This window comes from Chenopodium album, chromosome 26 (genome assembly GCF_948465745.1).
Source record: "Chenopodium album chromosome 26, dcCheAlbu1.1, whole genome shotgun sequence".
NCBI classification, from domain to species: domain Eukaryota; kingdom Viridiplantae; phylum Streptophyta; class Magnoliopsida; order Caryophyllales; family Amaranthaceae; genus Chenopodium; species Chenopodium album.
Window position 1 is genome coordinate 18,253,853 of NC_137859.1, and position 72,089 is coordinate 18,325,941.

A 72,089-nucleotide genomic window follows, 5' to 3' on the forward strand; every position below is an offset into this window, starting at 1 on the left:
TGAGAAAATAAATTAAAAGGTTCATGTACATATAGTGGGGGGCTTTTAATTATTTGTTAACCTTATATTGATTAAGGTTATATTTATTTGTAGGGTGTGTTCAATCAAGATTCTTGAGGTTCTTTTGGTGTGTATAGCTAAACAAGGATCAAGGTACGTTAGGTGGCTAGATACCTTTGAAAATGATTGGTTTGAATAACATGTTTTATATGATTTGATTGGTGATTGAATTAAATTGATTTGAATTGTGATTTTGAAATAAATTATGTTTGGAGGTATTGATAAAAGTATTTTGAATGATTGATTTTTAAATCATGTTTTGAATGGTTTGATCGAATTACTTATCATCTTTAAAGGAATTGATTTGAAAAGTTTATTGAATTACATAAAATGTTTCTTAAGGAAGAGTATTGATTTTGAAATTTATGAATATGAGATTTTATTCTCAAGTATTTATTTAAGAGGTTTTGATTTTGAAAGGATGTGGAATTATTAAAATGGAGTTTGAATTATATTGGATTTATTGAACCGTTGAAATATTATTATTAATGCTTTATAAGCATGTTGGTAATCCCACTATGCGGATTTGGTTTATTGATAAGACTATGGACTTTGTATGACCTAGTCTTTCCTCAAGAATAGCCTTGTAATATAAGGAGACTAGCTTGGGGGGTGTGCACACTTGAGTGAGGAATTGGATTTAAATAAATTGGTTCAAAAAGGAATTGGATTTTAAAGGAATTGGTTTATCAATTATTTTGAATATTGAATCATTGGAATTGGTTTTGAATCATGAGTTTTGGAATTATTGGATTATTTATTGGAAATTGGTTTTAAAGCATGTTTGCGAATAAATTAAGTTTACATTATCTTGCACTTATCGTACTTAGCATATTTTGCTAATCCGTATTTCCTATTTGTTTTGGTTAGCCCTGTTTACCGTAATGGTAAGCAGTGTTGACTAATTTCAGGTGGAGTCATGAATGAGCATATGTGAGTCCCGGGATTTGCTTCACCTAGTTTAGGAATGTTGGTCTTGTGTTTATTTTGAGTACTCATAACAATGTTACTATTTTTATAAGTATTAATAAAGAAGAGTATTGAAGTTTCCGCTGCAGAGTATTGTTATTTTTAGTAAGTTGAGTAGCCTTGCGTAATCACGCGGCGGTAATACGCCTAAGTCTATCTCTACGGTATAATTATACGTATAATACTAATATTTCCGTAGAGGGAGATTTGGGGGTGTTACATTGGGACTTAAGTACGAGGTTTTAAATATAATTTCAGCTTATTTTAATTAATTTATGAGGGGTTTTATAATAGTATATATTGCTGGAAATTTGTTTAGAGTGGATAAGCAATTTCTATTAGTCGTGGCGATTTTAAGATCGTACTCAAGGTACGTTCGCGTACTTAGCATATTTTGGTAATGTAGTATCATTCTATGCTTGATTTAAATCAATTACATGTAGTATCATGCTAAGGTTTATGTATGGAATTGTGAATTATTGGTGTTGGTAATTGAATTGTGAAGCAAGAATTATTTGTGATGGTTTATGGATTGGAAAATTATATTTAAAGCATGATTATATGGACTACATTTTTATTCATGGCATGTTAGAGTGCAAGTTTAATTAAACTACATGTTTAATTTGGTTTGGAATATTAAAAAGGAATTTTTATTATGGTTCATATAATTTTTATTGATGCTTTAAGCATGAGGGAGAAGCTATATAAGTGTCTATGTACACGGGGAATAAAATGTATGTTGGTGCCTTTGTGCACTTAAGGTGTTTTTAACACCGAGGGACATGATTTTTGGCGCTTTATGCGTTTAAGGTGTATTTGACACTGAGGTAGAATTAAAAAGGGTTCAACATTAATTATTAATTATGTGGTCACTAAATATTCAAGAATTAAATTGAGATGTTTGTTGATTGAATAATTGTTGTTGATTGAATTATTAAGCTTTGAGATGTTTTTTGGTGGCCTAGAATGAAAAACGAGGTGGCTGAATTTGTGGCAAGGTGCTTAACTTGTCAAAAAGTGAAAATAGAACACAAGAGACCTCAAGGGACTGTACAGTCATTGGAAATCCCAAGCTGGAAGTGGGACTGCATTTCAATGGACTTTGTGACCTGTCTTCCTAAATCCAAAAGCGGCAATGACACCATTTGGGTAGTGGTGGATAGACTAACAAAATCAGCAGTGTTTATACCAATGAAAGAAACTTGGAAAATGGAACAACTTGCAAAAGCTTACATCAAGCACGTTGTGAGGTTACATGGGGTTCCAAAAGATATCATATCTGATAGGGATTCCAGGTTTCTATCGAAATTTTGGAAAAGTGTTCAAGAAAACTTTGGTACAATCCTTAAAATGAGTACGGCCTTCCACCCTGCCACAGATGGGAAAACCGAAAGAACCATTCAAACCTTGGAAGATATGTTGAGAGCCTGCATTATAGATTTCCAGGGAGGATGGGAGGATAGCTTGGATTTAATTGAATTCTCTTATAACAATAGTTATCATGCGAGCATTGGTATGGCTCCATTCGAGGCCTTGTATGGGAGAAAGTGTCGTAGCCCAATCTGTTGGAACGACATTAGTGAAAATGTAGTTCTTGGGCCTCAACTGATTGAAGATACAATCAAAATAGTAAGGGAAATTCAAGCGAAAATCCAAGCAGCTCAAGATCGCCAAAAAAGTTATGCAGACTCAAAGCGAAGAGAAGAAGAATTTGAAATAGGCGATAAGGTGTTACTAAAGGTGTCACCAATGAAGGGAGTTATGAGATTTGGCAAGAAAGGAAAGCTCAGTCCAAAATACATCGGTCCATATGAAATACTGCAAAGAATAGGCAAGGTAGCTTATAGGTTAGCTCTACCTATGGAACTTAGCAAAGTACATGACGTATTCCACGTATCACAGTTGAGAAGGTATATCCCTGACAAGTCCCATGTGCTTCAACCAGAAACCATTGAGATAGATCAAAGTTTAACCTATGAAGAGAGACCTGTTAAAATTCTTGACAGCAAGGTGCGTAGTACACGCAATAAGAATGTTAAGATCGTAAAAGTTCTGTGGTCTAACCAAGAACATGAGGAAGCCACTTGGGAGGCCGAGGATGAAATGAAAAAGAAATACCCAGAGTTGTTTCAGGTATGTAGAGTTACGGGGGCGTAACTCGTTTTCTTTAAGGGGGGTAGAATGCGGTAAATTTCGCGCTTTTTACCCAAATTTCAGTCATTTTTGGTGCTCTTGGCACAAATTTCAACAAATATTTCTAGTATTTATGCCCTCAAGAGACATAAAGCAGTAAAAGAGTAACAAAAAGTACAGCAATACTATACATAATTAAGAAAGAGGTCCAATTTCGTTTCCCAAGTTTCGGGACGAAACTTTTTTTTAAGGGGGGTAGACTGTAATACCCCGTATTTTATACGTATTTTTATTTAAAGTATGTATTTAATGAAGTATTTAAGTAGATATAATAATTTTAATTAAAGCATTTCATTAATACATTTTTATAATAGGAAAGTTTATTTAATTATCTTTATTTTAAAAGATGGGGTTTTAATTTAAGAAAGTTTATTTTTTTAACAAGTTTTAATTGGAAAGGGATTAGGAGAATTAAAAGTGGAAAGTTTAGGGTAAAAAGGGGGTATAAATATCCCACTTATGAGGCAAATCAACTTTGCCCAGAGTGGAGAAAACCCAAGGTAAGTTTCTCCCCTTTTCTCCCTTCCTTTTCTTTCTTTTTTTTCTTCCTCTTCCCTTCCCCTTCTCACGGCCGGCCACCACGCACACCACCACACGCGTGACCGGACCACCACCGCGCACCACCACAGCGCCGGCGCACGGCCAGCAGCTGCAGCGGCAGGCGGCAGCAGCCCAGCCTTGCCACGGTGGCTGCTGCTGCCGTGGCTGCCTCTCGAAAAAAAAAAAAAAACTTAATCTTTTTTTTTTGTTCCTAATTAATCTATGCTTAGATCTAATTATAAACTTTGAGTTTTGGGATTAAAACTTGATGTTTGAATATTGTAATTATGTTAATTAATTTTCAGATTTGATTTTAATTAAAAAGCCCCAATTTTTGAAACCCTAGATTCTTGATTTATGAAATTATGAAAGTATATGATGTAATTATGTTTAGACCTTTAATTTAAGTACTTTAAGATCGATTTTCAGCAAGTTTTAATTATAAATATAGTGCAGGAATTTTAAGTAGAAACCTAAATTTTATGTTTTTAAAGGGAATTTAAATTACCCATAAAAGGGGACTTATTTATGGTGTTCTAAATATAATTTCAGCTTATTCTAATTAATTTATGAAGGGTTTTAAAATAGTATATATTGCTGGAAATTTGTTTAGAGTGGACTTTGATACACTATTATAATTTTAATGTGTAGGAGACTTTGAAGTAAGCGATTTTTACTAGTCGTGGCGAATTTAAGATCATATTCAAGGTACGTTCGCGTACTTAGCATATTTTGATGATGTAGAATCATGCTAGGCTTAAATTCAATCAATTATAAGTAGCATCATGCTAAGGATCAAGTATTGAATTGTGAATTATTGGTTTTGGTGATTGAATTGTGAAGCATGAATTATTCGAGATGATCTATGGATTGGAAAGTTATATTTTTGGCATGATTATATGGACTACATATTTATTTATGGCATGATAGAGAGCATGTTTAATCAAACTAATTGCTTAATTATGTTTGGATTATTAAAAAGGAATTTTATTATGGTTCATATAATTTTTATTGATGCTTTAAGCATGAAGAAGGAGCTAAGTAAGTGTCTATGTACACAAGAAATAAATTGTATGTTGGTGCTTTTGGGCACTTAGGGTGCTTTAAACACCAAAGGATAGGATTGTTGGCGCTTTATGCGTTTACAGTGTCCAAGACACTGAGGTAGTAATAAAAAGGGGTTCAACATTAAATATTATGTGGTCACTAAATATTCAAGAATTAAATTGGTATGTTTGAATGGTTGAATTATTATTGATGATTGAATTGTTATGCTTGAGAGTCATCACCAAGTCTAATAATATGTAAATAACGTAAAGTGAAAGAGATTACGCACCAAAACTCTTGGAACGTATATACCTTGAGTATGAACATATGGGGGGAGTTATGTGACTTTATATTTGATCATAACTTCTAATGGAGTACAAGACGCTGTACATTCCTTTTATTTTTATTATTATTGATATGCGTTGGAATTCCGCCACCCAAGGATGTGGCACAGGTGATGCTGGCACGGTTAGCTCCCGTGTCAGTGGTCCTCATTTCATTGAGGAAGGTTTAGTCAAGTTAGAAACCCGTTCGATGCGTAATCAACGCTAAATAAATTATTTAGTGTCCAGTTAAAGAGTCTTGTTGTTTGTTGTGTGTGCTTGTAAACAGGTGCAATGAGGTAAGTATGTGTGATACTAGGAGTTGCATGTTAGTGTGTTTAAATACGCTTATGTACTCAGTTTTGCTGATTGTGTGTGTTGTTTGTGTTTGGCTATGTCTTTATCTTGGCCCTACGATGATCCATTTTAATGGAGAGTAGTGGGGGCAAGTAGAGATTCTCTTTTCAGGTATTGAAGCATGTTCATGATGGGGCATGAGTGAAGAGAGAATTATGCTAGTTTTCATTAGGATGTGATATGCTTAAGTTTTGAATAATATGTCTTGTTATTTGTTGGACTAACATCATTTCGGTTTTGACGGTTTGAATAAGGGCCATGAAGGTTCCAAGTTGTAGTAGTTAATATTTAACTTGGTTTGTTAATTTCCAACTTTACTTTCGTTTGGTTCGGTTTTTAAGATTTGCGATATTTCTTAGTTTGACTTTTAAAACTTCCGCTGTGTGTCTTTGATAATTGCCTTAGCCGTTTTTACGGTGGCGGTAATGTCTTAGATATTCCTAAATAGTATTTTTAAGAGAGAAAAACGTATTTTGTTGGAAAGGAATTTCTAGGGTGTTACAGAACCCCACTCCACCAGCCACCACCTTGGTCGAAACCCAGAAACCCGACACCCCGAACCCAGAAACCCGACTTCGAACCCATAAACACCCACCTACAATCGAATTTATCGAAACCCCTACCCCACCACCGATTTTATTTTTAATTCTCTCTCCCCCCAAATCCCTATTCTTATTTCTTTCTCTCTCTGTTTCAATTTCCCTCCATTTGCAAGAAATTTTCGGTCTTCAAAACCCTAGAATTTACACCCCATTTATGTCGATGTTGTTGTAATTGGTGGCTGCTTGCGGTGGTTTAGCGATGGCAGTTATGGTGGTGGTGGGAAGTTATGGCTACCGTTGGTTGTGGCCAAAGTGGGCGGTGGTTGTGAGTTACTTGAACGACTGTTGTTCGAGGCTGCGCTGTTGAATTGGTGCTTTGGTTGAAGTGTGGGCAATGGTGCGGTGGCGATGAGGGTTGTGTGGTGGTTTCAGGAGAAAGAGAAGAGAGGTTGTATGGGGGTAGTCGGTTGGAGCAATAAGGGTGTGGCGTGGTGTTTGGTGGCTGGGGGTCGTTGAGTGGGCACCAACCCAGTGACGGTGGTGTTGCGGTGGTGGCAGCTATGGGGTAGGAGAAAAAGAGAGGTGGGTGGTGGGCCTGGTGGCCGTGGGGGGAAGTGGGAAAGGCTTGGGCAGGGGGAGAAATGAGGGTTTTTTTCTTTTATTTTTTTTGATTGAATTTCTTTTTTAAAAAAAAAAAAAACTATAAAGAGGTTTAAAAAAAGGAAAAAGGAAAAAAAAAAAACCGGTTCATCAGGTAAGTGGTCATATTGGCCTGATAAAATAGAATGGGATATAAAGCTTGGATTATTGTATAATAATCAAAAGGTTGGATTATTAAAAATAAATACGTCAAAGGTTGGATTAATTAAATCAAATTTTCCTAACTTTTAATGGATTACAGGACGCTGTACATTCCTTTTTATTTATTATTATGCGCAGGAATTCCGCCACCTATGTGTGGTTTTGTCTCTAGCACGGTTAGCTCCCGTGTCAGTTAACCTCAATTTATTTGGGGGGGGGGGGTAGAGTTGGAAACCCGTTCGATGCGTAATCAACGCTAAATAAATTATTTAGTGTTTAGTCAGTGAGTCTTATTGAATGTTGTGTACGTGTGTGCTTGCAAACAGGTGCATGGAGGTAAGTGTGTGTGATAGGCGAAAGCATGTTAGTGTGTTAGTTACGCTTATGTACTCAGCTTTGCTGATTGTGTGTATTTGTGTGTTTTGGCCATGTCTTTATCTTGGCCCTATGATGACCCATTTTTAATGGAGAGTAGTGGAAACAAGTAGAGTAAGCTTTTCAGGTATTGAAGCATATTCATGGCGGGGCATGAGTGAAGAGCGAATCATGCTACTTTCCGTTAAATTACAATGTGTTTTATGCATTGACTATTTGTGGTGTTATTTTATATGTGGACTAACGCAAAGGTTTGGATTTGGATTGGTTGAATAAGGGTCTTTTAATGGTTCCAAGTTGTAGTTTGATTTCATTTGTTTTGATTTTAAACTTTACTTTTGTTGGTTGACTTTTAAGTTGATTTGTTTTGACCGGTTTTGAATTTAAGTCTTCCGCTGTGTATCTTTGATAGTTGCCTTAACTGTTTTCATAGTGGTGGTAATGTCTTAGATATTCCTATTTCGTATTTTAAAAAGGGTAAAAGAGGTATTTTAAAAAAGGAATTTCTAGGGTGTTACAGAATTAATCTAAAGGTTACTTATTCTTGACAAATTTTCCTAATAAATATTGAAACCCAGGAAATCATTTAGGCCAAAAGCTAGTAATCAATTTAAATTTCAAGTCGCATAAACACAATACTTTAACATGACTCAAGCTTAAATTACAAGACCTCACTGAACCCGACCCAAATACCCAATGTCTCGAATTGACACCTCTAGATGTATGTGTCAATATCAGCCCTAGGTGTTAAGATTCTAGATGACATCATCAATTTCTAATTTTGTGGTTTTAAGACAAGACTTTATTATTTTTAAGCATTTATGAAGTTTGATCCTTAATAAAATCTAAAGTGGAGTCTTGAAAATTCAAGACTCAACTTCTAACTCAATTTACCTCAATTTTTTTTTTAATTTTTAAAAAACTTTAATAATTTAATCTAATATATATATATATATATATATATATATATATATATATATAATATATATATATATATATATATATATATATATATATATATATATATATATATGTATGTATGTATGTATATATATAAAGGGGAGTTTTTTTTTTCCGAGTTTTAAGAGAGCCACATAGGATCTAATTTTCTTAGTGTGCCAAATAGGAATATAAATTTTAGTAGTATCCAATTAAATAAGAAATTATTAATATCTTTTATAGTTAAATAATTCAAATGTCACGTAAGAAATATTGGCGAATGAAATTTTAAATTTTAATTAAATAATTCAAATGCCATGTAAGAAAAATTAACGAATAAGATTTTTAAATTTAAATTAATTAAATATAAAATATTATCTTTTCGTATTAGAAATTTTATCTAAATATATAACCAATTTTAGCACATTAATTAAAAAAATTTGTTTTAAAATATTCAAACAAACCGTGCATTGCACGGGCTTCAGCTACTTTATATATAACAAAGTGATTCTGAGCCATTGAAGAGATAAATTTTATCCAGTCTAAAGGATTGCTAACGTAATTATAAATTAGAAAAATTATTAAATTTAATCAAAAATACCGACGTGGCAATGGATTAAAGTCTTAAGATACTTTCTTGCTAATTGTACTAGATAGGTCATCCGTCCTTTCCTCTTTTAGTGGAAGTTACCGGGAAGCCAAGGTAGTGTGGTCCTTAACTTTGAAATTGGAGGGAAAAAAAGTTAACTAGGAAGAAGAAACATCGGACAAAATGCCGGTGGCAAAACCTGCATCATCAGAGGCAAGGGTCATTGCTCACCTCGACATGGACTGCTTCTATGTCCAAGGTCTGTATACTACTCTTCTACTTTACTCAATTCTATATTAATTTATTATTAATTAATTTATGGATTGGTAATTCTGAATCTGTTTAATTGTTTAAGCATTCATGCAGTTATTCTTGTATTTGTTCTTGTTGATTAACACCTCTTTTCCTCTGATTATGACCATTGTGTTTGTAAGATGTGTAATTAGAAACGATTGGGTGGTTAGGTTTAGGATTTGGGAAGGGGTTTTGATGGGGTTACATTAATTAGTTGGTTTTTGTGCTTAAATTGATTGATTTGCGGGGTTTCCCTGTGCATTTTGCGCGAGGAGAGTGGCATTCATACAATTATTCTTGTATTTGTATTTGTTGATTATCACCTTTTTTTTCCCTCTAATTTTGACCATTGTGTTTCTAAGATGCGTAGTTATAAACGATTGGGTGGTTAGGTTTAGGATTTGGGAGGGGGGCTTTGATGGGGTTACATTAATTACTTAATTTTTGTGCTTAAATTAATTGATTTGCGATGTTTTCGCGCTCGAGGTTAGTGGGCATCATAAGCCCTTGTTTGTTCATTCATGATCATAATAATACAGTGGATTAAGTGGAAGATAGGCTTTTCACTTTTGTATGTGTTGTGTCATAGTTAAATTTTAATTGATTGATTAAAAATGTAAACTTGTTTGTTCTTGACTCCTATTGCTGTTTTGCAGTGTCATTTAGCAATCTATGTGTTTTGTTGTCCTTGTGGTGGCATAGATTGCTCTCTGTTATTAGTTACTGTAGAATTTCCTTAAATATCTTTGTAATCTTGTGGATCCATTTATAGAGCTCTGTGTTCTTTACAGCGATAAAATGTGCGAAGTCTGTATATATTTTTGATGAATCAATGATGTACTTTAGGGTGTAACTAATAAAAAAATTATCTGTGATGCTTGCACTGTTACATAATATTGATTCTTTTTTTAAATTTTTTATTTTTTTAATAAGAATTGTACTGATTATTCTTAGCTCCAATCTCTGCATCCACTATGGCGTTTAATTGTATGCTTTCTTGTAAAACATTTCCTAAGCCTATATATATATATATCATGCCTTCTGCAGTAGAGCAGAGGAAACAACCACACCTGAGGGGTCTACCTACTGCTGTTGTTCAATACAATGAATGGAAAGGAGGTGGTTTGATTGCTGTTAGCTATGAGGCCAGAAAATATGGTGTTAAACGGTATTATAATAACTAAGTGCAGAATTTAGTACATTTATTTGTTATTATCTGTGGCCTGATTGTAATACTTGCATTTTAGTTCCATGCGTGGTGATGAAGCTAAAAGTGTTTGTCCACAAATTCAGCTGGTTCAAGTGCCAATTGCACGTGGTAAAGCTGATCTTAGTATTTACCGTGATGCAGGTTCAGAGGTGTAATTAAATTTTAAGAAGCTCTTTGTATTTACTTATACTTCTTTTTTAATACCAGTAAAATGTGCCTTATAAGTAAATATGATGTATAGGTGGTTTCAATCCTTGCTAAGATGGGTCGGTGTGAACGAGCATCAATTGATGAAGTGTATCTTGATCTTACTGATGCAGCAGAAACCATGTTAGCAGAGAGTCCTCCAGAGAGCTTGGATGACTTGGATGGCGAGGCTTTGAAGTCACATGTTCTTGGTCTTGATGATGTATGGTTAAATTTATTCTGGTGCTTAATGTGTTGTTCCTTTGTTTTAAATTAGTTGCAACATGACAAGCTAATAGGTCGTTAACTAAATCTTATATATCAAACAAGTTAGAAATGCTCAAGCAAGATACTAGTAAGTAGCAAGCATGAGGTTGAACCATGAGGAAAGGGGAAGCTAATTACAATGACCTAAGACTAAGCTATTGTGAAGTCAAGTAGTGAATGTTTGAGCTAAACTATAACCAAGCTAAGGATGCAAATTGAAAAGGTAATCAAATGATAAAGATACTAAGGAGTTGGGATCCTCATGATTTCAAGCAATTGAGATAGAAATAGGGAATCAATCAATCATTAAAAGAGCAATCAATACCAATCAAGAGCAACTCTCTAATTCGCAAGCCTAGACCCCTCTAAGACTCAATCCAAGGAGAAATAAGATCAAGAATGCTATCAATTATGGTGATCCAAGTTCACATTCCCATGCCAAACAAGGATCAACATGCAATGCTTATCATCAAGGATAGCTAATCTTAGCTCAATAATAACAAGTAAACCTCACCTAATCACTTTTAATCACAAGGTAACTTTGATTAATTTCCCAAATTCCAACTCAAATCACCATCAAAACACGATTCACCCTAATCCTTAGCTAAGATTCTACTTACTAAGCATGAATCTACCAAATTCAAAAACTAAATCAAACAAAGCCATCATCACCATTGAATTTAAGCAAGAGATCAACTATAGAATCAATTAAGCTATGAAATCAACTAAGATCAACTAATCTCAAAGAAATTCAAGCAAACATAAATGTACTACAAAATAAAGGGCCAAGGAATTGAAATCTTACTAGAAGAGATTGCTACTATTAAAGAAAGACCTTCATTCAAAGAGACAAAATTAGGCATTTATTTATAAACAAAGCGATAAAAAGAAGGAAAAAAAAGCTTAGCACTACCCTAAAAGTGCCATAAATGACACTCATGACATCATTTTTACCTTTCACACTTGCCGATGCGTAACTTTAATTGCTTAATCCATAGGCATCAACTAGTGAACATTATTAAAAAAAATAGTCTATATATATTTTAAACAATAAATTCCACGTTACTAATTTTTTTCTCAAAACTAAATCTCCAAATATATGTGAATCCTAACCATTGTATAGTCAAGTTTTAGAAATCAAACAATCTTGAAATAAACCTCCAACCTCTGATAGTTTCTTGTAGATAGATTCAATTGAACCAAAATATCTCCTCACAAGTTCACTCTTGAATTTTATGATTCGAATCCTCAAACTAACTAACGCTTCGACGCTATCTATATTGTGATTAAACCCTTAGTCTACTTCTAGTCACTAAGTGTTTGATGTTCTTAAACTCATTAAGATTTAGCAAGCAAACTCACACAAAATGTCGGGAAAGATGCACACACAATAGACAATCACAAGCGGAAGCACGACAATCTAATTTTCCCTAATTTGTTGTAGAATGGGAATATACTACCAAGAGCAAACACAATATGGAGTTATGGACAACAACAAGCGATTCTAAATAGCCTAAATGCAATAAAAATAAAGCACACCAAGATATACGTGGAAACCCAAAGCAGGGAAAAAAAAACGGGTATCATAAGTGTTACCAAGCCCTTCCACTAATCAACAATAATTAATGGGTAAATTAACCTTCTCTAAACAATGCTAGAGACTCTACAACATCAAACAATAAGTTTGGAACAAACCATTCTCCATATACATCACTAACAAGTTAATAAACTCAATTATTGAGAGATTAAGGCTGAATAAAGATTGCCAACATCCGGAGCACAAAATGATAATCCAACAATTGTATATGCAGTATGGGATGGTGGGAACGTTGTGTCAAAATTTGGAGTCGATCGGGCAATGTTTGACCATTCGATCAAGCAGAAAAGTGTGACAACTTCTACGGAGAATTCCCCTTTCTCCTTCTCTGTCTTCCTCTTGTTTTGTGCATGAGATTGGCTTGCTATGTAAGCTGATTTCCAGCAGCTCTCACACTATTTCAACCCCCCCTTCTTTGACTTGCTTACACTTCTTCATATGGGCCCCAAGACTAAATGCCCACATGATTATAAGATGTATAGCCCAACATATATATGGATTACATCCTCCAAGTAGGAGGGAATAACCCCAACACAAAGAAGTCAAGCAATTAAGCTAAACAATAAGCTTAATAGGACTAGGATAAGCCCCTAGCCTTAGCCTTCAAGTAACCGACTTAGAATAAATATTTTGATGATTTATTAACAATAGAAGGTAACACTGTTTTTGTTTTGGGTTTGTAATTTGCAATCTTCACTATGGTTAGTCTTGTATAGCAATGATTAGTCACCTTGATTTTCATTCAGGATGGCGCTGATGCCAAAGAATGTGTGAAATTTTGGCTTCAACGAAGTGAGGCTGACCATAATGATAAGTTGCTGTCTTGTGGGGCCCTTATCGTTGCAAAACTCAGGAACAATGTCCTGAAAGAAACTGAATTTACTTGCTCTGCGGGGATTGCTCATAACAAGGTAGGATCATATTTTTTTGTCTAATTGAAATTGTTGTCTTTGGTGTTGGACTTTGTTTTTGTTGTCATTTTATCTCCTGGGGTTTCATTAGCAATTTTTTTTTTCTTTTATCTTGTACAAGATGCTGGCCAAATTAGCTAGTGGCTTAAACAAACCTGCTCAGCAGACTATTGTACCATCTGCTTCTGTGAAAGAGTTTCTTGGGCCCTGGCCTATAAAGAAAATGTATGTAGTCTTTCCTTTGTTATGCTTCCATATCTAACTTGCATTTCACTATTCCACTCTTTGAAATCATCTGACCACTCGGTCGTTGGAATAATAACAGACGGCTGAATTTTTTTTGCTATTATCAATAAAGGCTATAGAATATATTTTCTAAGAATTGACTGAGTTATTAGCATCAGACCACTTATTATTTGAGCAAATGGAATAGTATCCCAGGCTTTGGCTATTTCTATTTGTATGTTTTCTTGGCTTTTTTCGTCGTTTTTATTGTATTTTTTAGTTTTATTTTTCTCCTTCAATTCTTCGTTTTTATAATCAGAAATTTGCAATACTGGATTTTTTCCCATACAATTTTTCAGTGCTAATTATTAGTTAAAGCCTAATCTTGTTCTGCAATTTAATTTATTACGTGCCATGTCTTTTGTATGCATGAAAAATTCATTTTCCATCCATGTGACTATTGGTCGTTTGTTTGTACTTGCTACAATATACGATGCCACAATTTTTATTTTAGGAAACAGCTTGGGGGAAAGCTCGGAGATTCCTTACAAAGTGACTTAGGGATCAACACAGTTGGAGACCTGTTGCAATTTTCAGAGCAGAAGCTTCAAGAGCGTTATGGCTTCAACACTGGGTTAGTATACTTTATACAGAACTTAATATTAAAACCAGTTAATCTGGGCTCCTTTATTTCAGATTATGTTGTTGAGATGATTCAGTGGTAAGAGTTGTCATGATTGATAGTCCCTGATGTCTATTAAAGTCTCAGATTAGTATAGGTAAGAGTGACTCTTGAGCTTAGAGAAGTTGATGTCTAGGAGTCGTGTTGCACTTTGTTGCCATTATGGTATGGATTGATTCATTTGGAAAAATATTCCCTTGTCAATTGTAATTAAAAAATTTGGAACATATCTTCTCATTCAATGGTTTGGTATATATTGCTTCTCGATAGTTTGAGGGCCTAGTAGACTCTCCTTATTGTTTATGGCTGACATTCCCTTGCTGTATACTAATTAAATTCTGTATTGCTTTTGCATAATAAAAATAATTTTTTTGCAAAATTACGAGTTTCTGAACATTTAGATTAATATATGAATGTCCGAATAATTTATAGAACTTTTCACCTGCTTTTAAGTAACCTTGTTAGGCTAACAATTTCACTTTGTTTCTCTTGACTTGTGCAAAAAAGTACTTGGTTGTGGAATATTGCGAGGGGTGTCAGTGGGGAAGAGGTCAAAGGTCGGATCTTACCCCAGAGTCATGGTTCAGGGAAGACATTTCCGGGTCCTCGAGCCTTGAGGTCGATTGACACAGTATGTTTATCCTTCCTTGTGGTAGATAATTGTTTGGAATTGCTTCAACTATGAACTATAGGATAATTTATTATTTCGTCCCAGTTGGAATTGGTAGTTATTCATGTATGACAATATGATCCTTAATGTATGACAGTCGCAAAGATTATTGTTCGAAAGTTGAACTGCTGTAAAGTATCCGAATGGGCATTTATTTGTTATAACTTCTGGACTGCTGTGAAGAATCCGAATTGGCATTATTATTTATAACTTCGTGACTGATATAAAGTATCTGAATGGGCTTTTATAACTTTTCGTTTATCCTAAATGTGATGATGTAGAAGTGAACCTGAAGGCCTTTATATTTAGTCACCTTGCTGTAATTAATTAACAATAACCTCTTATTCTGAGACATCGGCATTGCATAGTTCTGTCATTAATAATGTCCATTTTCAAACCCAAAAATTCGAACTGTTGACTTTGTGTATAGTCAGGACCGGTGTTGATTTTATAGTGCACCCTTGAATGGTTAGCAAAGATGGTCAATCGTGCTGGTTAGAGTAATGATATACGAAGTAATTTTTTATGCTTTGTGCTGTAGCTCAAACAACACATTCCATCATTTCCGTTCACAACTGTTCATATGGGATTGTCTTTTTCCCTTCACCTCACAAACACATACGAGTAGTTTAAAAAAGAGTTTTGTACTTGAGAGTGACCCTCAATTGGGAAACTCTTCTAAATTTTGAATGTACCTTTTAATCAGTTCGAAATTGATTCCATTAAGGATTGACATGCATTACATGTTTGAGTCTTTTGCCATATCTGATTTTTTGGTGTGGCCTTTAAATTATATTTCCAGGTTTCACACTGGCTCAAGAAATTGTGTGAAGAACTCAGTGAGCGTATTCTTGCAGACTTGGACCAGAATAAGAGGATAGCTCACACTCTTACTCTGCATGTGAGAGCAAATAAGGTAAATCTTTTACAACAGCTCATTGTTTGATCTACAGATGCGTGGTGCTGTAATTGTACTCCCTTTTTTCCTGCTTTTTCTGTGTTATTTTACTTAGTGTGAGTCATTGCACAGTCAAGTGACACAGATTCTCAAAAGAAGTTCCCCTCTAAGTCATGTCCATTGCGATATGGGATTACCAAAATTCAAGAGGATGCTCTGAGCCTATTTCATGCTGGTCTACGGGAATTTATGGGAACATATGGAGCCAGAAGTGAGAAAAATCAAAACAACGAATGGGGAATAACTGGTCTTTCTATCTCAGCTAGCAAAATAATTTCCGCACCACAAGTATGTACAAATTATATCATCAAAGGTCATTTTTACTGTTTAAGCACTAAATTTTAGCCATTGGCTCATTGGTCTCCCTTTTCTCAGATTTATTACCAACAACATCATGGAAGTGGTAATATTTCCCCAAAATTAAGAACTTGTGATAATGGTAAAAATGTTAGAAAAAGAGTTTGTAAATAGCAAATATTAATGCAATTTAGGTAGGCCGAATTCAATGTAAAAGGAAAACTGAAAGAAAGAAAGGTATGTGATGCATTATAATAGTGCGGGGAAGCATACAAGAAAACATCATGAAAACTAATATAAATGATTTGATGGTTGCTTACTGTTGTAAACCAAATAAATCTAGGAATTTTTTGATATTTGCTACCACTAAAAAATGCCTCTCTTCAGATTCGGTATCAATTTAAAATTTTTCTTTTTTTACTTTGCCTCCACCTAAATCAGAATTTGTTAAAAATAACTACCAGTTAACGGAATCCGTTAGGATTTCTGTTAAGTTTATTAAAAAAAAAAAGAAAAATTAAAAAAAAAAACCCAGCCACCCCACTGCCACCCACCCCTCCCCTTCCCTTCTGCCGGCGGCCGGCGCCAAAAGAGTTGGTCGGCGCCGGCGACCTCACCCCCCTCTCTATTCTTCACCCACGAGCCACCACGACACCACCCTAACCCCCAAACCCAGACCACCACCGACAACCCTATACCCAAAACCCACGAACCCAGACCTCACCACCACCACCACGATACCACCCTAACCCCCAAACCTAGACCACCACCACCGACAACCCTATACCCACGAACCCAGACCACGACTAACACCCACCGAAACCACTAAACCCAGACCGTGGGATCGGGTATCAAGGGGAAGGGGCTTGGATCGGGTTTTCAAGGGGAGGGGGCTGGGAACGAGGTTAGGATCGGGGCTGGAAAGGCGTTTTTAGGGGAGGGTCGCGATGCCGGCGCCGACACGGGGGGTTAGGTGGCCGGATTCGCGGACAGGGGATTGGGCTCCCAGGCGACGGTGGAGGTGGCTTGGGTAGTTGGTGGGTCCGTGGGTGAGGGCGGGCGGGCTGGTGGTTGGGTGGTGGTTGCGGTGGGTTTGATGTTGAATATTGGCGGTGGATTAGGCAGTGGGTGGGAAGGAGTGGTGGGTGGGAAGGAGTGGTGGCTGGACGGTGGTTGGGTGGTGATAATGGAAATACTAACGGTCAAAGACAAGTGGTAGTGATTTTTAACAAACTCTGTTTTGGCTGGTAGCAAAGAAAAAAATTTTAAAAAATTGGTACCGAATCTAAAGAGAGGCGTTTTTAGTGGTAGCAAATGTAAAAAAATCCTAAATCTAGGTTTCTAGAGAAAAAAGTTATGAATTTTTCCACTTTGGCACTAGTTAGGCCTTTAGAGGTGAGATGGTATTGCAGTACTTGACCCCTTTAGGTGTATTTTTATCACTTTAGAAATATTAGTTTTGTATGTACTTTCTGTCTAAGCTAGCTTACTTTCCCAACAAAAAAGTGTAAGCAATGCTAACAGACAACAAACTACCATTGTTGTAGTAATTCCAAGATAAGTGTTGTGCAAAGTGCCAAAGCGTCAACTGTGTGTAAATCTAGAGACACGTTTTTATAAAACAATCCATGAAAGCCATTATTAAGAGGCAACTTGCCATAGTAGAGTGACTAGAGTGTATTAGTTGAATAATAAACCCGTCTTAGAGGATTGAATATATGATGTATTCTTACAGATAATCGAGTAACTGGGTAACTATATGTTAATTTTTTTCTTTCCAAATGTAACTTTAAAATTTACCAAAGTATCCTCGTTTTACTCTTAGGCCTTGTTCTTTCGGACTTATTTTCAATTTATCTCTGTTTATTATTATTATTATTATCATTATTATTATTATCATTATCATTATCATTATCATTATCATTATCATTATTATTATTAGGATTTTGGGAATTATAACACCACATAATAGTAAAAAAAAAATTTGATTATATCACCACAATGCCTTAATTTTTATTATAACACCACAAAAAAGTCACAAAAAATGGATTTCACCGCCACTTTGCGGATTGTTGGATGTAATACGTTAATGGGACCTACTATATGCATTTGTTAATAGTGCATCGATTTAAAATAGAAGATAAATAACATAATAAATATTAAAAATTAAAGAAAAAACCCTAAACCCTAACCCATCCCCACCACCACTGGAAACTCTAACCCCTCCCGTTGGCAACCCTACCCAGCCGTCGGCATACAGTGCCCCACCTCCAACCACCACCCCCAAACCCAGTGACTCCACCCTTCCCCTTTTCTTCCTCCCCGAAAACCACTCCAACCCCTTCGTCCCACCACGCAAAACCACCCTCCTTTCCCCCACCCTTGAAGCGGCAAAATCGGCCATCGAAATCAAACATTCTAGGGCTTCACTGGTGTTGGGAGAAATGTTGGAAGAAGGCTGGGGGTGTTGGTGGTGGGAATGGGATGGGGAGGGGGCTGCCAGCGGTGAGTTTCCGATGTTGGGGTTGAGGTTGGGTTAGGGTTTGGGGTTTATTTATTTTTTTTTTAAAATTTTTTTTTTTTAAAATTTTTCGTTTTATTTTAATAATTTTTTTTTTCGACGAATAGGTTATTAACACGTGTATGTGGTGAGCCCCACTAACGAATTCCATCCATAAATCCGTTAAGTGGTGGTGAATTCCAATTTTTTGGTGTTATAATCATTTGGCATTATAAGTAAAAAAAAATTCTAATCTATATTAGTTCAACTCAACTCAATTCAATTCAGCTAAGCTTAAAAGAATAAAGCCTTAGCGATACATTTATCACTTTACTTGCTTTTTATGCCTTATCTACTAGTCTTAGTTGCTTTCTCTCTCTTCCCCCCTCCCTTCTCTTTTCTCTCTCTCTCTCTCTCTCTCTCTCTCTCTCTCTCCGTTATCATCTTTGTTTTCATGGCTCCACTAGTTCATCCTGACAAGTCCAGTAGTTTTAATATCTCTTCCTCTCAAATAATTACGCTTTGGGTTTTCAACATGGAGCATTGGAAGCTTGCAGGCTTCTAGATTCCTATAAAAAGAGGGAAGAGAAAGGTAAGGGGAGGTAGAGAGTGACATAGTGACATTTCATTTTTGTTCAATATCTCTCCAACAACGGGGAGATTTGGTTTATTAAAACGGGAAGGAAAATGGATCCCTCCATTTCCTTTTCCATTGTTTACCCTATGTCTTATCTAAATAAGGGAAATTATATCCCTCACTTTCCCTTAAATATTTCCATTCAAACATAGTGTTAGTTAATACCTCCTAATTCATGTTTATTAATGTCACAATCATTTTTAATGATGATATTTCTTAAGCTATAGTTTTTTTTGGATAGATATTGCTATAAGGGTTTTACTGATTAAAAAGCCAAAAAAAAACTTTTCATTTTGAAGATTCTTTTTAGCCACAATTGGGGTGTTTTCCTTCCCCTGTTCTAGTTGTACATTTCTAAAATTGTTTTCAGGGCTCCATCCATTTTTAACTCCTATCTGCTTTCATATATTATTATGTTTTTCTTACACTCCAAAAATAACTGTACTTTTTCTTTTATGCTTGGGTAGGGAACTTGTTCAATAAGGAAATTCTTTCCCAGTCAATGTCCTGCTTCTACCATTTCACCAGAAGATACAAATAATGAACCGAATCTTGAATGGAAAACAGGTAATATCAACTTCCCGTGTATTGTTTTCTGCATTTACCACTGGCTTTAAAAATAAATAGCACAGGCACAAACATAAGACAACTTGGAGCAACATATCTTGACCACCTGTTCAAATCCAGTTGCCTATCATTAGCTGTCTGTGAACTTGCCCTTCAGTCTGCTCAACATTTGAAGTTTGCTAGGACAAAGCCTATTGGTATTTGTTCAGATCATCTATGAAGGAAATAAATGGACTGGGGAAGCCAAAATTTCCAAAAATCTCAAATTAAGTAATTCTAGGAAACTAATCAACTACTTGCGTCTTAATTTCTACCTTATGTCTTATGTATCTATTGTATTTATTTCCACCTATGATCCTTTTATAATACTTCCCCTGTTTATTAATAAGTGCAACGTTTCCCTTTTTTGGAAGTTCCATAATAAGTGCAACATCACTAATGAAAATGGTTTATCTCTATCTCTCTCCTCATAGTATGGGACCAATTTTTTTATCTCTGTCCCCTCTCCAAAAAAACTGTACTTACCCTATGTGTTAAAAAAAAAAAAAAACAAATTGATGTATAACAATTGCTACATATATTATAACAATTGGTGCATTAATTTGTACCTTATGTCTATTATAAACTAATAAAGGGAGAATAAGATCAAGAAATAAATGTTTAGGTGCAAAAGTTTAGCTGGTTCATGCCTGTACAAATATGTTGACCTTACAGAAGATGATTTGGCTATAGATGAGCTCTTGTGATTTATTTCCTCCATTTCATATTAGGTGACATATTTCATTTAGGAATGTTTGCCAATGCATACTTTCTAATGCTTATATCCTTGATTACATATTAGCAATAATTTTAAAAATTTGATATTTAAAAAATAGATGTTGAGCAAATCTAACAAGACCCCACATGACTATTTTTTCTTAGCATGAAATCGCAAAGCAAAGTCAAAGAAATTTATGTGAATAGTGCACAAAGTCAAACTATGTCATCTAATTAATCTAGAACAGAGGAAGTATTAAATAGGCCAAGAATATATGAAATGACTAGCGAGGACCTTCTGTAAGTAAAATTAAGCAAGCATAACATGTCCTGCCATTGAAACCTATAGTAATTTCTATGCTAAATATACTGTATTAATTCCTATATAAATATGGTGGGCAGCTCACATGAGAACTATCTTCGTCCTGAGAAAGCTGATGTATCACGTTGTGATAACTTACACTAGCATTATAAGTTTCCTTCATATTTATGCTTACTGTTATCTTATTGTTGGTGATATCATGGTGTAGTAGTTGCTGTTATTATGTTGTATTCTGTTAGGCATCTCTAGTTTTGATGAAAGGGATTGTGTTGTTTCAGAGGACCACTGGAATTCAGAGTCTGGTGCTTTTGTTGAAACGGAAGACAACACAATTATGCATGACATATCTAGTTTGGATCAAAATGTGGATGAGAGAAAATCTCAGAAGAATCAGGTTATAATCTGGTACTTCATTGTTCTTGTTTAACTTGTTCCTTTTTGCAATCTGCTTCAAATTTGGTCAGATATGCAGTGTCTATACAGGTTTTTTTTGTTTTTTTTTTCCTTTGGCACTAGCTATGGTACCATGCCTGAATGTTGGTTATGAATACAGATCCAAATTTTAAAATTATAGGCCACAAATATTCCATCCTAAATCTGGAAATGAGGATGTAAACACAACATCTATAATGTAATATATCCTTATTTTTCCATACATGCACATAGACACAATTAGATGTGCTTTTGTCTAATTTACTGGCTAAGGAACAAAATAACTATTTGAGTAACTCTTAGGGGGCGCTTGGAATGGGGGTAATAAATTAAGGGGGTAATAAAAGTCAAACTAGATAGATTATAGTTGATTAGAGGTATTATTGTAAGGAGACAAGGTGTTTATGAATGAATTAAGGTTATAGTGACATAAGGAAAAGAGAGAGGTGGAAGAATCATTACCCTTAAAATAAGGGTAATAGGTTACCCACCCTCCCCCTAGTGTAACCTATTACCCCCAAAATAAGGGTAATAGTTCCCTTTCTTCACCTATCACCATACCAACACTATATAAATCTTCTTACAATCACATCATCACTAACTCATCCTATCCTATGTTTACTTTAATTTTGCTTGGTTTGACTTTTATTACCCCTTAATTTATTACTCCCTCTTGCGAATCAGAAATGAGGTTATTCGCAAGAAAGTAGGTGTGGCGGGCATTGTAGATAAATTAAGGGAAAATCGTCTGCGTTGGTTTGGACATGTAAGACGGAGACCCGAGGGTGCACCGGTGCGAAGAGTGGAAGAGTGGGACCATGGAGGGATTAAACGAGGAAGAGGGAGACCAAAGATGACTTGGTTGGAAGGAGTGAGGAAGGATATGAAGTGCATGGATTTACGTGAGGATGAAGTTTTGGATCGTAAGGGATGGAGGAGAAAGATTTATGTTGATGACTACACGGAATAATCAAATTTGGTTCATGTTAGCCGACCCCACTTTTGGGATTAAGGCTTTGATTGATTGATTGATTGATTGATTGATTAATTTAATACTCTCAATCCAAGCGCCCCCTTAACCTTAAAATATTGCACTATAGCAGAAAACTAACTAGAGTAGAAGTATTGACTATGTAAAAAAAAATGATTACAATCATCAGAGTAGAATATAGAGCCCTAACCAATGTGTTAGTATTTCAGACTTGGGCGTTGCCCATTTAAAAAAATGGCCTAGTAGCAATTTCAATTTCCATAGGCTCACTGGGGATTATCCTATTAAACACCATGTTTAAACACTCCCTTAATTGCTAATTTTTTTAATTACATTTTTTAAGTTTTATGGATATTAATGTATGGAATATTAATAGATTTCATGATCAAGTGAGAACTTGTGCGGACGCCTACACTTGGTCCCTTATCTTGCATGGACTAGTGATATAAATATAGTCTATGTATTCAAGTGGGTCTAACTTACATAATTATGGACTTATATATATCATTAAGATGGACTAGAGATACGGGAATCGCTTTAAATTCCTAGATATTAACTATAATTTCTACATACTAAGTGGGCCTAAGCAAAGACCCAAGTCTTAACTTACCTTACATTGTGGTATGTGAAATATCGAGTTTGAGTGGCTACTCAATCAAATGTATGCTTGAACAATAAGTAAGCACGCATATTATTTGTACATGATTTGCTTATTTTCTGCGCATTTTACTGTACATAAGACAGCAAATGGGTATGAAATAATCTGCAATATTTTGTTTGAAACACTTGCTTGTTTTTAAAACCTACTTGCATTGAACTTGCTTTTTTCAATATGACCAAATTTCTTGCAATAGTTGCATTGTGGTTTTCCCTTATGCCTTAGATGCGCTTCGTGCGCTTTTGGTGCGCCTAATTGAAAACACCTCCCCCATGCCCAAAAAAGCTCTTACCCCCTATCCCCTATTTACAGATGTGTAAATGTTGGTGAAGATATTTTGGTCATATGATTTGTGCATCCACTATCTATGAGCTAATAATCTCTTTTATTGTTATTATATTGATTAGCATAGAAAAGGTATCCCTCTTCATCATCAATTTTCTCTAAAACACTTGCTTGTTTATAAAACCTACTTGCTTGGTTTTTGAACTTGCTTTTTTCAATATGACCAAATTTCTTGCAATAGTTGCATTGTGGTTTTCCCTTATGCCTACAATTCTTTTCTTCATGTTTTGTATTTTTGCAAATTTTGCGAGGAAGTTTATCTTTTCGATCCCTCTCCTTATTGTTATGAATTATTTGCTTGTAACTTCCTCTTGAATTTTGAGGTTTTGAGTAGCATTCATTATTTGAGGAAATATTGAGTGTGTGGTAGTAAGATGAATTTTGACTAATGCTTCTACATCTTTCTTTTGCCAATTAATTTCTCTTGAAGTTGGTTGTCCTTTTATTGAGTTGCCGGTATGCCGGTCTAAACAATTTCCCAAATGCCAAAGGCACGTAAAACAACATTCATCCAAATGCTCTAATATTCGTAATTATCACCATTGAATAGAGGAACAACTTGTTGATTTGTGCTTCAAAATGCCATCTTTTTTTTCTTTTATTTTTTTGTTTTTGTTTTGAATTTTTTTCTTAGATGAAATTTTTGTAACTTTGCAGAAATCATGTTAGAGCCTTTTTGTTCATAGTAGAAATAGTGCTAATTGTGCAAAAAATAATATAAAATATATATTTATAATTACGTATTAAATATTATTCTTATTAATGTTGTTATTTCTCTAATGCTTATAAAGTAGTGTGATTACAACAATAGTATTAATTATATCCTAACTAATTGACAAGGGAATAATCGTGTCGTTGAACGACTACACCTAAATCAAATGAATTTATAACGTACTACCAACCTAATACGAGTATAGGGTAAAATGAGGGGTCGAACCACAGGGAGGCATGCATAAACACCGCATTCATTACTTAAGGCTTACGCTATCTCGGAACAAAGGGTGTGAATAACTAAGAGGTCAAACTAAGAGTGAAAAGGACTAAAGATCAATATAACTAAACACGAAGGGGAGTGGGTAGGCGAAGATGCTATTTGAACATGCAATTACACGAAAGTAAATTGAAAATGAACTAAGCATGCATGAATATCGAAACTAAATCCAATCTAATCTCCTTCCGGAGTTAATTGGCTTCTCCTAACATAGCCTCTATGCTTCCACACTAGAACCATATATTAGGAGGTGCAATCAAAGAATTATTGATAGAAATAAATCTCAACTAAGTCAACTTCCGTTTCTTGTTAGCAAAGAATCATCTTTAATCAACTAGCAATGTGCACTCGCAAGGAGATCAAAGAACATCAAGCATGCAAAGGTTTAATCACAAACAACTCAATCCCAATATTACAAGCATGAACAAATAGCAACTACACCATCCCCACACCCTTGGCTAGGTGACTACTCACAAATCATATTGAAATCAATATCAATCATCAAATAAATAAGCTTCAACATGATCAATAAGCAAAGAAGAAAAATCAAAGTAAGCAAGCAAAACTAGATGCAAAAGTAAAGAAAGAGAGTAAAAGATTGCTCATTAATTGAAGATGAAGATTTACAAAGATTCAAACAAGCTCCTTCTTCAATATCCAAGTTCATCAATGAAGAAATCCACACTTTCTCTCTCTACAAAATGAAAACTAATGGTGTTTCTCTTTTTAGATTAGGGCTAAAATTTACATAATCATCTCATTATAATCCTAGGGGTATTTGTATGCCCCTCACATTACCCTAAAGAAAGATTAGAAATGCACAGAAATACCCACGAGAGCGCCCGCTCCATCGAAGGGGAGCGGACGCTCTAGAGGGTGTTAATCAAAATAGCCGCCTTAGTTGAGCGGGTGCTCTCCCAGAGACGCTCCTCTCTGGGTGGAGCGGACGCTCCATAAGTTTGGAAAACAGGCATTAAAAGAGTAAATGGAGCGGGCGCTCCTCTCTGGAGAGCGGCCGCTCCTCACAAATGTTCCGGGCTCTTTTCCAAATCCATGCTCCTTTCTTCCGCTATTCCAATGCACTCCAAAGGGTGGACTAACCCTCGAGCATGATCACACGAGCACTCCATTCAACCTACTCAAACACTCATACACAAACATAAGTATAGTAGAGAGGGAAAGCGACAAAGTAAAGCAAAATAAAGGAAAAGAAGGGGAAAACACAAAAAGGAACAAAGCATAGCAAACTAAGACAAAGTGCTTGAAAAAGGCTCAAACAAGTGCCAATTGAGGGGAAAAATCCTTAAAGAAAAGGATAAGAGAGTGGCATAAATGCCACTCATCAAAATCCCCCACACTTGCCTCTTGCTTGTCCTCAAGCAAGAAGAACTAAAACAAGGAACAAGGACAACAAACATAACATGACAAGGTTTAAGAAAATCAATCAAGTGTCACGGTGGGAAGTGCTCCATTTGGACTCAAACGTAGGGACCTCCATCAAAGAATACTTACCTTTCTCAATTCAAGAGGGAAAACACGTTCTAAGATGCTCATGGTTGAAGGAGACAAACCTAAGCTAAGCATAGAGAACTAATGATTTCATCCTCCGCCCTAGCCTCATCCAAGACGGTCCACGTTCTCTCCACTAGTTTCAATTCATCCCCTAGTTAGCTCCTCATGATTCCTCGAGGGAATCGGAAAAAAAAAGATATTTTTATGTGGAACAATGAGGTTATCCCAACATCTTAACTATGCATACTCTCTCCATAGGGTTGAAATCTATCTCCCTCCACCGTTCTTTGACCACGCCCCTCTAGAGTCCAAGGGTCTTAACTAGGGTTGTAATGTCATGGCTAGAGGTTAAGGTTAGGGATCAATTTGAAAAATTTGGTGGAAACTCCTAAGTGAAGCATAAGAGTGGCCATCTCTGAAGAACAACATAGGAATTGAACCTAATCTCAAATTACAACCTTCAATACAAAATACACAACAATACTACACCTCTTTTCATATTTTTCATTCATCTCATTTTTGCTAATGTGGAAAATGTCAATGCTATGAATTTTGCTCCTAGAATGGGGAATGTAGGGAACTTGAGGCCAAACTTCAATCAAATGGGGAATTAAAATCAAGGTGGAAACTGTAGTTGGAACCAAAGTGGTGGTGGTTATGATAACCAATGCCATGGTGGGGGAGGCCCTTCCAATTTCAATGGAAGAGGATACTCTAACTAAAGGGGGTATGGTTATCAAAACCAACAACCCAATTCCCGATACCATGACCATCAAAATCAAAATTTTGGTGACCAAGGTAACATGGGAAACAATCAACAAAGCAATGTTCCCAGCCAAGGCACCGGAGGCAATAGGGGCCAATATGTTTCTAACTATGCCCAAAACAATAGGCTTCCAGGTTTCCATCAACCCGAACTTCCTCCACCTCAACAACCTCTTCAAATTGAAGCCCCTCCAAATGATCCCGTGATGGCTAAGCTAGATGCCATCATGAAAAGACATGAGGAGGAAAAGAAGAGAAATGAAGAGGATAAAACGCGAGCCGATTCTCATATGAAAATGCTTGAAATCTTCTTCTTCTTCTGCTACTATCCCAAGTCAAGGGGTCAACCCAAAACCTTTGTATGCCGTGACAACAAGGAGTGGGAAGGTAGTAGGGAGTGACCCTTTGGTTGAGGAGGAACCCCAAGATGAGGTAGAGCTCGAAAGGGAAAGGGGGGGGGGGGTGAAAGAACCAATGAGCCTTTGAGTGTTGAGAAGGAGAAGAGTGTTGAGAAGGAGAAGGATGTTGAGGTGCCGAAGGAGAAAGAAACCACCCCCTTGCCCCTAAATCTCCAACCTAGAAAGGAGAGACTACGCTTGATGCTCAATTTGGGAAGTTTTTGGATGTGATTAAGAATTTGCATGTTTCCCTTCCTTTTGTTGATGCCATGAAACAAATGCCCTCTTCCTCCTCTAGTGTTATATGGTCACGATCTCGGGAGCTAGATACCAACACAAGGATTAAGACCCGTATAGCTAAGGATCCAAAATGCCGCTCACAAAAATGATGAAGGCTTGAACAAATGACGCTCACACTTGATAAAAATAAGCAAATACCAACCAAGGGAATCCTATTCACTACGAAGAGCAACACCATCTTACCACTTTTCCGTGAACTAAGGGTTCAAACGTCCTCAAAAGTTCTAAACCGGGCTACCTTAGCTTACAATGTGTCTAATTCAACCCTAAGCACTCTCAAACCGTGTAGACCCTCATCAACTAGGATGGTAAGCATTCAAAGATATATTGTCAAATAGGCATACAAATCCACAAGTCCAAATGAATGAGCAAATCCATATCAAAACTATTTCCACTTGTCATAGTCATGATTGTCACACAAAAGAATAAAGAAAAGCAACACAAAAGAAAGAGGAAGAAATCAAAAAGGTTTATAAAAGAGGCATGTAAATCAAATAAATCCCAATCGTCATACAAGTGATCATTGATATCAACATCAACGATCCCAGGTTCCTTAGAACCAAAATCAATCAACCTCGAACCATTCAACTTCTTCCTAGTCTATCCTAAACTATGCAACCAATCAAAATATTTAAAGAGTTGAGAAGGAGTTTTCGTCACCCAATAGTGCTTAAAATTGCAAGACCACAATCATGAAGCTCCATTGCTCGGAAAAACTTGGGAAATGCGCCAATAAGCCCTACAAAAATGTCAAAATCCAAAACAACTCAGAAAATATTTGGTTAGTAGCTAAGGGAAATATATACACAGAAATAACAAGCAAACAAAACAAAACGAAAAAGACTACTAAAGAAAAGAAATAAAGAAAAGAAAAATGGTTTGGATTAAGAGGGAGTATGGATTTTTGAAATTGGGAGCTAAAACAACACAAGGTTATCATCAAAAACATCTTTTTAAGAGAACAGAGGAGGTGAGCATCAGCCAACATCGAAAGAAAGCTTGCAAAAGACACCTATTGGCCATGAATATGCCCCATAAAACAAAGCCCTTTGAATAAAACAATGAATAAGCACCCCCCACACTTGAACGGAAAACCGTCCTCGGTTTGAACAAAATGGAAAATAGGTGGGAGGAAGGGCTAAATTACGGCCCGAGGGCCCTAGTCTTTCATGTGGGAACTAGAGCCCTCTCCATAGGGACGCCATTCATAGTCGACGTCGATAGGAGGGCCATGGGGGTCCCATCCACCGGTGTAGCCCGGTGGAAAACCACGGTTCCGGTACAAATCTTGTTGATAGTCCGGAAGAGGGTCAAAGGGAGGGGGCATCTCAAGTGGCTCCAATGTGTACATGGGGTAGTTAGGATCCCCACGGTAATCACATCCCCCCGGTGCCTTGTAATCATACCCCTCAGAGGTGGGGTAGTTCACACGGGGGTTGCCTTGAGATGACGGCCCGACCAATAAGGCCAAACCGGTTGATGGGGAGTCAACATGCGGTTCCTCGTGACAAGGAACCGGCCCCTGTGAGGGTGGAAAGTACGGATAGTTCACCGGAGGGTCAAAATGCCCTTGGTTTACATGTCAATCGTAGATGTTGGCATTGTAAACCGAGTGACCATCGGCGACTTCTGCCAACCGGTTTACTTGCATACTTAGAATTTGAAAAGCAGATTCGATGTTAAATGAGGAAGAAAAAGCAGCCACACCTCCCCCCACTAAAGGGAGGGGGGGACGTGCACCGGTTGAGAACCTTCCCCATAATGGAAGGATTGATGCTTGAATTGTTGTTGAAAACCTTGTTGTTGTTGTTGTTGAAATTGTTGTTGTTGTTGAAATTGTTGTTGTTGTTCTTGTTACCGCCTTTGCCTAGGGGCTGGGGAGCTCACTCCCTCAATGACAAGCTACCCTCCTCAAGGTTAGCTCGGGGAACACGCCATTGATTTCCATCTTCTGGCGGGTTGGTGACGTAGTCATTTGGGAGGAGGCACCGAGAAGAGTCGCGGACCATCCAAACCCGCTCATCTACCCCCACGCGAGTAGGCACCTTGTGAATCATCCCGACCGTCTCGAGGGCCCCTAAGTTCAAGTAGGGCTGCTCATCAACCGGGGTAAGTTTGGCTAACTCCGCTCCATAGCCTAACTTGTAGGCCATCCATGTAATTATCCCCCTCAATTGAATGTCGCTAGTGAGGGAGGTACCAAGTTGTGTCTCATGGAAGCGCTCTGTGAGGAGGCCCCCGAAATTCATGCCGTGATCATAATTGATGTACCCGTCGTTGGCCAACCATTAGCCTATGCCGTGATCATAATTGATTTTCCCGAGCTCTTGACGGAAAAATAAGGCATACACCATTAGCCTATGAAAGTATCAAAAGGCCGGATGGATGATTTCCGACGCCTTCGCTGATCTCGATTTGAACTTGGTGTTGCCTTGGGTGATGGTACTCCACCAATCCTGCTCATCATAGCCCTGCCACATCCTCTCATTATCGAAGGCTCCGTGCACGGGGCTCTCGGGATCCCACCCGAACATTCGGTTAAGCTCACTCAATGTCACCTTCCGTTGGTTGTTGAACATACGGAAGTTGAGTTCGAGCTCTTTCACTCCTCGCCTCTCGGTGGATGGTGGATTGAAGGTTGAAAGAAGAGAGGAATTCGAGGGTGAGCTCCCGGTAGGTGAATGGTGCCTTAGGTTCATCCGATTTGTAAGTATAATCACCATTCACCTTATACTCTACTACGACAAAGAATGTTGTCAAGCCTTGGCATCCCGGTAGGTCAACTACAAACTAATTTCAACCTTCAACTTTGCAAGTATTGTTCAATTTCAACCTAAGAGGAGTGAGCTAGTATTGTTCAAGCTAATTCAACCTAAGGCTTAAACTATCTCGGAACAAAGGGTGTGAATAACTAAGAGGTCAAACTAAGAGTGAAAAGGACTAAAGATCAATATAACTAAACACCAAGGGGAGTGAGTAGGCGAAGATGCTATTTGAACATGCAATAACACGAAAGCAAATTGAAAATGAACTAAGCATGCATGAATATCGAAACTAAATCCAAACTAATCTCCTTCCGGAGTTAATTGGCTTCTCCTAACATAGCCTCTATGCTTCCACACTAGAACCATATATTAGGAGGTGCAATCAAAGAATTATCAATAGAAATGAATCTTAACTAAGTCAACTTCCGTTTCTTGTTAGCAAAGAATCACCTTTAATCAACTAGCAATGTGCTCTTGCAAGGAGATCAAAGAACATCAAGCATGCAAAGGTTTAATCACAAACAACTCAATCCCAATATTACAAGCATGAACAAATAGCAACTACACCATCCCCACACCCTTGGCTAGGTGACTACTCACAAATCATATTGAAATCAATATCAATCATCAAATAAATAAGCTTCAACATGATCAATAAGCAAAGAAGAAAAATCAAAGTAAGCAAGAAAAACTAGATGCAAAAGTAAAGAAAGAGAGTAAGAGATTGCTCATTAATTGAAGATGAAGATTTACAAAGATTCAAACAAGCTCCTTCTTCAATATACAAATTCATCAATGAAGAAATCCACACTTTCTCTCTCTACAAAATAAAAACTAATGGTGTTTCTCTCTCTAAACTAGGGCTAAAATGTACATAATCATCTCATAATCTTAGGGGTATTTATATGCCCCTCAGATTATTCTAAAGAAAGATTAGAAATGCACGGAAATACCCAGGAGAGCGGCCTCTCCGTCGAGGGGGAGCGAACACTCTAGAGGGTGTTAATCAAAATAGCCGCCTTAGTTGAGCGGGCGCTCTCCCAGACAGGAGCGGGCGCTCCAGGTGTGGAGCGGACGCTCCATAAGTCTGGAAAACAGGGCATCAAAAGAGTAAATGGAGTGGGCTCTCCTCTATGGTGAGCGGCCGCTCCTCACAAATGCTCCGAGCTCTTTTCCAAATCCATGCTCCTTTCTTCCGCTATTCCAATGCACTCCAAAGGGTGGACTAAGCCTCGAGCAAGATCACACGAGCACTCCATTCAACCTACTCAAACACTCGTACACAAACATAAGTATAGTAGAGAGGGAAAGCGATAAAGCAAAGCAAAAACAAAGGAAAAAAAGGGGAAAACACAAAAGGGAACAAAGCATAGCAAACTAAGACAAAGTGCTTGAAAAAGGCTCAAACAAGTGCCAAATGAGGGGAAAAATCCTTAAAGGAAAGGATAAGAGAGTGGCATAAATGCCACTCATCACTAATTGAAGGTTGGTATATATTAATATAGTAATTAATAGTTATCAAATGCTAAAGATATAGGAAATAAAGGAAGGCCTTCAGTATTTTAACACGAACAATATTTTCGGCATGCAAATTGAGACGATTCGTTTCCATGGAAATCGAGGGATTTGTTAAGGTATTGTTTGGCCAATTTTGGCTTTAAATTTGATTCTTAATTTCTAAAATGATCCCCAAAGCTTAACCAACCTTTTTAACCAACCTTTTTTCAAGGTTTGTGTGTCAATGTGTCATGGGTTAAAAGGGTTAATCAAGGGTTATTAGGTTAGTTGATTTTTTTTTTTTTTTTTAAGAAAAATTAATGAATAAAATTGTAAAAAAAATAAATGAATTTTGAATTGTTAATTCTCGTCACACTTAACTTGTTAACTAGGTTACCCTAAAGTCACAACCTATTTAAAGTGGATATCGGAATGCTTGTATTATCTAAGTATGTTTAAAAGGTCATTTTTTTTTATTGAGACCTGTCAAAGGTCATTAGTTTTTTATTATTTTTTTCTAATAAAACTATGACAAACAAAATTACAAATGTTTGTATCTCTTAACATGTTGTAAATTTTTTTACTAAAATGATAAAAATACACTTAAACTAACACACACAACCCACACACCCTAATTTGGGATAGTATCACAAACATTGGATTTTACGTTTATATGATTTCTAAATGACTAAAAATGGCTAGTTAAAATAAGAAAACCATTCACCCCCCCCCCCCCCCCCCGGAATTCCATAACCATACATTGCATTATAAAAGAATTTTATTGTTTTTGTTATTTCTATTGTTAATTATGGTTGCCTTTTCTTTAACAATAGTTATTTATGGATGGTGGTTGTGATGGTATAGGGAAATATCATCGTTTAGTGGTGGTTTCATGAGGTGATAGGAGATGATAGTTGTGATAGTGGTGGTTTAAATGTGTAAAGGTGGTTTAAGGAGCTGATAGTAGTGGTTGGTGGTTTTGGCAGTTTAGGGTTTTGGATGTGGTTTTTGTGACTTAGGGTGGCTATAAAATGAAAAATAACAAAGCCTTTAACATCTAGATAAAAAGGTACCATATGATTACTAATTGGACCTGGGCCACCATTTAGAATTCCAAACTTGAAGGGTAAAACCCATAGGAAAGCCAATACCTTAAGGGTATTTCCTTAAGGATCATTTTGTGTAGCCACAACCATTAGTTGACATCTAATTTTATCAAACATGTTCGTAAACTAGCAATAGTCAAACGATTAACAAAAGTAATCAATTATTCTCTTGGTAAAACCTAATCAAGCAAACAATCGATAACCAATTGCCAAACAAGGCCATTATAAAAAACGATCAATAGGAAAGTTGATGTGATAGAAGGTAGTGTGTAGTGAGACTTTTTATTCAATATTAATGAAAGTTGGCCCTTAACTTTTTTTTGTTGAAAGAAAAGTGGGCCTCTAATTTTTAATTTAAGCAAAAGTGGGCCCCTAACTTTTAGTAGTGAAAGACATATGTGATAAAATATTATTTTCTCTCCAGTCTACCAGTTTGTGGTAATAGGTAGTTGTTGACTTATCCATTATATCTCAATATAATAGTAAATGTGATGGGAAATAGTGGTTTTTTTTTTTTTTTTTAGTTGAATGAGAGAGGGAGTTAGACCCTTACTTTTGGTATTGGGAGGAGAGCTAATAATCTTTCAGTAGATCCATGCCATAAAAGGAATTGTGATAATTAAATTGGGATGGAGGGAGTAGAGGGGTATTTCCCAAGTAGGAAGTTTTAGCCTAAATCAGGACAGGTAGATAAAGGAAGTATTTGAACTATTTTAGTATGAAAGGAGTTAAAAAATAACAACGGGGAAAAAAATTATACTCTTAAACTAGCATTGCCGAAATTAAATTCCGATGAAGCCTAATAACTTTATTTGGAATGATCCCTTTGATCAAATTAATAAGATTACTTCTTCATTGAACAATTTGGAATGACTCTTTTAATGCCCAAAATCCAACTTTGTGTTGAAGCCCTAGTAACTTTATATAGAATGACCCTTGATGCGGGAGCATCCATGATTTATGTGTTCCACAGTTAATGCTTCCTTTCATGACTCATAATTGGAACTTTTTTGAAAATTGTCAAAAGATTCTAGAAGGTTCACCAAATTTTGTGATAGTTCTTTAATTTTTTTATCTTAGTATGATATGGGATGATAGTTTAAGGATTTAATTAGCTATTTTGGGCGGGAATTTTAGTTGTATTAGCTGAATTTCGCTAATTAGAGTTAGTTGGTAGTGGATGATGACGTGTTATTCCACTAACAATAAAAGTCATGTCATATGTGTGAGTTAGTTGAGCAATTAATAACAAACTTTTTTCTTCCCCAATTTCTCTTTGTTCTTTCTCTCTCTAAGTCATGTTCGAGCTTCCTCCCTTATCCAGTGCTTACAGTTCTTCTTTAACGAGTGATTCCAGCGCCTCCGCGGAGCAGCGAATTGCTAATCAGAATTCTCGATTCGATCAAAAATTTGATGAAATGCTGAAGATGTTTTCGATTGCTTCTTTAACTCCTTCTGAACCATCTTCTCCTACTTCATCTTCATCCAACAGTTTAAATAGGTCCTAGGTCCAATTCCACCAGGACCTTAGGTATGAACCCTAAATTGGAGTTTCCTAAATTTAATGGTAATAATCCACGAATTTGGGTAAAGAAATTTTGTAAGTATTTCAGCTGATGAACAAAAAAAGGTTGATTAAGCTTCTTTTCATAAAGCTGAGAGTTGGATGTTCGATTAAGGATAGTTCTGCAATAGATGTTGTTGAACAATTTTATAGACTTCATCAGCTTGGTTCAATTGAGGATTATATTGATGCCTTTGGAACTTGAGGTCTGTTATGTTAATGGATAATCATATTCTACCGATGCATACATATTAGAAAGCTTTGTAAGGGGATTGACACCAGTTGTTAAGCCTTTTGTTAGAGCTTTTAAACCTTCTACTATTGCTCAGGCACTAGAATATGCTAGATTACAGGGAGAGTCATTGTCTTCTATTAATCTAAACTTTAAGCCAACCAAATTCACTGCAAAATCTTTACCTTCTAGTACTTTGCCGCCTTTGCTGCCTACACCACAACTTAAGCCATCTTCTTTACCTCGGTCATCACAAACTTTTAAGAATTACAGACACATCCCTTTTGATGCTGAGAAGATAGTTAAAGGCCTTTGTTACTATTGTGACCAGCCTATAGATAACATAGGTGCCAATTCAAGAAACCACAACTTTTTATAGTTGAAATCCCCGGTGAGTATGAGATAAAATTGGAGGAATTGGAGTCAGACCTTGAGGAGTCATTTCAGAATATGAGAGTGAAAGGGGTGGTGAATGGTAAGGATTTTCATTTCCTTATTGACTCTGGAAGTACTCACAATTTTGTTGATGTGAATTTAGCAACAAAATTAGGGTGTAAATTGGATCAGATTCCCTCATATTCCTTCTCAGTCTATGGGTAAAGGGTTTTCTTGGGAGATGCAGTGTCATATGTTTGATGCAGATGTTTTGTTGATTTCTATAGGGAGTTGTGATATGGTGGGTCTTATCTATTTGGATTTTCAACAATTGAGAATGGAGTTTATTTGAAAAATGTGAAGTTTGTGCTGAAAGGAATTCCTTCTAAGAAGGGGTAATTTGGAAAACTTTTTGAATCAGCAGCACAGTTGTTTCTTATGCAAATGTTTAGGGTTAATCATGATAGGGAGCAAGGCAGGTCTGACTTATCTTATTTTCCAGAATTGTCTAATCTTAAGTAGCAGTTTAGTATGGTGTTTGAAGACCCTACTGCTTTACCACATGAGAGGGGAGTGTTTGATCACTCTATACCTTTGGTTACAGGGTTCCTCTTAGACAAAGGGATATTATTGAACAGCTGGTGCAATAAATACTAGATAAAGGGATTATACAAAACAGTTCTAGCCCTTTTGCCTCACCTGTAGTCTTAGTAGGAAAGAAGGATGGAACTTGAAGAGCTGAATAATATAATTGTCAAGAATAAATTCCCAATTCCAATTATAGATGAGTTAATTGATGAATTAGCTGGTGCTAAGCTCTTTACTAAGTTAGATTTAAGAGTTCGATATCATCAAATGAGGGTGTCTCCTGGTGATGTGTTTAAAATAGCCTTTAAGACTCATACAAGCCATTATGAGTTTTTTTCATGCCTTTTGGTTTGACTAATGCTCCTGCATCCTTTCAAGATTGGATGAATCATGTGTTTAGGCCACTTTTGAGAAGATGTGTGTTGGTATTTTTGGTGATATCCTTGTTTATAGCAAGTCTTTGAGTGATCACTGGCAACATCTAGGTGAGGTGTTTGCTTTGATGAAAGACAATTGCATGTTTGTTAAGGAAAGAAAATGTATCTTTGCTACTAATAGGGTGGAACCAATGTTACCCGGAACGCGGGATGATAATGCGCTCCCCGTACCGGAACGTCCGTACCCAAACGCGGTATTGACGCGTTCCAGTTCGCGGTCGTTCGCGATCTGGTTCGTTGACGACGGAGAACACAAATGTAGTACGATCGAAATCGCAGTCTAAGAGTTTCAATTGGGTTGTCATTTGTTTATAATTTCGGGTATAATTGAAAGTTTTAAAGACTTTGAAGGTTTTATCAATGGAGGAAGTAGATGAAGAATCGTGGAATGGAAGAGTGACAAGACTGATAACTGATAAAGTGATAAGAAAACAAGTCAATAAAGATTGTGGATCCCTATGTCCCAATGTCCCCTTCGCTTCCTATCTATTTTTTCTTTTTTAATTGTCTACACAGTAACTTTTTTTGTACTGTGATACAGGGCCTACAGCTGTATGCATGGGAATTAGCAATACATTACATGCAAATTCCAGCTTTATCTTTTTTTTTTTAATGTATAATTAATTTATGGTAAATAGTGGAGTATCAATCTTAAAATTATAATTACAAAGCTCTATTAAAACAAATAACCATACGTTCCGGGAACTCTAAAGGCTACGTTCCACGTTCCCGTACCCGTGCCAAGTTCCGGAACGTCCCGCGTTCCATGTAACATTGGGTGGAATACTTGGGCCACTATATTACCGAGAATGGTGTGGAGACAAATCTTAAGAAAGTTGCTGCAGTCAGTAGTTGGCGTGTTCCATCTAATGTCAAGGAACTTAGGCCAGAAGTTTGTAAAGGGGTATGCTGTGTCGAGTAAGCCCTTGCCTAATCAATTGAAGAAAAATGGGTATAATTGGAATGCTGAAGCTCAAAATGCATTTGAATTGCTCAAGCTAAGTCCAGATTTTAATCAGCAATTTATCTTGGAAACAAATGCTTCCAAGAGTGGCATTGGAGGAGTGTTAATGTAGGAAGGGCATCCATTAGCTTATATTAGCAAGGTTTTGGGTCCTAAGTGGCAAAAGCTTTCTGTTTATGATAAAGAGTTGCTTGCCATTGTTTTTGCAGTTTAGAAATGGGAGCAATATATGGTAGGAATTCACTTTGTCATTAAGACAAATCAGAAAAGTCTTAAATGGTTGCTGCAGCAGAAAATCTCTACTCCATTCCAATAATTTTGGTTATCAAAATTGATGGGTTTTGATTATGAAATACAGTGTAAGTGTATGAAGAAGAATGTTGCAGCAGATGCTTAAGCTACAAGGTTCACAGTGACAGTTTTGGATTCTAATTTGGGGTCCTTAATTGCCTCAAGTTAAGTTGGATGACAATTATGCTGCTATCATTCAGACTGCAGAATGGTAGTTTGGTTGCAGGATTTCAATGGGTTGTACTCTTCTAAGAAGGAAGGGAAAGATAGTAGTGGGTTCTGATGATCAATTGAGACATAAGATTTTGTCTTGTATCCGTCGGTCGGTTAGCAGATTTGCAGATAGAAGGCTAGCCAGCCTAAGCCGATCCCGGGCACCACAAATCTCCTGAGAGTGGACATTGTGGGAGGGAATTGACTCTGAGAAGGGTCAAAAGTTTGTTTTTGGAGAGGTTTGACCAGAGATGTGAGCTCTTTTGTGAGAAAGTGCACTATGTGTCAAGCTGCAAAATATGATACATCTGCAGCCTTTTTCCTTTACCAACTCCTGAGGAAGTCTGGCTGGATATATCTATGGACTTCATTACATGACTTCCTAAGTCTGCTGGAAAGGAAGTCATATTACCTTGACAATGTTTTGAGTTGGATGGGTGGCCTAGATCCATTGTTAGTGATAGGGACTTAATGTTTTTGAGTCAATTCTGAAAAAGTTTGTTTACCTTACCTGGTACAGAACTGTTAACTGTTATACTGTGGTAGTTAACAGATGCTTGGAAGCTTATCTAAGGTGTATGCCTCAAGAGTGGCATAAGTGGTTATCTTTAGCTGAATGGTGGTATAACACCCATTTTTATACTTCCATTTAGTTAACTCCGTATGAGGTGGTATATAATCAACCCCCACCCTTACATTTACCTTACTTGGCTGGTGAAGTAAGAAATGATGAGCTAGACAAAAGCTTACAAAGGAGAGAAAATGTGATTGCAGACTTGAAATTACATTTGGAAAAGGCTAAGAACAGGATGAAAGCTCAAAGCTGAGAGATCTTTCTTAGTTGGTGACTGGGATTGGTTGAAGTTGCAAGCATCAGAAGCTATCCTATCAGTTTTATGGTCCATTGGTCCCTTCCAGGTGGCTGTTGTGATAGGGAAAGTGGCATACAAGCTTAAGCTTCCTGCAGATGCTAAGATTCATGATGTGTTTCATGTTTCTCAACTTAAGCTGTTTCGAGGAACATTGCCCTTGATTTCTCATATTCCTCCTGTGTTCCAAGGTTTTGAAGTTGGTTCTGACACAATTAAGCTAGCTGCTATATTGGACAGAAAAATGGTAAAGTTCCAGAATAGATTTCATGTTCATTATTTGGTACAATGGGAGGGTTTTCCAGCTTTTGAAGCATAATTTTCATGATGTTGTTTCATATTCCTCATGTTCAACTTGGTAGCTAGCTGAACAGTTTGAGCATAATTTTCCAGATTTTGTTATTCCTTAGACTTGAGGTCAAGTCTTTTTGAGGGAGAAAGCTATGATATGAGATGATAATTTAAGGATTTAATTAGCTGTTTTGCGCGGGAATTTTAGTTGTATTAGCTGAATTTAGCTAATTAGAGTTAGTTGGTAGTGGATGATGACGTGTAATTCCACTAACAATATAAGTCATGTAATAAGTGTGAGTTAGTTGAGCAATTAATAACAAACTCTTTTCTTCCCTAATTTCTCTCTCTTCTTTCTCTCTCTAAACCCATTTCCGCCATTAGAGGAGCTTCGAGCTTCCTCCCTTATCATAGTATTTTAGCTTGCATAATTTTATTATTCTACTTGGAATGGGTTTTTTGTGTTCAAGCGTATTAGAACTCTCTAATTTTGAGATTTGTTTTTAGGATAAAATTTGTGTACTTTAGTAATTTTAGTTGTTGTTTTAGGAATCTTATTTGTTTTCTTATCATCTTAGAATTTCTGTTATTTACTTATCTTCAAGTTTGTAATTCCTATTCAAGGCCACATATGTCTTTAATATTTTAGAGATTGTGTTGTTATGGAAATGAGTTCTTTGAGAGTTGCTTGTTTGATTGTTAATAAACAAGTTACTTGTTTCGACTAGGAAGACACCCTCTATTCTTGCTAGAATTAGAGTTCTATCCTTTAAATTTCAGTAACAAAGTTTCTTAAATTTGTCATTATTTCACAAAGCTTCATTTTGAACCTCTTGCTAATTTGGATTGAAATCCGCATCAAATCTCAAGAGGGCCCACTTGCTCTCAGGAAATGTTGACTGTCTTGTCTGAAAGCCGATGTGTCCTTACCAGTAACGGCCTCTTCAAATATGTTTCTGCCTCTTTTACCACATGCTACTGCAGTGCATGTTGGCTTGTTAATTGTTCATTACCTATTTTTGGAAAAAGCATGTATTGAGGTGCTTTCTTGCTCACGAGTCAGAGTTGGTTAAGTTTTTGGATTTGTTTACTAGCCTTTTATGGGTCATAATTTGTTTTTTGAATACGTTGGTTGGCGTTCTTATGATGCAAGGGTTTCCAATTGAAAAGGTTTGGCTCAAGATTAAAATATGTCCCCACCAATAAACCGTCCAATGCGATTTAATCTCATCTCCACTTTGCTCAGATGAACCTGGCCAGCTCTTATTTCTTCGAGTTTCTCCCTTGGCATGTCAAAGCAGCATTGTTTGCCCAAAAGCACATACGTACAAGCAAAACTAAAGGAGGCTGAAATAATGAAATGTACAAAGTAATACAAAGGGCAAAATTCACAGGAATTACTAGATTAATCTTATTAAAGCCAAATTAAAAAAAAAAATAATAATAGAATTATACATTATATAAGATTTAAGATTTATTACCAAAAACTGTGGAAGTTACTAATTATACCATAAATTATCTGCTTGACTTGTGTGTATTCATCTATCTTATTTCTTTTCTAATGTTCATCAAAATGCTAAAATAGTTATAGAATCTTCCAGGGACAAGCTACTTCCTTCTCATTGTTAGAAAAAGCCACGACATCCTGCACATTGCTGGACCCGGCAACTCAGCCCTACTCTTTAGACCAAGTAACTGCTGACAGATCATTGCAATCAGACAGGAAAGGTTGTCTCAGCTCTCTAGATTGGTGCTTGTACTTACTTCATTGATAACAGTTGCTTCTCTCCCTCTTATTTAATATAATATGCTGGGTTGCTACACAGGAAGCAGTAATTGCAGTGACATTGTTCAAGATGGGCCACATTACAAGTTTCATGATAAAGATCCTACTTTCTTGGCTATTCCTGGTCCAAAACTATGGGATCAAGAAGTGAAAAAATCAAAAGCCAAGGTACAACTGAGTTGCTTTAATTATTTATGTAAGTTTTGATTATTTGATAGTGCTTAATAGTGGCTCATTTATTATTATTTTATCTGAGCTTCTGACGAAGATGCTATGTTTGATGAAGTGAAAATAACTTTGTCATTTCTGCAGCTGATCATCTCTGATTACCACCTTTATATCATTTGAAATATACCATGGTCAGGGGGGGAAGACTTCTTTTTAAAGCTCTGTTTGGCTGCTCATAATTTATTGTGATTTTCTTCCCTCAGTCAAGATTCCCCTAATTTTCCTATATTACATGGCTGTCTTCCTTTACTTTTATACTTCGTATATGATATGGCAGAAGTCTACATGTTGGAGTACTTTCTGATCTGCTATGCCATTTTCAAGAGGATTAGGGTGTATGCCTACCTTTTTTTTTATTATTATTTTTATTTTTTTTATATATCTTTCTGGTTGGTAAGAAATCATAATGTTAAAAGGATATCAGTTCATTTCCTGGGTGCTGGGAATGGTAAAAATTAGCCTAGCTGTTTACTTGTGCCGTTGAGGGATAGAGCTGTGTTATAAGACGTAATTTAAGTCGTGTGCTCTTGGGACTTTTAAGTTGACTGAATCTGAGTGTATTTGCTGTGATTTTAATTCATAATAATTTTTTAGGACCCCTAGTACTTTTTTCATGTACTCGTATCCTGTTTTTCATTAGTGTAACATTGTTAACTGATTGTTTATCTCTTTAATCCTCGCTGTTATCTCAAGGCTCTGAAGCTTTGTTTTTGCTCTTTGAACCAGGGGACACCTTCAATCTTGAAATTTCTGAAGAGACCTGAACATTCTTGCTCTCAGTTGAAGCATGAACCGAATGGGACACTCCAGACAATCCATATGCCAACGTGTTCAGGTATTTTCATACATAACATGTGAGTCATTACTTGATTCACCAAATTTTGTTAATGTATTCATCTCTATGGGGGTCTTTTAGAGTGTGCGTGTCCTAGTATTGTACTCTGTTGATATTTCAGCAGCTCATATTGTTAGGTTAAAAAAGGCTATAGATTTTTTGAGAGTTACCAACTAATGAATTCTGTCCATGACAATACATATCTGTAGATTTCAATCTAATGAAGGCTGTAGATTTCTTGAGAGTTACTAAGTAATGAAAAGGCATTATGTTAATCACCTTAACACCTATCTAGATATTCTGTCCTTCACCTGAACAGTTTGGTTATGTTCTTTTGTGTCACGCTCTGGTCTCTGAAAGAGGGATTGAAAATCCAGTTTTGTAGTATGAACTTTGTATTAGCTTGCTCTAATCAACAGTGAAAGTAATGCTATACTCAATTAATTTTAGGTGGCAATATGCTTCAAAATACTGAGAATGCTGTAGAAAGAAAAAATTGGAGCTATGGCGTAGATGAAATTGATCCAACCATTGTAGAGGAGTTGCCTGCAGATATCCAGGAAGAACTTCGGGGCTGGATGCGACCTTTGAAGCAGCGCCATTCTGCCAAGCGTAGTAATATTACTTCTTACTTTTTACCGTCCAAAGACTCAAGCCAGTAAGATGCATTTTTTATCGACTCTTGGTAGGTTTGAGTGAGAGATACTGTATCTTGTTTCGGTAAACAAAAATGGCTTGTTGATGTTGTTAAATAATTTTACTGCAGGTATTGTAGCCCTAATCGTACTTGGCTAATTTGAGACTCTCACTGTGTAAATAAATCAAAACATATAGGCGACCAAGGAGATATTTTACACTTTCTCTAGTCACTGAAGTGGCACATATAAGCATATAGCTTAAGAGTTTTGATCAATGATCTAAACATTTGAATTTGAAATTGTAAATTATTGATAGAAAGGTTACTCTTGCTCTGAATTCATATCAGGGAAAGGTATATACTTCATAGCCTTGCAGCACACACTTTGAAGTCAAAATTATGCAATTGAAATGGGCTTATTAATCAAAATGGTTTTACACTTGGTAACTAATCCTTCCCTTTTTCTGGTGTTGTATCACTCACCTAAAATTGTTTCTAAAGGATGTGTTGTAAGTAAATTAAAAAAAAAATAAAAAAAAAATAAAAAAATAAAATAAAGAGAGAGTATATATACACTCATAAGATTATACAGTATATACATGTGCAGACGTGCAGTTAAATACACTTCTTACTACGTACATAATAGATATAAGCCAATATAATAGGCTAACTAATTACAACATTAATATAAACTACTCAAGTTTGAGAATGCAAATTTACAAATGCCCAAATCACGATGGAGATATTGAAATTGTTTCTTTCCAATGCTTTATTATTTGTCACCTATAAATTGTGTTTATAGGAACATGAGAAGGATTAGTTCATCTATAGTAGCATCCCTTGAAAATTGGCAAACAACCTCAAAAAAAATTCTGCTTTTATGAAAAATAAGATTTTGTCTGAGAGTAATTTGATTATCAGAATACCATGGGATGAGGATGTGGTATGCCAAGACTAAGCAACAAACCTTAAATGTGACAAGTTTCTTGAGGTGCTCCATTATACGAGTTTATCTTGTGATGGTGGGATTTTAAGTTTTTCATCATCATCAGATTTATCTAGATTACCATGTGTAATGCTTTGGTTAGCTAATTTGGGTTGTGGTGGATGCCACGTGTTAACTATTGGTTGGACTATTTGTTGGCCTCTAATTTGGTATTTTTATCTAATAACCTGCTCGAGGTGTAGGAGCTGGTGGTAGGTTTTTTGAGGCACAGAAAATTATCACATTCATCTAGTATTCTTTGCTCGAAGGATTATCAATCACATTCAGTATACTACTCATGTCGCATGATCATAGTCTATGATAGTTTCCCAAGTCACAGAAAGTTGTCACTTTTTCATTTCATAGAATTTCTTGAGGCACATAACTTATGGTGAATTTCTCAAGGCACGAAAAGCTACCAAACATATATAGTATCGGTGCACATGCGTAAACTATGAATCTCTATCTTATTACTTTAATACGCTTCCTCTATTTTTTATTGCACCATGAGTGATTTCACGCTTGTTAATGCATTAGTTTGGCTATTAATATCTTTAATTATTTTTTTCTTGAAAATTATAAAAGGATGATATTTGAAAAGTAAATTCCACGACGTATCTAACTATATCGCACATGAGTATGTTTTTCCTTACGGATATATCACAAAATATGGTCAAAGAAGTTATGTGAATTAAATAGTGTAAAGTCCTTATGGTGCAATAAAAGAAAAATGGAGGAAGAATGTAAGATTAACGCTAATTTACAAATATTAACGTATATAAGGTGGTTTAAAATTACATAGCATTTTAAATCATTCTCCATCCCTAGTAAAATTAAAATCATGTCTCTACGAATTTAGTTAAAGTGGGGCTTCTGTAAACACTTAAATGTGTCTCCCCAAATAAAACCCAATGATGAATTGATGTGGATGAAAGCCCTTTAACCTATTAGAAGATCTAAAATCACACAGGTTTAATAAAGCTTCGTTCTTGATAAGAAATTCGAACCAAAAACGAATGAAAGTAACCGGATATGAATCTGAAAACGACCACTCCTGGAACAAATTCAATGCCTAATCAAACTATTGAGACTAATCCTAGAACTAGATACTTTGATGAACAAAACTTTAGAATACTCCTAGCCTAAAGAATTGCACGTTCTAACAATCAAGACAACTCCTTGAATTGACAATTAGCAAGAAAATGTATAACCAAAGCTAAACAAGTTTATTGAATTAATCTGATTTTCTATGACTCTAAGGGCCACAAAAATCCTTTATTTATAGACTATAAATAAACTAATTTCATCCTTACAAGGATTAGGACAAATCGCCAATTTCCAGTTTATCTCTTTGATTGACAAATTTTGTCAATCTAAGGGTGTTTACGGGATTTCAGTCATTAAAAACGGGGACAACATTGTCCATTTACCTCACAAATGTGTACATGTTGGCATACAGCTGCTGACTGCATAATACACGTCAAACACCCTCGACTGATGACATGGCATCACAGAGTTAGCGCCGTCGCACTCCGTCAGCTAACAGCCGTTTGTGCCACTGTCCTTTGTTGGGCGGGCTTTGTCGGTGACAATTAAAATGCCAAATAGCCCATTGTAATTTGGTATTAAAATTCCTAAAATAGCCAAAACAACCCATCGTAATTTGGGATAACAAGGCCTTAAAGCCCTTTGTAAACATGTGTATATAAGGTTTGTTCATAAATTTGCAAATACTAACCGCTAGTTACCCGGGCTTGATGGCCTTTAATAATGTGTATTAGCTTTCTTTCTTATATTTAACTAAACTTATGCTAATTTAGATATAATTCAGTATAAAGTAAAATAAAGTAAATAAGAGTAACATCAACCCGTCAACAACGTATGTTTAGTCTATTTTTTTATTAAACTCTTTTAAATATAAACAAATAGCTAATATAGGGGTCGTTGGATTACCTACTTTATAATTTGGAATCTATAACACCCTATAACACATAACAAATATAGATTCTTTCAGGGTAATCAATGAATAAAGGCTCAGACTTGAATAGTGTTACTTTATGAAAATCACTTATATTCTGCTCGTAACTTTATTGTGGGACATTTAAAGACTAGAGTAGATAAATAATTAAAACCTTAAATGTGTTTTTAAAAGATCAAGTAATACCTACAACGGGCTAAAAGGCTATTACTGTTTACTAAAGACGTTTGCTAATACACATATAGCGCTAATAATAAAGGGGATGTTGGAATCACTAAGGTTTCATGGATTGATATAGAATCCAATTCCAAAGTTAGATTCATTAAGGTTTAATCATTGAGTAGAGCGAGGGTCAAACTTGAAAGGCATTACCTAAATAACTACATTTACATTATGCTCCGTACTTTAATACATACGTGACTTTATTTGTGATTAAATTAGAATAAAATTAAAACATATAAACTTAAATGAAATTATAGAAGAGTAAAACCAAAGACGCGTGTTTTATCTACTTTTGTTTACCAAAGTCGTCTAAGTATATACAGATACAGCTAATAATAGTTGGAATCACTAAACTTTCATGCACTGATGTAGAATCTCATAGTGGTGTAATCTGGAATCTAAATCCTAATAGGAAAAAAATTCCTTAAGGTGTGTAATCATTGAATAAAGGCTCACACTTGAAAGGTATTACCTAAATAACTACATTTACATTATGTTCCGGACTTTGATATATATGTGAGTCACGTGACATTATTTTGACAAAATAAGAATGAAAAAATATAAACTTAAATGAAATGCAAGAAGAGGACAGACCAAAGACGCGTGTTTTGTCTATTATTGTTTACCAAAGTCGATTGGGTATATAGAAATAGTGCTAATATTATAGGGGTCGTTGGATTCACTTAAATTTCATGCATTGATATGGAATCTCATAGTGGTGTAATGTGCGTGAAATCTATATCCAATAACAAATATCGATTCATTAAGTTCTATTCATTCGAATTGAGGCTCAAATTCGAAAGGTGTATCACCTAAATAACTACAATTACATTATGATCCGTACTTTAATTTATACGTGACATTATTTTGATTTTTGACTAAACTAGAATAAATTAATAAAACTTAAATAAAATTATTAGGAAGAGAAATTAAAAACCAGTGACGTTTGGTTTGTCTATTATTTTTTACCAAAGTCGTGTATGTAAATACAAATAGCGCCAATAATATAGCCACATAGTGGTCATTTGATTCACTAAGCATTCATGCATTGATATAGAATCCCATAGTTGTATAATGTGGAATCTATATCCAATAAGAAATATAGATTCCTTAAGTTTATTGATTAGAAAGAGGCACAAACTTGAAAGATATTTTTTATACTTACTTGAAACAGTCAGTTTATCACGCTTACCGTTGTGAAGATAATACTAGGTAAAATAATAAATTCAGGTTTGAACTTTAAACTGACCCAACTTATAGGGAGTTATTCGTTTAACTTGTCTTATATTTTCCTTACAAAATACCAACAGGTTGTGTTGTAATTAAATAAAAACGGAGGAATGATGTATTATAATATTGACTCAATTAGATTAAGAAATATAAAAAGAAATTAACTCTAATTTGTATTTTATTTCGTGTATTTTTTTAGCTTATCCAACCTTCTACAAGTTCATTATTTCTTTACCATATTTGCCAAATTTCACTGAAGCCCACAAGTGCTCAAATTTGTAAATGATCCTAAAAATTATTCTTCAAGCCCATTGTTTTCATGTGTTTGAGCTTATTGAGATAAAGCCCATTGTTTTAATGTGTTTGAGCTTATTGAGAAAAAGCCCATTGTTTTTATTGTGAGTAAGCTTTCTTTCGTATAATTGCACATTATTTTGGGTCAAATAAATAAAATTGCACATCATTTAAACTAATATATTAATATAATAATGTGGTATCTATAACACATAGCACATATACATTCCTTAAGGCCGGTTTGATCAATCGGCACAACTCAAACTCGAAAGGTATACGCTTATATTATGCGTCGTACTTTAATTAGTGACATTATGCATGCTGACTAAATAAGATTAATAAATATTAACATCTCCACATCGATAAACGTGATAAACGGTGTGCTGCAATTATGTAATAAGCGCCTTATATTAGAGGAATTTCAACGGTTGTAGTTAGAGACTTGCTTGCAATTTAGCTTAAGTAAGCTATTTTGCTTGACAAAGCTAAGTTAATTTTGTAGATCCAACGTTTAAGCTAATAGCTAGGGAATTTTATAATTTGCAAGCAAAATTATAATGTCTTGTTAGGCCTACTCAATCCTATCTAAACTACAACCTACGAAGATTTACAAAATGCGCACAACCAATATTCTAATGTTTTGTTAGGCCTACTACCAAGATTATTATATATGTAAGAAAACTAAAAATTATCTATTTTTTAAGAACTAAAAAATATCTTTATAAATTATGATTAAATAATTTTTAAAAAAGTGAGATTTAGTAAAAATATCTGTTGATATAATAAAATTTGATAGGATTTTCCTTCAAAATAGTTTTTTTGACAGGATTTATGATAAGAGTTAAAATTGTTTCATAATAATAAATTAAATAAATGTTGTGCTTTCACAAAATTAAAAAATAAACAAAAATAAGTTTTTTTTTTTTTTTTAAAAAAAAAAAAAAACAAACAAACCAATAAAAAAAAACTAAAAAAAAAAAACTGAAAAATTGTGATACCTACCATTATTGCAAGGAGCTAAGAACATATGGCTGTACATAGGATTTTAATTTTTTTATTTAAATAATAGTATTTTATTATTTAAATACAAATAGCAATGTTTACCAAAGTCTCTGAGTATATACAAATAACGCTAATAGGGTTCGTTGGATTTAGTAATCTTTCATGCATTGATATAGAATCTCATAGTGGTGTTATCTGGAATCTATGTCCCAATAACAAATATAGATTCCTTAAGTTGTAATCATTTAATAGAGGCTCACACTTGCAAGTTGTCACCTAAATAACTACATTTACATTATACTCCGTACAATTTATACGTGGCATTATTTTGACTAATTAAATAAGATTAAAAAAAATATAAACTTTAACATGAAATTAAAGAAGAGTAAAACCAAAGTCGCGTGTTTTGTCTATTATTGTTTACCAAAGTCAATTGAGTATATACAAATAAAGCCAATAATATAAGGGTCGTTGACCTTCATGCATTGATATAGACTCTATTTGGTAGTAAGTTTAGCTTATTGGGGGTATATTAGCTTATTTGACTAACTTTAGCTGATTGACAAAATTAACAAGCTAATACAAGTGTTTGGTAGTAAGCTTATTGAAAGAACTTATTCCACTAAATGAGCTCTTTTTGAAAAAGCTCATTTTAGTAGCATTTTCAATTAGTTTATTCAATAATTATTTCGAAATACCGCTTAAACATCATTTAATTTAAAATCCTATCTAAACTACCTACCCCACAATTAGCTTATTAGTCATTTCACATACCAATTACCTTTAAGCTATTAGCTATTTATCAAACACTTGTATATAATCAGTTAATACAAGAAGTTAATCAAATCAGTTAGTAAAATCAGCAAGTCAAAATTAACTAACTCAATCAGCTTCATCTTTCAGCTTTCAGCTTTCTCCCAAATAGGGCCATAGAATCTCATAGTGGTGTAATGTGCGTGGAATCTATATCCAATAACAAATATCAATTCCTTAAGGTCTACGCATTCGAATTGAGGCTCAAATTCGAAAGGTGTATTACCTATAATATAACTACATTTACATTATGATTCGTACTTTAATTTATACGTGACATTATTTTGACTTAATTAGATAAATTAATAAAACTTAAATGAAATAAAGAAAGAGCAAAACCAGCGAGGTTTGGTTTGTCTATTATTGTTTACCAAAGTCGTGTATGTATATACAAATAGCGCTAATAATATAGCCACATAGGGGTCATTTGATTCACTAAGCTTTCATGCATTGATATAGAATCTCATAGTTGTATAATGTGGAATCTATATCCAATAAGAAATATAGATTCCTTAAGTTTATTGATTTGATAGAGGCACAAACTTGAAAGATATTTTTTATACTTACTTGAAACACTCAGTTTATCACGCTGACCGTTGTGAAGATAATACAAGGTAAAATAATAAATTCAGGTTTGAACTTTAAATCGTACCAACTTATAGGGAGTTATTCGTTTAACTTGTCTTATATCTTCCTTACAAAATACCAACAGGTTGTGTTGCAAGTAAATAAAAACAGAGGAATGATGTATTATAATATTGAATCAATTAGATTAAGAAATATAAAAAGAAATTAACTCTAATTTATATTTTATTTCGTGCATTTCTTTAGCTTATCCAACCATCTACAAGGTCATTGTTTCTTTACAATATTTTCCTTAGCCGATCAAAATAATTTATTTAAAAAAATATACAATATAATCTACAATTTTTTTAATATATGCAACATAATACAAATTCTCTGTCTAGAAGTCAAAAGAGCTTCCACAAAACAGTACAAAGTATAAACCCTCATCAAAACCCTCGTTTCCACCCTCACTACAACAACTACGGCGAGTCAGCGACACCACGATTAACTCCGGCGAGATCAACATTGAGATGACCTATATTTTCTTGTAATTGCCGTCTTCGATTTGACAGTGGTCGTATAAAGAGGATTTCGCCCAGGAAGGTAACTTTACATGCACATACCGAATTTTTATATTATTGCTTTTAAATTCCATAGATCTATTTACCATGGAACGTGGTACTTGAATCACTTTTGATTAATACTCGGGATTATTAGAATTTGTGAAATTGTATTTTGGGATGCTTGAAATTTGGTGTTGCATGTAATCGGTTTTGCAATTATTCTCTTTATGTATGTAGATTTGATATTTGGTGTGGTGAATAACAAGTTGATTATTTAATTTAACTGCGTATCTCTTGATTTGTGATTTTGTGATGATTTTTATCTCTAGTTTGCATATGCGATATTTGTATGTTTGTGTGGGTGGTTCATGTCAATATTAAGTGAAATGGTTAAAATATAATGTGTTTTTTTTAAATACGCTGATAAATTATGTAAATTAGTCCGGAGGATTTGATTTAGTACTGACATTATAATGTTATTGATTAAACATTTATTAACTTTATTAGTATCCTTAGTATATTTGTAGTCTTTGTTAATTAGTCTTTAAAGTCTAACAATTTTTCGATCGGGTCAATTAATTTTTTTACATATATTTATTTAAATTGAATTTTATTTACTATAACTGTAAGTCTGTAATACTTCGTATTGATGAATATTATTGTAAATATGATAACATACTAATTGAATAGTATAAACGTGTTTTTTTTTTTATTTTTACAAAGTTTGATTTATTGTTTTTAAGTTTCACTAGTAATTTTGATATTTATGACATCACATATTCATATTGAACACTTCCTATATTTATTTTGTTCAAATCGTAACATTTGTTGCTGAATGGTCACATCGTGGTTTGTCTATTGATAGTACTCGTATAATTATAACGACAAGTTTCATGTTTCATGTTAATTGAAACAACTATTCTAATTAGTTTTCTTGGCATAATTATAATTGATAGAGTTATGCTTGATCATGGCCATACATGGTTTTGCGTGAGGATTGATGAGGAGAAGAAGGTTGTTTTGGTGAGCAATTTTATTTTATTAACTGTTTTTCTTATATATTCTTTATTTATTTTAGTAAAAGTTATGTATTAAATATATTCTAATCAAATCATATTCAAGCAAAAAATTTCTCATCTACTTTATAAAATTCATACCAGTTTGTTCCAAATCAAATAAGTAAACTTTTTCGTAAAAGTAATGAAGTTGTTAAAGTACAAAGAGGCAGTGGTACAAGGATTTACAAAGTGGTGTGGATGAAGGTTAGAGATAAATCACGTTCAGACATATACTTTGAGAAGGGATGGGATGATTTCGTCAGGGACAATGGAATAGAGATTGGTGATACACTGGACTTGTTGTATTTGGGTGACAGGTTATTCAAGGTACTCATTTACCGTGAAGGCATTGATATCACTCGTAATTGTATTGTGATATCATCTGATTCTTCCGATGAGAGTGACTTAAGTGACGATGATAAACAAAAGAAGGTTCTTAGCCAACGAACATCTACAATAAAACTTCCAAATGCCCAGAGTATTAAGACGCCCGAATTCAATGCCACTTTGACAAAGGCGTATAGTGCTGTTGGTAGGATGGTATGATTTACTTATGTGTATTTCCAATCACACATTGTGTAACAACACTGTGTTGTTTATCTTCACTTCACCATGTAACTATTCTTATGTCTGTCTTGCAGAATGTTCCTCTTTAATTTGCTAGGCGCCACTTTAATCGATTTTGTGCCACCAAACCTGCTACACTATGGGTGAACAACAATAAAAAATGGAAGGCAAATCTTTTTATAAAACGAGGCTCCAAAAACCAAATAATCTTATGCAACATCAAACGAGGGGTCAAAGAAATGATTCTTGGTGAAAAAATCAATGTTGGGCAGAAAGTCATTGTCCAGTTGATTCGTAAGGATCCCTTAGCCTTTAAGGTGTCTACCAAGGCGAATTAAGAGGTCTTTGTATATTTAGTTGTCCACCTAGCTATGATGAATGTTAACTATGTTTATTTTTGGCATGCTAAACTATGGCTACTTGATGTTTTAGTGTATTACTAACTTTCTTTGTTAGTGTATTACTTTATTTTGGAAGCGGTTAGCATTTCTTTAATGCTAATTGATGTTTTAGGTAATGTTAACTTCAACTATGACTTACTTTTGGGATCTCTAGTAGTTGTATACTTTGTGTGTTTTGATGGTGTGATGTACAGAAATTTGGGGAGGTAATGGTGTGTATCATGTTAGTATTTAAACAGAACAAATATGTCAATCCTCTATTCTTCCACGCATGACAAAGTGTGTAATTTTTATGTATCATGGTTTGCCCTCTAACGAATAATCGATTTTACACTATTTACATAATTAAATATGACACGTCGCAAGTCTTGAATATAATTAACATGAAATGTATATAATTGAGTCTGGAAAATTTTAAACCTGCATATGGTTAAGTGGATGAGGTTGAAATATTTTTACTCTTGAGTCTGGGTTCGAATTCCCTCTTGTGTACGATTAAAGCGATAAAATCCTCCCTTATTGATTAAAGCGAAGGATTTATGTACGATTTAAGGGAGTAGGCTTCCTCCTATGTCCTCCCAGTTTATATTCTGGACTGTTCTTGTGTTCTGAAAAAAAGGGGGGGGGGGGGGAGGGTGGTGACGTGGGGAAAAATATGTCGTTGAACTAATCCTTCCTACGGTCAAACAAATTTATAATCACTCAACTACCTAAATACAAGTATAGAGGTAAGTCAAGGGTCGAACCACTAGGAACGGTTATGTTCAAGTGTTTCTAATTAACGCCTAAGCTAGGTCGAAGTCCAAGGTGAAAGTTAACGCTATTCTACTTTCTAAAACAAGAACCAAACAAATGAAACACTAGGGAATGGGGATCAACATGCATTCATGATAACCAAGGTAATTAAGGAGTCAAGCAATCCAAGCTATGCAAAGACAAATAGTAGGAGCAATTAGGGGCATTCAACTAATCATCCTCACACTCTCTAACATAGATTTCTCTAGTGCTAAACAATATGAAGAAACATAATCAAATACTCAACTAATTATGATCAAATCGATATCAAGTGGTCATGTCAATCAATTCAATCATGCAATCAATGCTAGCAATCATGGTTAGCTACTCCAATCAAACTTATGCAACATGCAAACCTCTATGAATCAATTTAATCACAACACAAGAACTACTCTAATTCCCAAATCAATCTCAATCCATCAATCACACATGTTTACCCAAACCCTAGCAAGTAAACTACTCAAGAAACATGATCAAATCTACTATCAACTATAGAGAACAAAATACCAAGAACAATTACTCTAATCAAACATCAAATAACAAAATCAAACCAAACAAACATCAAATTAAACAAAGGAATTAAATGAGATAAAGTTTAGAAATGCTCATTGATAATAGAGAAAATCTCAAACACAATTGTCACACTTGCATCTTCAATCTCTCAATCACCATTGAAATCTCTCACTTTCTCTCTCTAAAACTACTCCTAATTTAGCCTAATCTAGAGAGAGAAGCTCTCAACCTAAGAGAGAGAAAACTAAGCTAAGCTAAAAAAATAGAATAAAAGTTGGTCCCTAATTATCCCCAAAAATGGGTATTTAAACTAAGCTAAGAAAAAATAATAAAAGAAGGGAAATAAAATAAATAAACTAGGAAAAGGAAAATAGAAATTAAGAAAGGAAAAATAAGTTCAGAAAAGAAATAAGAAAAAGAGAAATAAAATAAATGGAAAAGGAATTAAAATAAATAAAAGAACGAAATCCCCAAAAACAAGTCAGACCCTCAACTCCCCTCCTTCTCCTTTCGTGGCTGCTCTGAAATTCATCACACCACCATCATCTCTCGCAAATCTTCATCATCAAATCAGCACCATTAGCAATTTTTAGCAAATAATCTTGACCGCTCGATCTTATTAATGCTCACGTGAGAAGCTCGTGATACGGGTTTAAATTGAACCCAGAAAGCCGCGCCCTCTCCAGAGCCATCGCGTCCGCGGGAAGACCTCGGGACAACCGCGGCTGCTTACTGCCTGATTTGAGGCATCGAACCCGCGTCCGCTCCTCTCACACCCGCGTCCTCGGGGAAATCCAATTGAATTAGGACTTGATTGAGTTTGATTGGGGTTGCTCAGTATGGGAGTTGATGAAGGTTGATGCTTAATTGAATCGGGGCTGAATTAATGCGGTGGAGAAGGGTGGTTTAGTTCGATTTAATTGGCGAGGGAGGCAGCAAGTGGTGGCGGTTTGGGCTGGTTGTTTCGGTGGTTATTGGAGGTGAAAGGTGCGTACGTGGCTGCGGTTATTGGTGGTTGATTTTGGGTGTTTTGCGGCTGGTGGTTGCTGCGGAATGTGGGTGGTTGTTTGCGGAGGTGGCTGTTGGCAGCTGGGTGAAATTGCAGGAACAGGGGAAGTTGGTGCGGAGGTGGTAATTGGTGGCTGATGTGGGATTGTGGTGGTGAGGAGATTAAGGGCTGCGCGAATTGGTGAGTGATGGTGGTTTTGGCAGGTGGCGGTTGTGTTGTGAGCAGGGGAGCGTTGCTGTTATTGGTGTTATTGGCTGTTGTGAATTGGTGAAGCAAAGGGAGAGCAGGGGAGATAAATGGTGTAGTGTAGGATAGGATATGGTGGGGTGTAGGATAAGATGGCAGCAAGGGGATAAGACATGTTGGCTTGTGATCGTTGCAACACTTAATTGACTTTGAACTTAAGACCTCGAAACATCAAGCTTGAATATCGGAATTCCGAATATGACAATGTAACTCGTGTCTTGTCCCGAGCAATCACCTACACAAATAACTGAACATGAGGGAGAAATAGAAGACAAATAAAATAAATAAAATGAAAATAAATAAAAGAAATAAAACTACAACTACGAATTAAGGGCTAAAATAAAGAAAAACACATAAAAACTATACAAAACTCAAAATGAGTTATTAAAATGGAAAACCAAATAAAACTAAGAAAAATATAGGAAAATAATAAAAGAAAATAGAGAAAAAAACCTAAATCTTATTCTTTTGAGCGCCATAAATGACGCTCATCAGTTGGACAATGTTGTTGCTAGGTATGGAACCCAGGACCTATGAGAGCTTAACTGCGCTGAGTATGTAGGAGATGCAAGTAACCATTGGGACGGTCATCGACTGTGGTTATTGCTGCAAAAGAAATTTATATATACGGTAGGTAGGTAAGACAATACACATTAATAATGTGTCGTTTTAAAAACCTGTAAAACTTTATTACAAATGGTATTGTTAAAGTAATTTCTAATATAGATGGAAATATTTCCTAAAAAACACATTAGTCGGGGAATTACAATAAAATGTATGGCTATTTAGAATGAAGGGGTGGATGGGGAAATCGGTGTCGCTTAATTTGAATCCGATAATGACATTTGACTGGATAAAAAAATATATATATTTTTAAAACATCATAACATTCCTATAATCTAAAAACTATTTAGACAAAAGGATTTTTTAAAGTATTAGTATTATTAATTCTTATTTTGTCCTTTTTTTTGTTTTTTTTTTTAGGAAGCAATCAGGGTGAGGCACGTAAGAAAATATTATCAATATTTCTTCTTAAGGGTAGTTAAATCACACAACACAAAGGAACAATGTTACAAAAAAAAGGGGGGGGGGGACAATGTAGTTGCTAGGAATCGAACCCAAGACCTTTGAGAGCTGTAATGCAATAGCAATGTAGAGATGCAAGCTAAGAAAGAATTGGGACAGTCATCGACTGTGCTAATTCATTTCAAAAGAAATGTATATATACGGTTTCACTATATGAGTAATGAGTGGTCAAAAAAAGAGTTCATTTATCAAGTTTTTTAAGTTACATTAACAACCCTTGTCATCAACTATTTTTCGTGTACATACAACAAGTCTATAGGTTCCATGTAATGCATGACATGTTTTTTAAAAATGCATTGAGAGACGATTTAGGGAGTTTAAGAGTAGAGTGGCAGGACTGCATGAGTGCCCCAAACCGTCGAATCAAACCCTATTATGCTTTTAGAGTTTCATTATTTTGTTATATATATATTTTGGTTATACGTTTTAAAATCAAACTTCATCTATGGCAAACCACTCAATGTAATTCATGCATATTCTACAAGCACTTGGAATTAAGTACCATATAATTGTGTAACTAAATAACAAAAATTAGGAATTCAGGACAGCCGAGGTAGGTAAACTTAAATGATGTAATCATGCAGGGACGTGCTTATATTTCATCCAGGAACCCAGAAGAGTGGGTTCGGAATTGTTATAAAACACTCCGTTCAGCGTAACATATAGGGGTCCTTCGTTTTTTTAAAGAATTATTGCAATGTATGCTAGTTATTTTACACCTTGATGGGAAAAACATTTGACAATTATTAAAAAAAGCTGAATCTTGGAATCGAACACCTGACTAGATAGCCAAAAGCGCACTATTGATTCACCACACTACCACCAAGCCAAGACGCCTTTAATATTACACTGTGCAGCCTCAATGTATAAGTTCTATAGTTTTAAGTTGGTTAACATAATTTTTTATTTTTAAAAAAAGGTTTATTTTTCCTAAAAAATTCGGGGTTTCCTAAACCCACTCTACATACGCAGTTGACCCACGAGAGTCAATGAATTAATGTCATTTATAGTATCAGTCTTTTGCGTATGACATAGAGTGTGTGAGTCAGAGCTCAAAACTTGTGTGGACCAACTTCACCTACTTGCAGACCTTAGATCTTGTGTGGACCAAAATTTCTTCTAACATTATTGCTCACATTTAATGGTTAAATGTAAAAAAATGTTTATTCTTCCATTTTTTTTGAGAAGTTGTCAAAAACCTATATTGTAGCGCACGAGAACAAAGGAATTAATGTCTTTTATAGTCTTAAGTCTTTTGTGTCTGGCATATAGTGTGCTAATCATAGCTCAGAACTTGTGTTGACCAACTTGTCATAAACTAATTTTCTGTATATATTTGCACGTATATATTTACTGATTTTCCTAACAGTATGATCTACATTCACGAGAAATTTTTTTTCCCATCTTTTTTAACCAGGTATGAAATTACACCCTCTTTATCATATTTTGGTTCTTTGTGCTTAGGTCGTGCTTGTTGTAGGACCAGCTTTAGGGTTCAAAGATACTTATACACAGGTTGGGTTCAAGTAGGTTCATTGAACCCATTGAATTTTTGAAAAAAAAATTAAAAGTTTTTTTTACATAAAAAAACAAATAAAGGGTTAAATATAATAGCTTTACACTAAATGTCAACAAAATAATGTGCAGCCTAGTTCTGATTTCCCTTGCACGCCTTAACTTCCCCTCTTACAAAGAAGACACGGGTTCGAACCCTCCCATAACCCTTTTTTTTTTCTAATTTTTTTTTTTTATTTAAACAAAATCGAGATTTGTCTTCAGCTTTAGTCATTCCCCAAATTATTTCCCCCAAATTCGAAAACCCTAACTCTGTAACTCACCTCTCTGCCTCTCCTCGTCTCCTCACCTCCACTCCACTGCTCCACCCCACCGGCCATCGCGGCACTCCGACACCACTAACGGCTCCTCCTGACTGCTCCTCCACGGCTCCACCACCTTCCCAACAGCCCAGCGAGTAAAGGAGTAAGGTACTCTACAATTATACTTTTTTTCTTAGGTATTATACAATTTTATATAGTTCAATACTTAAATGTTAATTCATTTAATTAGATTGTAAATTCGTGGTGTTTATAATAGATTTATTGATTGAAATATTCAATACTTGTAATGACTGATTTAATTACATAGTATATGTGTATGCATAGTTTAGTCACACTAGTGGAAAAAAAGCTATCCGTAACGGGCAAAAATGGCTTATCCGTAACGGGCAACGGGCGTTACGTATACCACCGTTACGAATAGCCAATGCTATTTGTAACGGGCAGTGTCCGTTACAAATAACCCGTTATTCGTAACGGGCATTTGAAATGCCCAAAATGCCCGTTACGAATAACGGTTTATTTGTAACGGGCATTCAACTGCCCGTTACGAATAACGGGGTTATTTGTAACAGGCATTTCAATTGCCCGTTACAAATACATTTATCCCCAATTAAAAAAAAAATCCTACCATTGCCAGGTGTTGACATTTTGTGCTTTATTTTTCAAAGTAAATTTTTATTTCCACAATTTTAAATAAGTACATTTGGCCACAAAGCTATAAATAATCCAAGATACAACAATTTCTTTTCCTTGTATTAGAACACTAGTAAAATTAAACTTGGTGTTACTCAAGTAGCAAAATAGAAAGTAGTATTCAAGGTAAGTGCAAAGTAGTCTTGAATCTTAGGTTCTTCACTTGTCTCACCACTAAGGGCAATGCAAATTTTTTCCTTCCTTTTCTTTCCCTGCAATATTAGATAATAAAAGTCATAATTCAAAAATTATATAAAAAACATGAACAAAATTTGAAATAGGAAACCAATATCAAATTATCCATGTACATTTTTTTAGAGTGATGAGCTACTTCAAACAAAACTTTTTTTTTCATCTATGATACAATGATACATGCATCTACATCCCTTATAAATAAATCGAAATTACACATCGATTAATGTATACTTAATCATCCATAGTTTTTCTTTATAATCAAAGCAAATATTTATGACAACTAACTGTAAACCATAAGGCCCATTAAGCCATTAAATCATATTGCTAAGTTTTGATTCCAACAGATAAAATTCAATTTTTTGTCAAATAACTTTTGCCAACTCATTCTCAACATGAACATAGACCATCAGCTACTAAGTAACAACAAAGATTTCTCACAAGATCGATGTGAGGACCATTATAAAATGAAGTATAAAATTAGACAATATATTGTACCACTTATATATATTTAGAGACATAAAATAAGCTTGATTTTGGCATGACTTGAAGTAGCAAATCTATAGCGTAGTAGATCACTAAATGCCAAACATAAGGCTAATTATAGTAGACATAAGACTGATTAATGATTTATTCCAAGTAACGTATTGAAAAACCATACTTTACTCAACTTTCATGCAAACTATGCTACTGCTAGTAATCTAAAAGGATGATGCACTCAAACTTTACCAATAGCACAGTTCAAACATAAAATTGCCAATAGAAATAAAATCAGAAATGAGTAATCTTAACAATATAGTCTACTAAGATTTTTTAAATTGCTCAATGAAATTATATCAAATCATAAGCACTAACAAAACAAGGAGATAAATAACCCTCATAAGCCACTTCTAAATGTTATAAATGTTAATAAAGCAAGGTAAACAGGCAGATCAAACACCAACTTAATGGCACTTCTAAACAGGGAGATCAAACACCAACTTACAAATGTTAATAAAGCAACAAGATTAGATCATTATTTACCGCTTTTGAGCTCAACAGTAACCACATGACCTGTGGATTCGTGCATCAATTTCACCGAAATTCCCAAGCTTCTACTCATCTTTCGTCTTCTTCTTCCTCTTAATCTGCGGATTCGGAGTATAACTCAAATTTTCATTCAATGATACGACACTTCAATAACATGAAAGTAAACAAATTCACACCAATAACAGACGAAAACGAAAAGCAAACATAAATTCGAAGCAATACATACAAAAAACTGACCAAAATCATAAAAAAAAAAAAATGCAATAGAAAACAAAAAAACAAACAAAACCCAGAAAAATTGAACACGAAGTAAAAATACCCAGATTACAAAAAAAAAAAAAATTGAAAAACTCACCGGAAAAGTAATGAATTAAGAGCTTAAACCATAGAACGATAAATAAAAACTTGAAACCGTATTAATGGCGGATCTCGAAGTAAGAAAATGTGGGAGAAAGTTAAAGGGTATGAACAATTACAATCATAATCAAAATCAAATTCAATCAGCAATTGAATTCATCAAATTAACCCTAGAATTTTAACATACTCAAATCAAATAATTAGAAATGGCTTTTTTGGGTAGAAATTGCAAATTTTCAACCTTGTAAATTTGCAAGTTAATAACAACACCCAGAAATATAAAATGAAAAAAAAAATCGAGAAAAGGTAGAGAATGGGGGAGAGAGAAAGTGAGAATAATTACCCAATTTCTTTGATAGATGGTTTGTACACTTTTTCTTGAAGAGTTTGCAGGGAAAGAGGGAAGTCGGGTAGTGAGAGGACGAAGAAAAAGTGGAGTTTTCCAATTTAGCTTGAAAACATCGAACGCCAACAATTGAACAATCTTTTTTTTTTAGGGCACAATTGAACAATCAAACCATCTTCATTATCCCAAACAACACTAATCCAATCCTCATAATTCATCAGATCAACTCATATCTTCAAAATCCAACAAAATTTATCACAAAAACTTCACAAAATCCCAAATGTAAGCTATAAACATTATAGTTCAAAAGGATAATTAAAAATCATACCTCAGAAAAGAAGATAAGATTCTTCTCGTTGTTGTTTCGAATATCTAACATTATCAAGCAAAACTCAACAAAAATGGAGGGAGGAGATTGAATGAGGGGAGAGAGAGAGAGCGAGACAGAGAGAGAAGTGAAATGAGAGAGGAAGTGAGTTTGGCGGCTATATATCGAAACCCTAATAATCTAATATAATAAGCTTACTCCTTTCAGTGAATTCCGCCCCATCATAGGTCTATTTGTATCGGGCAATATTTTGTTAGATACGATTAAATGATTATTCGTAACGGACTTTATTTGCCCGTTACAATTAAATGTATATTCGTAACGGGCATTATTTTGCCCGTTACAAATAGTTGTTATTTGTATCCGTCATACATATTGCCCGTTACAAATAGTCTTTTCGTAACGGATTTTATTATGCCCGTTACGAATGAGCCGTTACAATTGAAGTTTTTTCCACTAGTGTCAAGAGCTTTGAATGCTTGTAAGTAATAGTCAATGTGAACATTTGAATATCATATATGTGATTAATACATCACTAATAGATCTGATTAATTGCGATCAATATCTACTATATATAACTCTTATTAGAGGTGGAGTTACTGAGTTTTTTGCATTAACAATTATTTGTTTTATCCATTATATTAGTGGAGTTGTTTGTATTTTTGAATAGATTTATTGGTAATTAAAATCATGAGCTTATATCATAATTTGTCGTCCCATTTGGTGTCTTTTCAAGATGAATGTCGAAAAGAGCTGGTATGGAAAAGATTTGTTATTGATGTTAATACTTGTCTTCTTTGTTGTAGAATTATTTTTGATGTTTTTAATATTTTTAATAGGAACTACCTGAAAGCTGGACTTCTATGTTAAGCTGTTTATCTAGCCCTGTGGAAGTTCTCCGTGGGAGCAATAGTCGGATATGGAATGTTGAATTGGCAAAAGTGACAGAGCAAACCAGAGAGTATGTCACAAATCTGCTTCAGGTGATGCAGTTTGCTTGTCTGAAGATTAATGTTGGCTTAAAATCTAATAATAATTGAGCAATGGATTTATATCCAAGTTTTTTTTAATTGTAATTGCTTCAATAATGTGAAAGAAATTTGTATGGGAAATCTTTGAATAATAAAGTTGGTCTATCAAATTATAAGTCATAAAAAGTTGCTTAAACTTGAGGATTTGGTCTCCAGTTTTGAATTGTTTGGTAACTTTGTGGATGATTTCTCCACGTTGTTCCCATGTGATCGTTTTGTCGTCCTCCATTTTGGTATCTACTCCCTAATCTTAATTTGTATTAGGGTGTAAAAACCAAAATGGCAGACGACAAAACGATCTCATGGGAACAACGTGGAGAAATCATCCACCGAGTTACCAAACAATTTAAAACTGGAGACCGAATCCTCAAGTTTAAGCAACTTTGTATGACTTATAATTTGATAGACCAACTTTATTATTCAACAATTTAAATTGTATAACTTATATACAGTTAAGTTTATCTATGTAGAGCTTATTTATTTTTAAAATTAAATTTCCCGTAGCTCCTTTAAATAGTGTTATAATTTTCATTTTTATTAAGCAAACTTGTAACATTAGTCTTATTGTAAGACTTATTAAACATTTGTAAACACAACTAAACATGAAAGAGTTACATACTACAAAGTACATGTAACAGATAGAGTCACATAGTACTTATACAGAATTATTTATTATTTATGAAAGAGTTATACCAAAAATTACTAGTCATAAAACAAAGACATAATTCTACTGGCCTTCCTCATTGGGAAGTCTTTCCTGGTTATCTGCTGTAAAAACACGGACGTAAAATACCACTTAAAGAACAGTAAATCTTCAAAATCTGTCCAGGGACAATGGCATTATCTGTAACGAAAGCTTCCCAGCCATCTTTAAGAACCATTGGTCGACTGGATGGAATTGTGTGCCCAATTATTCTAACTTGCCACGAACGACCCCGATTACCCCGCATCACTTTGACGTTGTCCGACTGTCGATTCAATACCGGTCTCCACTCTGCGGGAATAAGCTACATAGTAACAAATGTGACCTAAACAAATCAGTTCACCGTATCCTTATGCAATGAAAACATTATAGTAATATGGAGAATAAACAGATTTACCATCGCTTCATTCATTGTTTCCCTGAATGTTATAGTTTCCACAAATGCGCAATTTTCGTACTCTATTACGTTTGAATTTACAATAATAGAAATAATAAAAGGATTATATAGATGATAGGGAAATGGGAAGCTATGTGAGATACCCTAAGAACACTATGATGTGTATTTATAGCAATGTGTAGCATAGGTGTCAATCTAGGTCTCATTGTAATTTATTGGAGGACATTCAACTAAACTATTAGTGTATGCCACTAACATTTGTAGTGCATTCCAAGTCATAGATTCCTTGCATGCATTTGTAAGAACTCGTATGAAATGGTTTTTTTCAATGCATGATTGGTGTGTGAACATGTTAGTTCAATCAATTTCTTATGTGAGAAAGGTTAAAAATAGTCACTTCTCTTTTACCCACACCAGTCCTCTTCAATATAAATGTATGTAAATTGACTTGTAGAAAAAAAAAGAGGTGTTTGGAGAAGGACTCCTACATAAAATTTCGTAAAAAAAAAGAGGTGTTTGGAAAAGGACTCCTACATAATTTTTAGACTTGTCCTATATTGTTGTTATTAAATAATAATAACAACAACAACAACAACAACAACAACAACAACAACAACAACAACAATAATAATAATAATAATAATAATAATACTACATTTTGAAACAGTGGAGTCTGACATTTTGAGTAATCCGAGTGAGGTCGCTGCCCCTAAACTCATGAAGAAATTGGCAGATATGTATTTCAGAAAGATTACCGCTTCTGCAGAATCTGCTTATTCTTTAACTCCTCGACAATCAGCATTGTGGAAATCACAGCAGGGTGATCACACCTCTGCTTGGCTTCGGGCGGTTCCTATTTCGGGGTTGGGTCAGACGATGAACTCCAAGACTTATCGCTGTGTGTTGTCCTATCGGTTGGGTGTTCCATTGTTCTCTATCTCGACGTCGTGCTCTGCTTGTTCGAGAGTTTTTGCTGAAGATATTTTCGGTGATCACGCGGTGTCTTGTGCTGGTATTGTGGGTATTAAACATTGGCATAATGTTGTTCGAGATACCCTTGTTGATGTTTGTTATCGTTCTGGGATTTCAGCGAGAAAAGAGGTTGACATTGGGTTGGCTGGAGGGAACGACGAGGCCCTCAGACCTGCGGATGTGTTACTTTTTTCATGGGATCGTGGTCGCGATGTCTGTGTTGATTTGACAGGGTCTTCTCCTTTGATACAGTCAGGGCTATATGACTTTATTCCTGGGCGGGTTGTGGCTGATGCTGCTCATCGGAAGCGGGTTAAGTATGAAGCTCGATGTCAGGCGATTGGATATGGTTTCATTCCCTTCTCCTTTTCTTCGCTTGGGGAATTAGAGAAGGAGGCTGTTGCGTTACTGAAGCGGATTCAGAGGTTCTCGACGACGCAAGACATTGGGGCTCGTGCTGCAGCTCATATCTTCACTAGGGTAGGATTTGCTATAGCTAGAGGAGTGGGGGCCCAGATTGTATCTCGGCTTCCCACTAATTTATTGTAGGTTGTATGACTTTTGTTTTTGATAATAATTATAATAATAATACTAATACTAATAATAATAATAATAATAATAATAATAATAATAATATTTCTCCGTTTCAACTCCGTGTTCTGCTTGCTCAAGGGTTTTCGACGGGGATATTTATGGGGATCATGCAGTGTCTTGTGCTGGGATGGTGGGTATTAAACATCGGCACAATGTTGTTCGTGACACCCTTGTTGATATTTGTTTTCGGTCTGGAATCTCTGCTCGAAAGGAGGTTAACATTGGGTTAATTGGAGGAAACGACGGGGCTCTACGACCAGCGGATGTGCTGCTTTATTCCTGGGATAGAGGCCTTGATGTGTGTGTTGATTTGACGGGCTCTTCACCTTTGACGCAATCGGGGTTGTCTAACTTCGTTCCTGGTCGTGCTGTGTCGGCGGCGGCTCAGCAGAAGCGGGACAAGTATGGGACGCGTTGCAGGGCTATTGGCTATGGTTTTCTTCCTTTCTCCTTTTCTTCGTTGGGGGAATTAGAGAAGGATGCTGTTGCGTTGCTTAAGCGGGTTCAGGCTTTCGCTAAAACTCAGGATATTGGTGCTAGTGCAGCTGCTCACATCTTCAGCAGGGTAGGGTTCGCTATAGCTAGAGGGGTGGGGGCCCAGATTGTATCTCGGCTCCCCACCAATTTCTTGTAAATTGATTGACTATGTAGGTTTTGATTTTTATAATAATAATAATAATAATAATAATAATAATAACAATAACAATAACAATAATCATAAAAAAAAAAAAAAAAAATTAAGTTTAAATTTTTTTTTTTATGGGAACTATTTTTACCGTATTCAAATGACAATATCGGATTCCAATTTAGCGACACCAATATCCCCATCCCTCCCTTAATTTTCATTTTCGTACATTTTGATGTAATTCCCCGACTCATGTGATTTTTACGAAATATTTCCATCTATATAAAAAATTACTTTAATTATACCATCTGCAATAAAGTTTTATAGATTTTTTAAAACTTCACATTACTAATGTGTATTGCCTGCATGAAAATCATATATATACATTTCTTATGCAATAAATTAGCACGGTCGATGACTGTCCCAATGGTTACCTCTCTTTACCACATTCAGCGCATTATACCTCTCAAAGGTCTGGGGTTCGAATCCTAGCAACAACAAACCCCCCACCCCCCCTCTTTTTTAATTTTTTTTGTTTTAATTTTTTTTTTGTCCTTGTTACTTTGTATTTTGTGATTTAATTAACTACCCTTAAGAGTTAAGATGATGTATTCAAAATATTTTATTATGTGCCTTACCATGGTTGACTGCATATAAAAAAATTGACAAAATAATAATAATAATAATACTAATACTTAAGCAAAATCCTTTTTTTCAAAATAATTTTTAGACTTGTTCTATATTGTTGTTATTAAAAAAAAAAAAAATCCAATTTCAAGTTTAATTTTTTTTTTATGGGAACTATTTTTACCGTATTCAAATGCCAATATCGGATTCCAATTTAGCGACACCAATATCCCCATCCATCCCTTAATTTTCATTTTCGTACATTTTGATGTAATTCCCCGACTCATGTGATTTTTACGAAATATTTCCATCTATATAAAAAATTACTTTAATTATACCATCTGCAATAAAGTTTTATAGGTTTTTTAAAACAACACATCATTCAAGTGTATTGCCTGCTGGAGTACTGTATATATTAATTTCTTTGGCAACAAATAAACACGGTCGATGACTGTCCCAATGGTTACCTCTCTTACAACATTCAGCGCATTGCTCTCAAAGGTCTTTGGTTCGATTCCTAGCAACAACAATGTCCCCCACCCCCTCCCCCCTCTTTTTTTTTCTTATTTTTTTTTTTGTTTTTGTTACTTTGTATTTTGTAATTTAATTAACTACCCTTCATGGTTGACTACATATAAAAAAATATTGACAAAAAAATAATAATAAAAAAACTAATACTTAAGCAAAATCCTTTTTTTCAAAATAATCTTTAGACTTGTCCTATATTGTTATTATTAAAAAAAAAAAAAAAAATTCTATTTAGCGACACCTATTTCCTCATCCACCCCTTATTTTTTTTATTTTCGTACATTTTGATGTAATTCCCCGACTCATGTGATTTATACGAAATATTTTCATCTACATAAGAAATTACTTGAATAATACCATGTGCAATAAAGTTATACAGATTTTTTAAAACTTCACATTACTAATGTGTATTGCCTGCAGGAAAATCGTATATATATACATTTCTTTTGCGATAAATTACCACGGTCAATGACTGTCCCAATGGTTACCTCTTTTACCACAATGTCCCCCCCCTCCCCCCACCTCTTTTTTTTTTTGTCCTTGTTACTTTGTATTTTGTGATTTAATTAACTACACATAATTAAGAGTTAAGATGATGTATTAAAAATATTTTATTATGTGCATTACCATGGTTGAATGCATATAAAAAAATATAGACAAAAAAATAATAATAAAAAAACTAATACTTAAGCAAAATCATTTTTATTAAAGTAATTTTTAGACTTGTCCTATATTGTTCTTATTTTTTTTTTTTAAAAAAAATCCAATCTCATGTTTAAATTTTTTTTATTAGGAACTATTTTTATCCATTCAAATGCCAATATCGGATTCCAATTTAGCGACACCTATTTCCTCATCCACCCCTTATTTTTTTTATTTTCGTACATTTTGATGTAATTCCCCGTCTCATGTGATTTTTAAGAAATATTTCCATCTATATAAGAAATTACTTTAATTATACCATCTGCAATAAAGTTTTACAGGTTTTTTAAAACAACACATTACTAATGTGTATTGCCTGCAGTTAAATCGTATATATACATTTCTTTGGCAACAAATTAGCACGGTCGATGACTGTCCCAATGGTTACTCGCATCTCCTACAATATTCAGTGCATTATATATCTAAAAGGTCCTGGGTTCGATTCCAAGCAACTGCATTGTGCCTCCCTTCACCCCGTCCCCCCTTTTTTTTGTCCTTGTTACTTTGTATGGTGTGATTTAACTACCCTTATGATTTATTCATAATATTTGATTATGTGTCTTACCATGATTGAGAACATATAAAAAAAAAATGATGGTGAAAAGAAATAATAATACTAATCCTGTTACTTTGTATGGTGTGATTTAACTACCTTTAAGATGATTTATTCATAATATTTGATTATGTGTCTTACCATGATTGAGAACATATAAAAAAATGATAAAAAAGAAATAATAATACTAATCTTTAAAAAAGTCCTTTTTTCAAAATAGTTTTTACATTTGTCCTATTTTGTTGTTATCAAAGAAATTGTTTTGATGTGTAACTTTTTTTTTTTGTTTTTTTTGGGATTTGAATGGTTAAAATATTCCTTAAAAAAGGTAAAGTATTTTGAACATCGGAACGAAAATTTTATTTGATAGGAACAAAATAGGACAAGTCTAAATATTATTTAGAAAAAATGTTTGTTTTTAAAGTATTGGTTTTATTATTTCTTTTTTTGGGTTTTTTTATTTTAAAAAAAAAATGAGTCAATCAGGGTAGGGGACGTAACAAAATATTCTGAATAAATAACCTAAAGGGTAGTTAAATCACACAACACAAAGTAACAAGCTTTAAAAAAAAAAAGAAGGGGGGGGGGGACAATTTCGTTGCTAGGAATCGAACCAATCCTAACTGCGTTGAGAACGTAGGAAATGCAAGTAACCATTGGGACAGTCATCGGCCGTGATATTTTGTTGCGGAAGAAATTTATATATACGGTATGCTGCAGGCAGTGCACAATCTTTAAGTATCGTTTAAAAAAATCTTTAAAGCTTTATTGCAAATGGGTATTATTAAAGAAATTTTTTATATAGATGGAAATATTTCCTAAAAACACATGAGATGATGGAATTACAATAAAATGTACGACTATTAGAATGAAGGGGTGGATGGGGAAATCGGTGTCGTTTAATTTGAATCCGACATTGACATTTGAATGGATAAAAATATATATTTTTTTAAAAACATCAAAACATTTTACTTGATAACAACAAAATAGGAATAATCTAAAAACTATTCAGACAAAAGGATTTTTTTTAAGTATTAGTATTATTATTTCTTATTTTGTCCTTTTTTTTAGGAAGCAATTAGGGTAAGGCACGTATGAAAATATTATCAATATTTCTTCTTAAGGGTAGTGAAATCACACAACACAAAGGAACAATATAATGTTACAAAAAAACAAAAAGAGGGGGGGGGGACAATGTAGTTGCTAGGAATCGAACCCACGACCCTTGAGAGCTATAATGCAAGAGTAATGTAGAGATGCAAGTAACCATTGGGACAGTCATTGACCGTGGTATTTTATTTCTAATGAAATGTATATATACGGTTTCACTATATGATTGGTCAAAACGGGGCAAGTTTTTGGTTAATTTCATAGTCCCTTTATTGTTGTTTACTTACACTCAATTTAGTTCTATTCAATATAGTTCCATGCTACGTTTTTTCGTTAATGTTGGTATATTTTCAACTCCTGGTCAACTTAATGGATAGTATATTTTTAACTATCAAACTCAACACGAGCATTGAACATTTTTGTTTTTTTTTTTTTTTTTTTGTAAATATTGGGCGTTGACAAAATTATATACCTGTTTTACAGTTTATGTAAAAAAATATACCTATTTTTCAATGGGTTGTACATTATTCCACAATTCAACATTACTGCATTTATCACGGTGTTTGCAATTTTCCCTTGCATTATTATCAATTCTCTAAATTTCCCAAATGCTCTATTTTGGCCTTTCTTAATCTTTTTTACTTGACCTGTTTCTTTTATCACGCTTGTCAATGTAAAATTTTAGCGATCAATAAAACTTTACGTCTCCATAAGTAAAAATTATAAAAGTTCTATATAATGATAGTAGTTATTGAGACGAGTTCAAAAAGATCTCACATGAATATATTTTTCCTTACATACCATTTACAAAAGACGGTTAAATGATGGATGATTAATAGTGTAAAACTCAAAGTAGGTCAAGTAAGAAAGAACCGAATAAGTAATACGAAGTATGTACACTTTTATTACTAAACCATCTTTTCTTGGGTTTAACAAAACAATAAAATTATACATCAAAGTATTTAAATTATGGATGGATTATGGTCCCAGTTATCCTGTCCAATATACAGCAACAACAAAATTTATTTTGCATATGTAAGCATATTTGAGTATTTTATGTTACACATGGATGACCCCACACTTAGCTTAGTAGCTATACTGGTATAGTGCATTCAAAAATAAAGATTGCAAGGAATAAATTCTTACCTCTTAGAGTCAAACCTAAACTGATGTGCTGTTATGGGGCCCACAAATCTAAGAGATACAATGACATTATAATGAAAATGATCATAGGGTTTTCTTAAGCATGCACAAGGTACTACTTGAATAACATAAATCATAAATGTCATTGTCATGTAATGATCATTATATTAAAGATAAATGTGTAATAAAATTATCATTTACTAGGTTAGATTCCGTGACATGCTCGGTAATTTAGAATTATATATAGTTATACATTATTGATTAATAATAAGGGCCTGTTCTCATTGACTGAACTCAGCTGAACTGAACTGAACTGAACTCAGCTGAACTGAACTAAACTGAATTGAACTGAACTAAACTGAACTGAACTGAACTCAGCTGAACTGAACTAAACTGAATTGAACTGAACTAAACTGAACTGAACTGAGCTCAGCTGAACTGTACGGAACTGAACTGAAATGAATATTTTATAAGAGAAGGAAATTAGGAGCTGAACTGAACTGAACTAAATTGAGCAGAACTGAACTGAACTGAACTGAATTTCAACGTAAGAGACCAGACCCTAAGCTTGACTGAACTCAGCTGAACTGAGTTGAACTGAACTAAACTCAGCTAAACTGAACTGAACTGAATTGAATTGAACTGAACTGAACGGAACTCAGTTGAACTGTACTGAACTGAATTGAATTGAACTGAACTGAACTGAACTCAGCTGAACTGTACTGAACTGAACTGAAATGAATATTTTATAAGAGAAGGAAATTAGGAGCTGAACTGAACTGAACTGAATTGAGCTGAACTGAACTGAACTGGACTGAACTCAGCTGAACTGAACTTAACTGAACTAAACTGAATTAAACTGAGCTGAATTGAGCTGAACTGAACTGAACTGAACTGGACTGAACTCAGCTGAACTGAACTTAACTGAACTGAATTTTAACGTAAGAGAACAGACCCTAAGTTTATAATATTACATTAGTCACGTAACAATAAAAGTATATGATAAGGGTACGTTGATTTGGTAATTGCATTTTTAAATTGTAGCTTCTAACACACAATTTTAAAACTAAGAGTTGGCAAAAAATTTGATCAATAATTTTTTTTTTTTTGATTTATTGAGATCCCATTTTATTTAAGAAACATTTTTGAAATCTATTTATTAACAATGTAATAATTACTATGTACTTATATGGAATATGTGTAAAGAATAATTACATTTTTGTAAGTGATTTGTTTCCTGACTTAATAGATTTTTTTTAGTAAAAAAAAAAATTAAAATTACATCTATGCATAATATATCTCATTCAATTTTAGGTTGCATAAGTTCTTGTTTAAATGGTGCAGATACATTCCATGCAACAATATCTGGAGTCACGAATTGCATAAGTTCTTGTTTAAATGTTGTCATCATAAATCACATTAATATCAACAAATATATCTTTTTATATTATCAATTGATCTATTCTTTCAGCACCTTTATATAATATAAGTCCGTTAATTAGTCAAAACTTTACACTAATATTTTTTGTCAATTAAAAACTTTAATTTATACCATAACAGTTACCACTGCCATTAGACCTATGCTATATTTTTGATAATGCTTTGTTTTAATTTAAACCAAGTGACTGAGTTGGGATGGTACTGATGAAATTAAAAATGCATGATCCTTACAATTAATTTTTTTTCTTACTAAATATTTTATTTTTTGTAAGCGAATAAACACTAAAATATTTGTATTAACTCTCACACCCACATTTTTTTAAAAAACACAACAAAATTAGATACTCAAAACAATAACACACTACATAATAATTATCAACTAAAATAGAGCATATTACAACCCGGTTAGTTACTTCTTAATTATCCCCACACCGGAAGTACAAAACATTGATTATCAAGCTAGTAGTTTTTTTCCTAATAATTTTTAACTAAATCATATGTAATTTCAAACCATCAACATACTACTACTAAATACTAGTACTATTACCACTTATCCAAAACATAGACAAACATTGTCAATTTGTCAACTTCCCACCTAGGATCAACAAGCGGCTTTAGGAAACACACAACATTTGAGGAACAACCCTATCTTCCACCAAAACCCATACTTTCGTCCCTTCACCTTTTCCACTCCAGAAGCCTCCAAACGGAGCAGCTCTTCTAGAGTAACTACAGCCGAACCTTCATCCCCCACTAGCACGATCTCATCACACTCCGCCGGCATCATCTCGGCTTCGAACACCTCCTCGATCTTCGAACCGGCCTTGGTATGTATTGGTGTCCTATTATCTTCAACCAAGCCTATAGACGAGTACAAGTCAGTAGATAGAACAGGAAACGAGAAGTTGTCTTCTCTTGTCACACCGATGATATCTTTTACCTTGTTATCCACGAACCCGGGTAAATTGACAGCCTTACCTTGGTCATCATCCACCATAGCTTGCACCAAAATGTTGTCGAAGTCCGTTGGATTTAGGCCCCACATCGGACCACACCTACATTTTTCGACCACCGGGTCAAACAAGCCTATGAAGGGCACCTTCAGTCGATCTGCGTTGTTGATCTTAAGTTTTTCTTCATTAGGACCTTCAAATTCGGAAATTCTATACTCTCCGATAGCCAATTTTTCAGGCGGTGGTCTTTTTTTGGGTCTGAGGATATTAATTTTCATAGTTGTTAAGAGGAAAGTTGATAAAAGTTAGTGTGAGGAAATGGTAGAAAGCAAGTAGTAGCTCTTCTTTTTTTTCTTGTTGAAGAAGAGAATAGGCATTGATGGTGAATAAATAAGCGTTTAACTGAAAGGATATGTATTTCATTATCCCTACAAAAAAAAAAAATTAAAAAAAAACACTTAATAAATATATTGAGATGCATTAAATTAATGGTGGAAAGTGGTTGGTTAGGTATTATACATTTGTACACACTGCCAAATCAATTTCTCTTCCAAAGTTTCCTCTAAAGATTAATTTGGGAGAAAAAATAGATTAGTAAGTAGGCTCACCTTCATTAGGACTAAATATCAGATGGTGGATGGCTTCACCAATTATGCACACTCAAGTCACTCTTCTAAGTACTGTGCTATTAGGGTGTTTTTATACTTGATGTACT

General features: G+C 34.8%; 1 protein-coding gene across 2 annotated transcripts; it reads left to right on the forward strand.

The window, feature by feature from the left end:
- Positions 1 to 8,843: 8,843 nt before the first annotated feature.
- On the forward strand, positions 8,844 to 42,237 carry LOC145617613 (DNA polymerase eta-like). Of its 2 annotated transcripts, XM_081672330.1 has the most exons (16): positions 8,844 to 8,994; positions 10,077 to 10,197; positions 10,277 to 10,388; positions 10,481 to 10,648; positions 13,036 to 13,200; positions 13,322 to 13,425; positions 13,940 to 14,059; positions 14,615 to 14,738; positions 15,580 to 15,693; positions 15,808 to 16,023; positions 19,637 to 19,736; positions 21,093 to 21,208; positions 40,000 to 40,126; positions 40,225 to 40,352; positions 41,139 to 41,247; positions 41,698 to 42,234. In XM_081672330.1, the coding sequence occupies exons 1-16, from the start codon at positions 8,919 to 8,921 to the stop codon at positions 41,907 to 41,909; spliced, it is 2,112 nt and encodes a 703-aa protein (XP_081528456.1). In that variant the 5' UTR covers positions 8,844 to 8,918; the 3' UTR covers positions 41,910 to 42,234. The 2 variants fall into 2 exon arrangements, with proteins under 2 accessions (XP_081528456.1, XP_081528457.1); XM_081672331.1 differs by lacking the exon at positions 15,808 to 16,023 and having other exon boundaries at positions 41,698 to 42,237.
- Positions 42,238 to 72,089: the final 29,852 nt, after the last annotated feature.

What these genes read in the sequence shown, in the direction of transcription:
- LOC145617613 (XM_081672330.1), top strand. Translation starts at nt 8,919, where the DNA reads ATGCCGGTGGCAAAACCTGCATCATCAGAGGCAAGGGTCATTGCTCAC. An exon ending in ATGTTCTTGGTCTTGATGAT is followed by an intron (nt 10,649 to 13,035) that starts GTATGGTTAAAT and finishes ATTTTCATTCAG; the next exon opens with GATGGCGCTGATGCCAAAGA. An exon ending in AAATAATTTCCGCACCACAA is followed by an intron (nt 16,024 to 19,636) that starts GTATGTACAAAT and finishes ATGCTTGGGTAG; the next exon opens with GGAACTTGTTCAATAAGGAA.